A 72089-nucleotide genomic window follows, 5' to 3' on the forward strand; every position below is an offset into this window, starting at 1 on the left:
CAGTTCGTGGATGCGTGGCTTGTGTAGCTGCAGCAGGGAGAAAAGGCAAAATAGAAGCAGAAAGAAATCGAAAGGTGACGTCACAGCCAAGGGGGTAAGTGATTGGCTGGTGATTGGTGAGTAGTTTTTTGTTTTCTTTTTTATATCAGTAAGTAACCTTTAGCATTGTTGTTGCCAATTTAAGTTAATCTAAGGGTTAAGTCACAGCAGGAGAGCTCGGACACGTGTTATGTTCCTCCTGTACTATGTGGGAAGTCAGGGATGCTTCCAGTGTCCCTGACGACTACGTGTGCGGGAAATGTATCCGCCTCCAGCTCCTGACGGACCGCATTGCGGAACTGGAGCTGCGGGTGGATTCACTCTGGAGCATGCACGATGCTGAGAATGATGTGAATAGCACATTTAGTGAGTTGGTCTTACCGCAGGAAAAGGGTCCATAGCCAGATAGGGAATGGAAGACCAATGGGAAGAGCAGTGCAAGGAAGGTAGTGCAGGGGTCCCCTGCTGTCATCCCTCTGCAAAACAGATACACCGCTTTGAATACTGTTGAGGGGGATGACTCATCAGGGGAGGGCAGCAGCAGCCAAGTTCACAGCACCATGGCTGGCTCTGCTGCACAGGAGGGCAGGAAAAAGAGTGGGAGAGCGATAGTGATAGAGGATTCAATTGTAAGGGGAATAAATAGGCGTTTCTGCGGCCGCAACCGAGACTCCAGGATGGTATGTTGCCTCCCTGGTGCAAGGGTCAAGGATGTCTTGGAGCGGGTGCACGACATTCTGAAAAGGGAGGGTGAACAGCCAGTTGTCGTGGTACATATTGGTACCAACAATATAGGTAAAAAATGGGATGAGGTCCTACGAGATGAATTTAAGGAGCAAGGCGTTAAATTAAAAAGTATGACCTCAAAGGTAGTAATCTCAGGATTGCTACCGGTGCCACGTGCTAGTCAGAGTAGGAATCGCAGGATAGCTCAGATGAATATGTGGCTTGAGCAGTGGTGCAGAAGGGAGGGATTCAATTTCCTGGGGCATTGGAACCGGTTCTGGGGGAGGTGGGACCAGTACAAACCGGACGGTCTGCACCTGGGCAGGACCGGAACCAATGCCCGAGGGGGAGTGTTTGCTAGTGCTATTGGGGAGGAGTTAAACTAATATGGCAGGGGGATGGGAACCTATACAGGGAGACAGAGGGAAATAAAATGGATTCAGAAGCAAAAGATAGAAAGGAGAATAGTAAAAGTGGAGGGCAGAGAAACCCAAGGCAAAAAACAAAAAGGGCCACATTACACCAAAATTCTAAAGGGGCAAAGTGTGTTAGAAAGACAAGCCTGAAGGCTCTGTGCCTCAATGCGAGGAATATTCAGAATAAGGTGGACGAATTAACTGTGCAGATAGGAGTTAACGGGTATGATGTAATTGGCATCACGGAGACATGGCTCCAGGGTGACCAAGGCTGGGAACTCAACATCCAAGGGTATTCAGCATTTATGAAGGATAGACAGAAAAGAAAAGGAGGCGGTGTGGCGTTGCTGGTTAAAGAGGAAATTAATGCAATAGTAAGGAGGGACATTAGCCTAGATGATGTGGAATCGATATGGGTGGAGCTGCGGAATTCAAAAGGGCAGAAAACGCTAGTGGGAGTTGTGTACAGACCACCAAACAGTAGCAGTGAGGTTGGGGACAGCATCAAACAAGAAATAAGGGACGTGTGCAATAAAAGTACAGCAGTTATCATGGGCGACTTTAATCTACATATTGATTGGGCGAACCAAACTGCTAGCAATGCCATGGAGGACGATTTCCTGGAGTGTATTAGGGATGGTTTTCCAGACCAATATGTCGAGGAGCCAACTAGAGAGCTGGCCATCCTAGACTGGGTGATGTGTAATGAGAAGGGACTAATTAGCAATCTTGTTGTACGAGGCCCCTTGGGGAAGAGTGACCATAATATGGTAGAATTCTTTATTAAGGTGGAGAGTGACACAGTTAATTCGGAAACTAGGGTCGTGAACTTAAGGAAAGGTAACTTTGACGGTATGAGGCGTGAATTGGCTAGAATAGACTGGCAAAGGGTACTTAAAGGGTTGACGGTGGATAAGCAATGGCAAACATTTAAAGATCACATGGATGAACTTCAGGAATTGTACATCCCTGTCTGGAGTAAAAATAAAACAGGGAAGGTGGCTCAACCATGGCTAACAAGGGAAATTAAGGATAGTGTTAAAGCCAAGAAAGAGGCATATAATTTGGCTAGAAAAAGCAACAAACCTGAGGACTGGGAGAAATTTAGAATTCAACAGAGGAAGACTAAGGGTTTAGTTAAGAGGGGGAAAATAGAGTACGAGAGAAAGCTTGCAGGGAACATAAAAACTGGCTGCAAAAGCTTCGATAAATATGTGAAGAGAAAAAGATTAGTGAAGACAAATGTACGTCCCTTGCAGTCAGATTCAGATGAATTTATAATGGGGAATAAAGAAATGGCAGACCAACTGAACAAATACTTTGATTCTGTCTTCACAAAGGAAGACACAAATAACCTTCCAATTGTACTCGGGGACAGTAGGTCTCGTGAGAAGGAGGTACTGAAGGATATCCTTATTAGGCGGGAAATTGTGTTAGGAAAATTGATGGGATTGAAGGCCGATAAATCCCCGGGGCCTGATAGTCTGCATCCCAGAGTACTTAAGGAAGTAGCCCTAGAAATAGTGGATGCATTGGTGATAATTTTCCAACAGTCTATCGACTGTGGATCAGTTCCTATGGACTGGAGGGTAGCTAATGTAACACCACTTTTTAAAAAGGGAGGGAGAGAGAAAGCAGGTAATTATAGACCTGACATCAATAGTGGAGAAAATGTTGAAATCAATCATTAAGGATGAAGTAGCAGCGCATTTGGAAAGCGGTGACAGGATCGGACCAAGTCAGCATGGATTTATGAAAGAGAAATCATGCTTGACGAATCTTCTGGAATTTTTTGAGGATATAACTAGCAGAGTGGACAAGGGAGAACCAGTGGATGTGGTGTATTTGGACTTTCAAAAGGCTTTTGACAAGGTCCCACACAAGAGATTGGTGTGCAAAATCAAAGCGCATGGTATTGGAGGTAATGTACTGACGTGGATAGAGAACTGGTTGGCAGACAGGAAGCAGAGAGTCGGGATAAACGGGTCCTTTTCAGAATGGCAGGCAGTGACTAGTGGAGTGACGCAGGGCTCAATGCTGGGTCCCCAGCTCTTTACAATATAAATTAATGATTTAGATGAAGGAATTGAGTGTAATATCTCCAAGTTTGCGGATGACACTAAACTGGGTGGCGGTGTGAGCTGTGAGGAGGCTGCAGGGTGACTTGGACAGGTTAGGTGAGTGGGCAAATACATGGCAGATGCAGTATAACGTAGATAAATGTGAGGTTATCCATTTTGGGGGCAAAAACACGAAGGCAGAATATTATCTGAACGGCGGCAGATTAAGAAAAGGGAAGTGCAACGAGACCTGGGTGTCATGGTTCATCAGTCACTGAAAGTGGGCATGCAGGTACAGCAGGCGGTGAAGAAGGCAAATGGTATGTTGGCCTTCATAGCTAGGGGATTTGAGTATTGGAGCAGGGATGTCTTACTGCAGTTGTACATAGCCTTAGTGAGGCCCCACCTGGAATATTGTGTACAGTTTTGGTCTCCTAATCTGAGGAAGGACGTTCTTGCTATTGAGAGAGTGCAGTGAAGGTTCACCAAACTGATTCCAGGGATGGCTGGACTGTCATATGAGGAGAGACTGGATCAACTAGGCCTTTATTCACTGGAGTTTAGAAGGATGAGAGGGGATCTCATAGAAATGTAGAAGATTCTGATGGGACTGGACAGGTTAGATGCGGGAAGAATGTTCCCGATGTTGGGGAAGTCCAGAACCAGGGGACACAGTCTTAGGATAAGGGGTCGGCCATTTAGGACTGAGATGAGGAGAAACTTCTTCACTCAGAGAGTTGTTAACCTGTGGAATTCCCTGCCGCAGAGAGTTGTTGATGCCAGTTCATTGGATATATTCAAGAGGGAGTTAGATATGGCCCTTACGGCTAAGGGGATCCAGGGGTATGGAGAGAAAGCAGGAAAGGGGTACTGAGGGAATGATTAGCCATGATCTTATTGAATGGCGGTGCAGGCTCGAAGGGCCGAATGGCCTCCTCCTGCACTTATTTTCCATGTTTCTATGTTTCTATGTCATGTACTCGATTTCATAAGGTGTAATTTAGCTGAAATAATGATGTGGTACTACTGGGATGTGTGGGTTCCCTTCTCTGCATTTTGGCCCATATATCAAGCAAGTGAGATACACTATGGGCCAGAATTTGCAGTGAGTAATAATGGTAAACTAACAGTGTCGCCGTTATTACCATTTTGAAACTGACCGGAACTTCAGGATTTAGCGCATCCACATCTAAATGTGAAATCTTGAACTTGCGGTCAGTCATTCACTGCTCCGACACTGGCTGCACTGTGCCCTGCCCCCACTCATAGCCGACAAACAGTGTAATCAGGGAAATCAGTGAAACTGATGAAAACTTGGGCTTCTCCGTGGTAATATCGCTGTTAAACACCCTTTAAAAATTAGGCATTGTTGGATTAGGTGTAACTGGGGGTTTAACAGTGTATTGACTGCTGAAGAAATGTTATGGCCATGAAAAATTATATTTTTTAAGTTCCTTCATATTTGTTCGAGGTTTACCTTTTCCCCATGTGAGACCCCAATCTTTGTTTTGGTCTCTGTAACATTTTTAAAAAGTCTGAATAAAAGCAGCTTCTTCACTTCCTGATTCTCTGCGAGAATTTTGCATTATGATTGACTGCTTAGACAGCTTGTTCACGTCACAGCAGAGCACTCTCGAGATTCCCCATTATACTACACTGAAATCACTTACGCATCAAAAAAGGCAAATTTTTCGCCACAAAGATCGCAAAATCTTTGTAGGCAGCTTTCTTTGGGGCCAGTGGCAAATGTCTTTGCTTCGCCGCTGACGGCAAATTTCAGGCTATTGTTTACAAGGAATGCCAGCTTCATTACTTTTCTTGTGGAAAGGAAGCATCAGCTGTACGGAAGCAGAGCTTGTATGGCAGGTTTCCCTCAAATGCAAAGAGTCACATATGTGGGCATTAGAGCTCTTCATATCAACCCCATAGTCTTCATGAAGAGAGAGGTTTTAAACTCAATTGATGTTCAGTTGACCATGAGAACATTGTCATGCACATCAATCACTGTTATCCAGAAAGCAGCCAGCAACCTATAATCCCTTCATTGTATGGCATTACAATGCATCTGCATTATTTGATGTAGAAAAATTACTGGCTGGATGACTTGCCTATATCACTCGCTGCTGATCTCACTCAGAAATCCTGACAGCTGATGAGCACTTTGTCCTGGATGCCGCAGCATCTGTTTGCTGCTCTTCAGCTACTACCTTCAAAATACACGAGTGTGAGCTTAGGGCAGTGCTTTAAATAGTACCTCGCAGAGGGTGTGGCAGTTTATAACTTGGGTTTGTGCCATTGTTCATGGACCTATAAGAAAAGCTGCATTAAAGTGAGGAGCACATTTATTTTTTCTCTATTCCTGATGCCAATAAATTTCTTCCTCGCTAGCAATTAGACATGAGGAACCTGGATAATCACAGCGTAACCTCATTATTGCCTTACTATCAGATTTAGGCTACTTGTATCAACTTTAACTTTAAATTGAAGTTGGCTTGTTACTCCACTAGTGGACCACCACCTTGACTAAATTTCAGTGGAAGCAGTGCAACAATAAGATTTAATGACAATACTATAATTTTTAAACTGAATTTATATTGCCATGGGTATAAATTTGATTTGACTAATGGAATGATTCATAATTGCAGGTATTCCTCACCTGATGAATACAAATATCTCAAATAATAATAGAAAAATAAGCATATAAAGGGATCATCAGTAAAAACATTTCTTTAAGATATAGCAAATTCTGAAGTGAAGATAATGCTTCTCAGCTTCAAATCGTTAAATTCTTCCCTGCATGTATTTTAAACATTTTAACCTTTGTTTTAAGTAATTGCTTGTGGTTACCATGGCAACTAGAATTAAAGGTAATAATTATTAAATATTAACAGTTCACAATTACTATTAAATGTAATAGTACTCTGTACCAGTTTTTCCAAAGGTGACATTTCTTATAGGCTTTTAACTCTTAATTTTCTGGCCCTTGAAATGTATTATGCAAAGTATTCGGTCTCCTTCTGCAACTATTATATGTATAGATATATATATTTTAAAAATATTATCTTGATGTTCTGTGATGTAAAGTATTTGTTATCAGCTAAATATTTTCTCCATAATGGTTAAAATATCCTAGGGCATCCAACCCAAGAAAAAAATGAACAATGAGTGAAAACCTGAAACTGGATGTGGTTTGTGGACTCCTGAATGTTAAATGTAAGTTGGAAAGTCTGTAATTGGCAGTAAAGATACATTCAAATTCAATGACAATTTCAGGCAGGCCAAGAGTGCAGGAATGCCCAGGAGACTCTTAAGTTTGGCAGTTGACCTTCTTGTGCCCTGTAACAAACCATATATCTGGATTAACATTGCAGAAGCCAAAAGAGCAATAACATCTCCCAGAGTACATAAGAACATAAGAAATAGGAGCGGGAGTAGGCCATTTGACCCCTCAAGCTTGCTCCACCATTTAATAAGATCATCGCTGATCTGATCATGGACTCAGCTCCACTTCCCTGCCTGCTCCCCATAACCCTTCATAAGATCTTAACAGGAAGTGAGAAGTTAGCACCATCCAACCATAATTAGATAGATGGCAACATTATCAAAAATATTCCAGTCAGTGGTAGTATGCTGCTTTGGCATTTGATGTGAAGAAGTACAATGATAGACTGGTTGAATTGTTCAATATTTTGACTCAAAGGCCCACTATGCTCAAGACAAATGATGGGTGAAATAATGCTCAAACCTTGAACAGAAATCTGAACAATGAGCATGAGGTTACATTCGTTAACCAAGAAAAGTCTCACTTGAAGTAATTGACTATTTTTCTTCTTTGTTTATGTTTTCAACCTATAATTAAGTATAATTTTATCTTTTTGAGACAATTAATGCAGTACTTTGGAGCACTAACAGGCCACCATTGAGTAGTAGGATGCAATTCTGATCCTCATCTCTGTTGAGTTCCTTCTCTTGCCTGCACTACTGGTGTAGATTTGTCACTGTTGATAACATGATCTACTAATAGTACTAAAAATAAGATGTACAGTCTGTGTCTGTGCAGCTGCTTCTACCATACCAAGCATCCAGCAAAGGTCAATGAACTGAGGTGTCCTCAACCCTTCGAGACACGTCCCTTCATGCCAGTATTTGGCCGCCCCAGCTTCTGGCCCAGTCAATCAGAGCAATTACTGAATAGCCACGCCCACAGGCCGGCAGGTCCAATCGCTGACCCGCTCCTAGCCCCGCCTCCCCGGGGGTATTTTTGGATTGCATTCCCGTTATAGGTGGGAGGACCTGAGGCTGCAACTGGATAGCTGCCGGGCAGAGTTGAATTGTTTTTTCCCCGCCCCAACCATTTACATATGTTATTGTATTAAAATATGTTTGAAGTGCTGTCCTCCTGATCTTTCTCAGAGTTCCCCAGCGTCTCTTCCTTTCTCCCCCCACCACCACTCCCTCGTACCTTGAGTCCCTGGCCAGGCAGTATGTTTGGCCAGCTCCAGGTGGGGTCCTGGTGCTGGGGGCGGCTCTGAAAGTTCGAGAAGTGAAATCCAGCGCCCGCACCTATCTGCCGCAATGTTCCGCCTAATGGCAACTCAAGCCAAGAAGCACCCGAGTGTGAGTAAAAATTGTTTCCTCTGCACGAGTCACTTTTCAAGTTATTTTTTTCCTCACCTGGTGTCAGCTGTGGCTCAGTGGGTGCACACTCGCCCCTGAGTCACACGGTCATGGGTTCAAGTCCCACTCCAGAGATTTGGGCACATAAATCGAGGCTGACACTTCAGTGCAATACTGCGGGAGTGTTGCACTGTCGGAGGTGCGTCTTTCAGATGAGACGATGAACTGAGGCCCTGGTTGCTTTCTCAGGTGAACGTAAACGACCCCATGGCACTATTCGAAGAAGAGCAGGGGAGTTATCCCTGGTTTCCCGGCCAATATTTATCCCTCAATCAACATAACAAAAACAGTTTATTTGGTTACTATCATATTGTTTGTGGATGCTTGCTGTGTGCAAAATTGGCTGCTCTGTTTTGCACATTCCAACAGTGACTACACTCTAAAAGTACTTAATTGGTTGTAAAGTGTTTTGAAAAGACCAGTGGTCGTGAAAGGCACTATCTAAATGCAAGTCTTTCTTGTCCGTTAGTGGGGACATCATTTGTGCGGCATGTGGGCCTACGCCCACTGGGAGATGCGCATGTGCGCAAAGCCCTGTCTGCATGCGCAGGGGGGTTTTAAACACCCTGGGGATGAGGGAGGCCATGCCTCAAACAGGCCACTTACAGATGGGAACTGTTATCCCAATCACAACAAATTGCATTTCTATAGTGCCCTTAAGTAGAAAAGGCCACGGGTGCTGGGACAAGTGGAGATTTCAAGACTGAGATCGATGTGGAGCAAAGATGGGAAAATGGAGTTGTGCAGATCAGCCATGTTGTAATTGAGTGGCGGTTCAGGCTGGAGTGGCTGAATGACCTCCCCTGGTTTCTATCGTCCTAGAAAATGTCTCCATGTACTTTACAGAAATAAACACACCCAGAGATATAGGACATCAAAAGCAAAATGCTGTGTACGCTGGAAATTTGAAACAAAAACAAAATGCTGGAAAAGGACAAGATATGTGGAGGCCTGACCAAAAGCTTGGACAAAGAGGTAGCTTTTGAGGCAGGTGTTAAAGAACGAGAGGGCAGTAGAGGAGTTTAGGGAGGAAGCTCCAGAATGTGGGGTCTTGATGAATGAAGGATACCAATGAATGTGGTACCTTTGTTAAAAAAGGGAGAAACGGATAGACTGAGAAATTACAGGCCAGTGTGTCTCCCTGCCCCGCCCACCCTGTCTCTTTTCCCTCCCCGCCCACCCTGTCTCTTTTCCCTCCCCGCCCACCCTGTCTCTCTTTCTCCCCCCCCCCCAAAAACCTGGGCCCACAGTCTGGCTCCTCCCACTTCCACCCCCAAACTGGCTCCTACCACTATAATATATTTATGGTTATGGTCACCAGACCCCAGAGGGAACATTGTCGGATGTCATGCAGGCAATACAGGAAGTCGGATCTTGTACTTATCCTAAGTGGGAATAAAAGAGATCGGGTACACACCCAAGGGCAGTTGATAATAACAGGACTCTTGTGTTATTACACTGGCGACAAGGTAAACTAAGGACTTTCCTATTTACAATGGGCACTGTTGGAATTCAATATTTTTTGCCAGAAAAATGGAGGAGGAGGCTGATGTAGTCCGTCGCAGGGCCGTTCTCACCGTCTGTAGTCAGAAGGTTTACGGCATCATCTCACGCTATTGCTTCTACAGGCATGTCCGTGCTGAGGGCCAGGACATGTTGGGTTTCGTCGCCGACCTAAAACGTCTTGCTGAGCCATGTAAGTTCGGGAACTTGCTGGAAGACATGTTGAGAGACTTTTTCGTGATAGACATCAACCATGATGTGATTCTTCGGAAGTTATTGGCCAAAGAGAAACTGGACTTGGAAAAAGGCCATCACGATTGCCCAGGCATGCATGACGACTGATGAGAACTTGAGGCATATTTCATCAAAAGGTCGGAGCTTCACGGCAGGCTTGTCAGGTACTGTAAACAAGATTGTCGTCTTCTGGCAAAGCTGCTCATGGCAGGGCCTCAGTGCGCCCTGACCGCGCTATCGAGTTGGATGAGCCACGAGCGGGCACCAGGGATCTGCGGAGATGTCAATGTCCAGTCCAGTGCTGACTTTGATGCACAAGCTGAGGAGGAAGTGTATGCTTTGTTTTCATTGGTAATTTTACTGGAGCCAAGGTGTAATTCACCAGAATTCTGATGCAAGGCCTGTCTATCACAAAGCTCCGTCTATCCCATATATGATGAGGGAGAACATTGAGATTGAGTTTGACAGACTCCAACGTGAAGGGGTCATATCACCTGTCTAGTTCAATGAGGTGGGCCAGCCTTATTGTTCCTGTGTTGAAGAGTAATGGCACTGTCGGGATTTGCGGAGACTACAAGGTTACGATTAACCGATTCTCAAAATAGGTTCAGTACCCGTTACCAAAGGCTGATGACCTATTTGCCATGCTAGCTGGTGGAAAGTCGTTCACTAAGCTAGATCTGACGTCGCCCTATCTCACACAGGAGCTCGTTGATAATGCAAAGAAACTGACCTGCATCAACACCCATAAAGGATGGTTTGTCTCCAACAGGTGTCCTTTCGGAATTTGTTCGGCTGCAGCCATACTCCAGAGGAATATGGAGAGTCTACTGATGTCCGTTCCTAGAACTGTCGTGTTCCAAGATGACATTCTGATCAGAGGTTGTGATACTGCTGAACATCTGAAGAATCTTGAAGTTCTACATCGTCTGGATAAAGTGGGACTCTGGCTGAAACGTTCAAAGTGTGCCTTCATGGATTCCTTGGTAGGAAGATTTCTGCAGATGGAATCAGGCCCACTGATTCAAAAACCAAGGCCATCAAAAATGCACCCAAGCCTCAGAATGTGACAGAGCTGCGTTCGTTCCTTGGGCTACTCAACTACTTTGGTAATTTCTTACCCAGATTGAGCACTTTATTAGAGCCACTGCATTTGTTATTCAGAAAAGGTAACAATTTGGTCTGGGGTATGTCTCAAGATGGAGCCTTGAGAAAGCTAAGAGTCTGCTCTATTCAAACAAGTTGCTTGTTCATTATGACCCGTGTAAGCGTCTTGTGTTAGCCTGTGATGCTTCATCATATGGTGTTGGCTGTATACTCCAACAAGCCAATGAGTCGGGTAAGCTACAACCTGTTTGGTATGCTTCGAGAAGTTTATCGAAAGCGAAAAGAGCTTACGGCTTGGTAGACAAAGAAGCTTTGGCCTGTGTGTATGGTGTAATAAAGATGCATCAGTACCTGTTGGGTCTCCGTTTTGAATTCGAAACGGGTCACAAGTCACTTATTTAATTTTTTCTGAAAACAAAGTATTAATACCATTGCTTCGTCCTGTATTCAGAGGTGGGCATTGACATTGTCTGGTTATAATTACATTATTCGTCATAGACCCGGTACTGAGAATTGTGCCGATGCACTGAGTCATTTGCCTTTGCCTACACCATGAAAACACCTCAACCCGCAGATCTAATGTTGGTAATGGATGCTTTTGAGAGTGATGAAACTCCCGTCAATGCTCAACAAGTTAGGATCTGGACCAGCCATGACTTTATTTTGTCGGTTGTGAAACGTTGTGTCCTTAGTGGTGATTGGTCTGATATACCTCCTGGAGATATGTGAAGAGACCAAACCTTACACCCGTCGCCAGGATGACCAGTCCATTCAGTCAGATTGTTTACTGTGGAGTAATCGTATCATCTAGAAAGGTAGAGAAAGATTTGTATGTGAGCTACATAGCACTCATCCCGGTATTGTTATGATGAAAGCCATTGCTAGGTCTCGTATATGGTGGCCTGGAATTGACTCTGATCTGGAATCATGTGTACATCAGTGTAATACTTGCATGCAGCTAAGTAAAGTACCAGCGGAATCTCTGTTGAGTTTTTGGTCGTGGCCATCGAAACCATGGTCTAGGATCCACATCGATTTTGCAGGTCCATTCCTTGGAAAGATGTTTTTTGTTGTGGTGGATGCATATTCAAAGTGGATAGAGTGTATTATTATATCATCCAGTACATCTACAGCCACTATTGAGAGATAACGTGTCATGTTTGCTACTCACGGTTTACCTGAAATTGTTGTGAGTGACAACGGATCTTGTTTCACAAGTCTTGAGTTTCAGGAGTTCATGAAACTCAATGGTATTAGACATGTGAGTTCAGCTCCGTTCAAACCTGCTTCTAATGGTCAAGCAGAGCATGCTGTTCAAAGTGTGAAATGTGTAACTCGGGGTTCACTTCAAACTAGTTTGTCATGTATATTGCTCAGTTCTCGGACAAGCCCTCATACTGTTACTGGTGTTTCCGCTGCTGAACTACTGATGAGAAATCTCAAGACCAAGCTTTCACTTCATCCTGATTTGAATGATCGTGTTGAAAACACACGTCAAAGTTAGCAATTGTAACATGATCGTACTGCTGTGTCACGAGATATCTGTCAATGATCCAGTGTTTATACTGAACTACGGTTGAGGTCCAAAATGGATCGCTGGTACTGTTACAGCTAAGGAGGGTAACCGTGTCCGTTGTGCTCAAGGATGGTCAAACATGCATAAAACACGTTGACCAGGTAAAACCGCGGCACACAGGTGAACTGGAACTGTTTGAGGAAGATCCGTCAGTGACCCACCAACTATCATTCATTCACCAGAGGCCTCTGTTGTCATTCCTGACCTTCAGTCTCTGAAGTTATTACCACTCCCACCAGAACTGTTATGCAACCTTCAGTTATAACTGACTTAGAACATTCATCTAGAACTAATGTTGAACTGAGACGATCAACTCGTGAGTGGAAAGTCCCAGATCGTCTTGTATTGTAAAGTGACTGATAAGGAGGATGGTGTCATATATTTATGCTTAAGGTCACCAGACACCAGAGGGCGCCACTTTCGGATGTCATGCAGGCAATACAGGAAGTCGGATCTTGTACTTAGCCGAAGTGGGAATAAGAGATTGGATACACACCCGAGGACAGTTGATAGTAACAGGACTCTTGTGTTGTTGCCCCCAGCACGCCCCCCTTGATCCCTTCGAGTCCAAAATTGATTGATCTCAACCTTGAATAAACCCAACGATATTCCACAGATACACAGTCCTGTGAGGGAAGAAATTTCTCCCCTCTCAGCTCTAAATGGAATGCCCCTTATCCTGAGGCTATGTCCCCTTGTTCTAGACTCTCCCTGTATTAGTTATAGCATCTGGTAAAGGCAGGCAGCATGATGGTGTTAAATTGGTGCTTTCGATCGAAGATTGTCATGACTTTCACTAAGAAAGACATGAATAACCTCCCGAAAATATAAGGGGACCGAGGATCTAGCAAAAAGGGTGAACTGAGGGAAATCCTTATTAGTCAGGAAATGGTCTTAGGGAAATTGAAGGGACTGAAGGCCGATTAAATCCCCAGGGCTTGATAGTCTGTATCCCAGAGTACTTAAGGAAGTGGCTCTAGAAATAGTAGATGCATTGGTGGTCATTTTCCAACATTCCATGAACTCTGGATCAGTTCCTATGGATTGGAGGGTAGCTAATGAAACCCCACTTTTTAAAAAAGAAAGGAAAGAGAAAACACGGAATTATAGACCGGTTAGCCTGACATCGGTGGTGGGGAAAATGCTGGAATCAATTATTAAAGATGTAAAAGCAGCACATTTGGAAAGCTGCTTTCCACAGGATCGGTCCAAGTCAGCATGGATTTATGAAAGGGAAATCATGCTTGACCAGTCTAGAGTTTTTTGAGGATGTAACTAGTAGAGTGGATAAGGGAGAACCAGTAGATGTAGTGTATTTGGACTTTCAAAAGGCTTTTGACAAGGTCCCACACAAGAGATTGGTGTGCAAAATTAAGCACATGGTATTGGCAGTAATGTATTGACGTGGATAGAGAACTGGTTGGCAGACAGGAAGCAAAGAGTGGGAATAAACGGGTCCTTTTCAGAATGGCAGGCAGTGATTGGTGGGGTGCCGCAGCATTCAGTGCTGGGCCCCAACTATTTACAATATACATGAATGATTTAGACGAAGGAATTGAATGTAATATCTCCAAGTTTGCAGATGACACTAAGCTCCGTGGCAGTGCGAGCTGCGAGGGGGATGGTAAGAGGCTGCAGGGGGACTTGGACAGGTTAGGTGAATGGGATAATGCATGGCAGATGCAGTATAATGTGGATAAATGTGAGGTTATCCACTTTGGTGGCAAAAACAGGAAGGCAAATTATTATCTGAATGGTTACAGATTAGTAAAAGGGAAGGTGCAACGAGACCTGGGAGTCATGGTACATCAGTCATTGAAGGTAGGCATGCAGGTACAACAAGCAGTAAAGAATGCAAATGGCATGCTGGCCTTCATAGTGAGGGGATTTGAGTATAGGAGCAGGGAGGTCTTACTGCAGTTGTACAGGGCCTTGGTGAGACCACACCTTGAGTATTGTGTGCAGTTTTGGTCTCCTAATCTGAGGAAGGACATGCTTGCTATTGAGGGAGTGCAGCGAAGGTTCACCAGAGTGATTCCCGGGATGGCAGGACTGACATATGAGGAAAGACTGGATTGGCGAGGCTTATACTCACTGGAATTTAGAAGAATGAGAGGGGATCTCATAGAAACGTATAAAATCCTGACTGGACTGGACAGGTTAGATGCAGGAAGAATGTTCCCGATGTTGGGGAAGTCCAGAACCAGGGGACACAATCTAAGGATAAGAGGTAAGCCATATAGGACCGAGATGAGGATAAACCTTTTCACCCGGAGAGTTTTGAACCTGTGGAATTAGCTGCCACAGAAAGTTGTTGAGTCCAATTCGTGGGACATATTCAAAAGGAAGTTAGATGTGGCCCTTATGACTGAAGGGATCACTGGGTATGGAGAGAAGGCTGGGGTGGGGTACTGAGGTTGAATGATCAGCCATGATCATATTGAATGGCGTTGCAGGCTCGACGTGCCAAATGGCCTGCTCCTGCACCTATTTTCTATGTTTAGGAAAATTTAGTTCCTAGTAGTGTAATCCAAATGCCCCATTAAAAAAACTTTTAATTTAAGAGTGCTTTACTGTTCCCTCATTGGTGTTAAAAATTTAATGACAATTGGGAGAGCTTTGTTAAACATGTAGTGTTGCACAAGTACTCTGATTTAAAAAAAAAAAATGTGTTCATCCGATGTGGGCATCACTGGCAAGGCCAGCATTTATTGCCCATTCCTAATTGTCCTTGAGAAGCTGGTGATGAGCTTTCCGCCTTGTACCGCTTCAGTCTCTGTGGTGAAGGTACTCCCGCTTTGCTGTTAGGGAGGGAGTTCCAAGATTTTGACCCAGCAACGATGAAGGAACAATGATATACTTCCAAGTCAGGATGTTTTGTGACTTGGTGGTGGTGGTGTTCCCATATGTCTGTTGCCCTTATCCTTCTAAGTGATAAAGGTCACGGGTTTGGGAGGTGCTGCCGAAGAAGCCCTGATGAGTGGCTGCAGTGCATCTTGTAGATGGTACACACTGCAGCCGTGGTCGCTGGTGGTGGAGGGAGTGAATGTTTAAAGTGGTGGATGGGGTGCCGATCAAGCGGGCTGCTTTGTCCTGGATAGTGTCAAGCTTCTTGAGCGGTGGAGCTGCACTCATCCAGGGAAGTGAAGAGTATTCCATCTGACTTGTGCCTGGTAGATGGTGGAAAGTCTTTGGGGAGCCAGGAGGTGAAACACTTGTCGCAGGATACCCAACTTCTGACCTCTTGTAGCCACAGTGTTTTATGTGGCTGATCCAGTTAAGTTTCTGGTCAATGGTGACCCCCAGGATATTGATGGGGGATTCGGCGATGGTAATGCCGCTGAATGTCAAGGGGCAATGGTTAGACCCTCGCTTATTGGAGATAGTCATTGCCTGGCATTTGTGTAGCATGAATGTTACTTGCCACTTATCAGCCCAGGCCTGAATGTCGTTCAGGTCTTGCTGCACGCAGGCATGGACTGCTTCATTATCTGAGGAGTTGCGAATAGCACTGAACACTGTGCAGTCATCAGTGACCATCCCCACTTCTGACCTTATGATGGAGGGAAGGTCATTGATGAAGCAGCTGAAGATGGTTGGGCTAAGACACTGTCCTGAGGAACTCCTGCAGTGATATCCTGGGACAGTGATGATTGACCTCTAACCACCACAACCATCTTCCTTTGTGCTGGGTATGACTCCAGCCAGTGGCGAGTTTTCCCCCTGATTCCCATTGACCTCAGTTTTATTAGAGCACCTTGATGCTACACTCGGTCAGATGTTGCCTTGATGTAAAGGACAGTCACTCTCACCTCAACTCTGGAATTCAGTTCTTTTGTCCATGTCTGAAGTCAAGTGGTCCTCGCGGAACCGAAACTGGTGAGTAGGTTATTGGTGAGCAAGTGCCGCTTGATAGCACTGTCGGCGACACCTTCCATCACTTTGCTGATGATTGATAATAGACTGATGGGGCAGTAAGTGGCCGATTTGGATTTGTCCTGCTTTTTGTGGACAGGACATACCTGGGCAGTTTTCCACATTGTCAGGTTGATGCCAGTGCTGTAACTGTACTGGAACAGGTTGGCTAGAGGCACAGCTAATTCTGGAGCACAAGTCTTCAGCACAATGGCCGGGATGTTGTCATGGCCCAATGCCTTTGCTGTATCCAGTACGCTCCGCTGTTTCTTGACCTCACGTGGAGTGAATTGAATTGGCTGAAGACTGGCTTCTGTGATGTCCTCAGGAGGAGGTCGATATGGATCATCCACTCGGCACTTCTTACTGAAGATGGTTGCAAACTGTTCAGTGTTGACTTTAACTACGTCGATATCATACAGTTCCTTGACTGCCTGTTTGTTCACATCAAGGCCAATAAGCATCAGATCAATGAAAACCGAAGTATTGTTGTCCTCAATTTTCTTCATAGCAGACTCATGGTCAGAGGGAACTTAATGATAGCATAATGGTCCAAGTTGTTCCTCTTTGGAGCACACTTTCTGGGGTACTTGAGTTGCCTTTTCACTCTGAGTGTCTTTGGTCTCCTGAAAGTCGGTGCAGTCCTAATTTTCTTCTGCCTGTGACTATGAACTCCCTTCAAAACAGCCTTCTTGGCTATCAAGGCCTTTGATTTAGCCTCAGTCTTGGCAGGGATAGCTTCCTCCTTCACCTTCGGAGCTAGATCCATTCTGAATCTATCCCATTTAGCACGCTTCCACACAACACGATGGAGGGTATCCTCAGTGTGAAGACGGGACTGCGTCTCCACAATGTGCAGTGGTCACTGCTACCAATGCTGTCATGGACAGATGCATCTGTGACAGGTGGTTTGGTGAGGATGAGGTCAAATGTTTTTCCCTTGTGTTGGTTCTCTCACCACCTGTCATAGGCCCAGTCTGACAGCTATGTCCTTCAGGGCTCGGTCAGTCGTGGTGTTACCGAGCCACTTGTGATGGACATTGAAGTCCCCCACCCAGAGTACATTCTGTGCCCTTGCAACTCTGTGTGCTGCTTCCAAGTAGTGTCCAACATGGAGGAGTACTGATTCATCAGCTGAGGGCAGTAGGTGGTAATCAGCAGGAGATTGGCACAGTGTGACAAGTGGTGGTTCTGGGGGCTCAATTTTTCACCATATTTATTACTGACTTGGATGAAGCAATAGAGAGTTGTATATGCAGGTTTGAAAATAACACTGTTATGTAAGATCTCTAAATCTCTAGTATTAAATTGACAGCAAGACTGATTCTTTTAAAACAATTTGGAATAGTTTATTAAACACCTGCACATCAGCAGTCGTCAGCTATCCTACGGATCGACTTAGTCACATCAGATACAATGATACAATAAAAACGGTATACTTTACTTCCCTCTGGCAAAGCACACGGCCTGCTTCTTTGTCTGTAGAGGGCGGTCCTGCTTTTGCCATGTGCTAAGGAGGAGAAGAGAGCGAGCAACCTTTTGGCTTGAGTTTGGCCATTGTTTCTCAGGAAGCCTCACGATTGGATCTTGGTTCCAGGGCTGTTCCTTATTGGCTTCTCCTCATACATGTGTCTGTCTGGATGGCTGGCACCACTCCTTGACTAGGTTAATGGCTTTCCAATTCGCACCTTTTCTAGTTTGGTGAGTTTCAAAGCCATGGAGACATGAACTTGGGGAAGCTATCCATTTTGTTTCAACACTGCAGCCTTTCTGTATAATCTACACTTTTAACATTTTTATATATATTCAATTTTAAATATCAGTCAATTTTGTCATTACTAAACACTTTTATTCTTGGTTAGGAGGGACAGTAAGTAGTGCAGATGGGAGCAGGAAGTTGCAAAGGAAGAAACAAATTAAATAAATAAGTGGGCAAAACTATGGCAGGTGGAGTTCAATGGCATCAAGCCTGAAGTAATCCACTTTGAATATAAGAACATAATAAATAGGAGCAGGAGTGGGCCATTTGGCCCCTGCTATTTACTAAGATAATGGCTGATCTGATCATGGACTGAGTTCCACTTCCCTGCCCGCTCCCCATAACCCTTTATTTCCTTATCACTCAAAAATCTGTGTATCTTCGCCTTAAATATATTCAATGACCCAGCCTCCACAGCTCTCTTTGGGTGCAAGAAAGACATCTCAAAGTATTTTCTAAATAATGAGGAACCGTATAAGAGCAAAGAGATTTGAGAGTCCAGGTACACATTTTTAAAAACTAGTGGACAGGTAATATTTTGTAAATGGTGAGAAACTAGACACTGGCAGAGCAGAGATTTGGGTGTCCCCAAGCAATCAAAAAGGCTAATGGGTGTTGGCCTTTATCTCAAGGGAGCTGGAGTGAAAAGGGGAGGAAGTTGTACTTCAGTCGTCTAGCCTTGGTCAGAACCAATCTGGAGTACTGCATTTAGTTCTGGGAACTGAAGGATGGATATAGTGACCTTGGAGGGGTGTCGCGCAGATTCAGCAGAATGATGGCGGTTTTTAGAGGGTTACATGATGACAGGTTGCATAAACCGATCGAGGTGTTTAAAATGTTAAGATTTAATATTTTCTCTGGTGGGAAGCAAGAACGAGGGGGCAAAATGTTAAAATTAGAGGTCGGCCATTCAGCAGCGAAATGAAGCAGCACTTTTTCCACACTAAGAGTAGCAGAAATCTGGAATTTTCTCCCCTAAAAGGTTGTGATGCGAGGACAATTGGAGCTTTCAAGATAAAGATCAATAGATTTTTGTTAGTTAAGAGTATCAAGGCATATGGAGCAAAGTTGGGGGGGGGTGGGGTGAATGGAGTTCATATGCAGATCAGCCATGATCTAGTTGAATGAACTCGGGGGAGTGTTTGCTAGTGCTGTTGGGGAGGAGTTAAACTAATATGGCAGGGGAATGGGAACCAATGCAGGGAGACAGAGGGAGACAAAAAGGAGGCAAAAGCAAAAGACAGAAAGGAGATGAGGAAAAGTGGAGGGCAGAGAAACCCAAGGCAAAGAACAAAAAGGGCCATTGTACAGCAAAATTCTAAAAGGACAGAGGGTGTTAAAAAAACAAGCCTAAAGGCTTTGTGTCTTAATGCAAGGAGTATTCGCAATAAGGTGGATGAATTAACTGTGCAAATAGATGTTAACAAATATGATGTGATTGGGATTACGGAGACGTGGCTTCAGGATGAGCAGGGCTGGGAACTCAACATCCAGGGGTATTCAACATTCAGGAAGGATAGAATAAAAGGAAAAGGAGGTGGGGTAGCATTGCTGGTTAAGGAGGAGATTAAGGCAATAGTTAGGAAGGACATTAGCTTGGATGATGTGGAATCTATATGGGTAGAGCTGCAGAACACCAAAGGGCAAAAAACGTTAGTGGGAGTTGTGTACAGACCTCCAAACAGTAGTAGTGATGTTGGGCAGGGCATCAAACATGAAATTAGGGGTGCGTGCAATAAAGGTGCAGCAGTTATAATGGGTGACTTTAATATGCACATAGATTGGGCTAACCAAACTGGAAGCAATACGGTGGAGGAGGATTTCCTGGAGTGCATAAGGGATGGTTTTTTAGACCAATATGTCGAGGAACCAACTAGGGGGGAGGCCATCTTAGACTGGGTGTTATGTAATGAGAGAGGATTAATTAGCAATCTCGTTGTGCGAGGCCCCTTGGGGAAGAGTGACCATAATATGGTGGAATTCTGCATTGGGATGGAGAATGAAACAGTTAATTCAGAGACCATGGTCCAGAACTTAAAGAAGGGTAACTTTGAAGGTATGAGGCGTGAATTGGCTGGGATGGATTGGCGAATGATACTTAAGGGGTTGACTGTGGATGGGCAATGGCAGACATTTAGAGACCGCATGGATGAACTACAACAAATGTACATTCCTGTCTGGCATAAAAATAAAAAAGGGAAGGTGGCTCAACCGTGGCTATCAAGGGAAATCAGGGATAGTATTAAAGCCAAGGAAGTGGCATACAAATTGGCCAGAAATAGCAGCGAACCTGGGGACTGGGAGAAATTTAGAACTCAGCAGAGGAGGACAAAGGGTTTGATTAGGGCAGGGAAAATGGAGTATGAGAAGAAGCTTGCAGGGAACATTAAGACGGATTGCAAAAGTTTCTATAGATATGTAAAGAGAAAAAGGTTAGTAAAGACAAACGTAGGTCCCCTGCAGTCAGAATCAGGGGAAGTCATAACGGGGAACAAAGAAATGGCGGACCAATTGAACAAGTACTTTGGTTCGGTATTCACGAAGGAGGACACGAACAACCTTCCGGTTATAAAAGGAGTCGGGGGGTCTAGTAAGGAGGAGGAACTGAGGGAAATCCTTATTAGCCGGGAAATTGTGTTGGGGAAATTGATGGGATTGAAGGCCGATAAATCCCCAGGGCCTGATGGACTGCATCCCAGAGTACTTAAGGAGGTGGCCTTGGAAATAGTGGATGCGTTGACAGTCATTTTCCAACATTCCATTGACTCTGGATCAGTTCCTATGGAGTGGAGGGTAGCCAATGTAACCCCACTTTTTAAAAAAGGAGGGAGAGAGAAAACAGGGAATTATAGACCGGTCAGCCTGACATCGGTAGTGGGTAAAATGATGGAATCAATTATTAAGGATGTCATAGCAGTGCATTTGGAAAGAGGTGACATGATAGGTCCAAGTCAGCATGGATTTGTGAAAGGGAAATCATGCTTGACAAATCTTCTGGAATTTTTTGAGGATGTTTCCAGTAGAGTGGATAAGGGCGAACCAGTTGATGTGGTATATTTGGACTTTCAGAAGGCGTTCGACAAGGTCCCACACAAGAGATTGATGTGCAAAGTTAGAGCACATGGGATTGGGGGTAGTGTGCTGACATGGATTGAGAACTGGTTGTCAGACAGGAAGCAAAGAGTAGGAGTAAATGGGTACTTTTCAGAATGGCAGGCAGTGACTAGTGGGGTACCGCAAGGTTCTGTGCTGGGGCCCCAGCTGTTTACATTGTACATTAATGATTTAGATGAGGGGATTAAATGTAGTATCTCCAAATTTGCGGATGACACTAAGTTGGGTGGCAGTGTGAGCTGCGAGGAGGATGCTGTGAGGCTGCAGAGCGACTTGGATAGGTTAGGTGAGTGGGCAAATGCATGGCAGATGAAGTATAATGTGGATAAATGTGAGGTTATCCACTTTGGTGGTAAAAACGGAGAGACAGACTATTATCTGAATGGTGACAGATTAGGAAAAGGGGAGGTGCAAAGAGACCTGGGTGTCATGGTACATCAGTCATTGAAGGTTGGCATGCAGGTGCAGCAAGCGGTTAAGAAAGCAAATGGCATGTTGGCCTTCATAGCAAGGGGATTTGAGTACAGGGGCAGGGAGGTGTTGCTACAGTTGTACAGGGCATTGGTGAGGCCACACCCTGGAGTATTGTGTACAGTTTTGGTCTCCTAACCTGAGGAAGGACATTCTTGCTATTGAGGGAGTGCAGCGAAGGTTCACCAGACTGATTCCCGGGATGGTGGGACTGACCTATCAAGAAAGACTGGATCAACTGGGCTTGTATTCACTGGAGTTCAGAAGAATGAGAGGGGACCTCATAGAAACATTTAAAATTCTGACGGGGTTAGACAGGTTAGATGCAGGAAGAATGTTCCCAATGTTGGGGAAGTCCAGAACCAGAGGTCACAGTCTAAGGATAAGGGGTAAGCCATTTAGGACCGAGATGCGGAGGAACTTCTTCACCCAGAGAGTGGTGAACCTGTGGAATTCTCTACCACAGAAAGTTGTTGAGGCCAATTCACTAAATATATTCAAAAAGGAGTTAGATGAGGTCCTTACTACTAGGGTGATCAAGGGGTATGGCGAGAAAGCAGGAATGGGGTACTGAAGTTGAATGTTCAGCCATGAACTCATTGAATGGCGGTGCAGGCTAGAAGGGCCGAATGGCCTACTCCACCTATTTTCTATGTTTCTATGAACTACTCTTGTTCCTATGATCCTAAGTACTCTTCTGCAATTTTATTTAATATACATGGGAGTTACTGTCTATTTGAAGGGAAAGTAAAAAATGCCTACTGTTAACAATTCCTCAGATTTGAACAGTGATAAGTAACATGGTTTAGATGTACTGCTGACCTCCCTCTTGTGCTATTGGAGGGAACCTAGAGTGGAGAATGGTCATTGGTGTTAATACACAAATGAATCATCTAGAAATTGATCTCTGCATTTGAAACTTAAATATTTTAAAATGGGATATACACTGGAAAAATGAAAATATGAGGCTTGCTTTAAGGGTGCTGTCTAATTCCCTTTGTTTTTTTTTCCCTTGATCTCCTGAAGGCAGTGATTTATGCTAGAACATGAAGACTAATTCCATGATCATGCACTCCCAACAGAATTGTGGAATTAGCCTATCTATTCGCTCCATAGGGAATGTCGTCAAAATATTCAAATTAGAAAGAGCCTGGCCTTGCCCAACGCCAACACATGTTCAACTTCCAGCAGATATTGCACAAAAATAAGTTGCCCACACATGGAGGCAGAAGGATAAAGGGAACTTGTTTGAAAAGGACTCTGATGAGGAGTGCATGGTTACATTTTAAAATAAAGTGTACACTTTCTTTGAAGCGTGAGAACACTGGGGAAGTACTTCCTTTTAAGTCTGCCAGATAATTTCTGCTTTTTTAGAGCTTCTCTCATATCAAATTTCTGAGGACAGCTAGCATTTCAAGCTACTAAATATTTCACTGATCTTCATTATTTAATGGGCCAGAATTTGCTGGCAAAATAACGTCGAATTCACAACATACGCCGTTATTAGTAAGTTTAAAAAAAAAAAAAAAAATTTGTGGCGCTGAAGAGATATGGCGAGAGTTGCAAATCGGCACACATTGTTGGACGATTTGTGGCACTGTGCCATTAGCCTGGCATAAACAGAATCTCGCCGTCAACCTCCCCATATCAAGATATTACTAGATTTGCACTGTAAATACAAATTAACATCGCCACAGAAAGTTAGGGCTGCTATTTCACGGTATAAGGACTCTGTTAATGATGTAATTTATGACCCTGACATGCCACTCAACCTTGGAGGCCCAGAAAGGGAACAATTGAGATTGTGGGGTCTCGCTTCTGCAGGTTGTAAATTGTTCCTAGAGGTTTTTTGTCTCTTTTTTTTTTTTCCCCCCCCCCCCCCTCTATCTCTCTTGTCCAATCTTTCTTTCCTTCTCTTTATTTTTCTCTCAGTATCTAATTTGACTATTTTACCCTTGTTTCTTCTCCATTTCTATTTCTTTCTCTATCTTTAAATTTATTTGGTTACGGAGATAGACTATTGGTCCCATCATTCACTAAAGTCCAAGATGATCTCACCATACCGTTATCAATTTGCACTTCCAGCAGTTTGCAGTGTAAAAATAATTGGAGCTTAAGGGTGAGAAAAAAAATGCAACTCATGGTGAGATGCCCTGTTCCAACAAATTCTGGGCCAATAGTGATCACCGTGCATCAGTGGTGGTATTTGCTGAGAGAATCATTGCTGATGTCACTTGTGCAAGAAATCGATTCTTAATTGACCAGAAACATTAGAACTTTTTACGAGTGCTGTATAACAGAGTACTGCTGGAAACATTTAAAGTATGTCTTCATGGAGTGCCCTTAACCTTTTAAGAACATAAGAAATAGGAGCAGGAGTAGGCCATTTGGCCCCGAGAGCCTGCTCCGCCTTTCAATAAGATCATGGTTGATCTGATCTTGGCCTCAACTCCACTTCCATGCCCGCTCCTCATAACCCTTGACTATGTTAACGTTCAGAAATCTATCTATTTCCACCTTAAATATATTCAATGACCCAGCCTCCACAGCTCTCTGGAGTAGAGAATTCCAAAGATTCACAACCCTCAGAGAAGAAATTCCTCCTCATCTCCATTTTAAAAGGGGGACCCTTATTCTGAAACTATGCCCTCTAGTTCTAGATTCCCTCAAGGGGAAACATTCTCTCTGCATCCATCCTTTCAAATCCCCTCATAATCTTATGTTTCAATAAGATCATCTTTCATTCTTGTAAACTCCAATGAGTAGAGGCCCAACCTTTCTTCATAAGACAACCCCTTCATCTCAGGAATCAACCTAGTGAACCTTCTCTAAATTGCCTCCAATGCAAGTACATCCCTCCTTAAATAAGGAGACCAAAACTGTATGCAGTTGTAGCAAGACTTCCCTACTTTTATACTTCATCCCCCTTGTAATAAAGGCCAACATTCAATTCGCCTTCCTAATTACCTGCTGTACCTGCATGCTAACTGTTGTGTTTCATGTACAAGGACCCCCAGATCCCTCTGTACCGCAGCATTTTGTAATCTCTCCGTTTAAATAATTAGCTTTTTTTCTTCCTACCAAAGTGGATAACCTCGCATCTTTCCACATTGTACTCCATCTGCCAAATTTCTGTCCACTCACTTAGCCTATCTATATCCCTTTGTAGACTATTTGTGTCCTCGTCACAACTTGCTTTCCCATCTATCTTTGTATCATCGGCAAATTTGGCTACATTACACTTGGTCCATTCATCCAAGTTATTAATATAGATTGTAAATAGTTGAGGCCCCAGCTCTGATCCCTGTGGCACCCCACGAGTTACAGTTTGCCAATCTGAAAACTGCCCATTTATCCCAACTCTCTGTTAGTTAGCCAATCCTCTATCCATGCTAATATATTACCCCCAATCCCGGGAGCTCTTATCTTGTAGAGTAGCCTTTTATGTGGCACCTTATCGAATGCCTTTTGGAAATCCAAATACAATACATTTTTTGGTTCCCCTTTATCCATCCTGCTCGTTACATCCTCAAAGAACTCTAGCAAATTTGTCAAACATAATTTCCGTTTCACAAAACCATGCTGACTGCTTGACTGTATTATTTTCTAAATGTCCTGCTACTCATCATTATCATCATAGGCAGTCTCTTGGAATCGAGGAAGACTTGCTTCCACTCTAAAAATGAGTACTTAAGTGACTGAATAGTCCAATACGAGAACCACAGTCCCTGTCACAGGTGGGACAGACAGTTGTTGAGGGAAAGGGTGGGTGGGACTGGTTTGCCGCACGCTCTTTCCGCTGCCTGCGCTTAGTTTCTGCATGCTCTCGGCGATGAGGCTCGAGGTGCTCAGCGCCCTCTCTGATGCACTTCGTCCACTTCGGGCGGTCTATGGCCAGGGACTCCCAGGTGTCGGTGGGGATGTTGCATTTTTATCAAGGGAGCTTTGACGGTGTCCTTGAAATGTTTCCTCTGCCCACCTTTGGCTCGTTTGCCGTGAAGGAGTTCCAAGTAGAGCGCTTGCTGTGGGAGTCTTGTGTCAGGCATGCGAACAGTGTGGCCTGCCCAGTGGAGCTGGTCGAGTGTGGTCAGTGCTTCAATGCTGGGGATTTTGGCCTGGTCGAGGACGCTAACGTTGGTGTCTCTGTCCTCCCAGGGAATTTGCAGGATCTTGCGGAGACATCGTTGGTGGTATTTCTCCAGCGATTTCAGGTGTCTACTGTATATGGTCCATATCTCTGAGCCATACAGGAGGGCGGGTATTACTACAGCTCTGTAGACCATGAGCTTGGTGGCAGATTTGAGGGCCTGATCTTTGAACACTTTTCCTCAGGCGGCTGAAGGTTGTACTGGAGGCGATGTTGAATCTCATCATTAATGTCTGCCCTTGTTGATAAGAGGCTCCGGAGGTATGGGAAATGGTCCACGTTGTCCAGGGCCGCGCCGTGGATCTTGATGACTGGGGGGGGCAGTACTGTGCGGCGGGGACAGGCTGGTGGAGGACCTTTGTCTTACGGATGTTTAGTGTAAGGCCCATGCTTTTGTATGCCTCAGTGAAGATGTTGACTATGACTTGGAGTTCAGCCTCTAATGTGCGCAGACGCAGGCGTCGTCGGCGTACTGGAGCTTGATGACAGAGGTTGGGACGGTCTTGGATCTGGCCTGGAGACGACGAAGGTTGAACTGGATCTATAGTTTAGTTCCACTCCAGTTTGTTGAGTGTGAGGTGGAGCATGGCAGCGAGGAAGACTGAGAAGAGGGTTGGCGCGATGACGCAGCCCTGTTTAACCCCAGTCCGGATGTGGATTGGGTCTGTAATGGATCCATTGGTAAGGATCAAGGCTTGCATGTCGTCGTGGAGCAGGCGGAGGATGGTGGCGAATATTTGGGAGCAGCCGAAACGGAGGAGGATGCTCCATAGACCTTCGCGGTTGACCGTGTCAAAGGCCTTTGTAAGGTCAAAGAAGTCCATGTACAAGGGTTAGTGCTGTTACTTGCATTTTCCTTGCAGCTGTTGCGCTGTAACAATTATATCCGTTGTGCCACATGGGACGAAATCCGCACTGTGACTCCGGGAGGAGCTTCTCAGCCACTGGGAGAAGACGGTTGAGGAGGATTCTAGTGACGATTTTCCCAGTGGCTGATAACAGGGAAATTCCTCTGTAGTTGCCGCAGTTGGACTTGTGCCCTTTTTTTAAAGATGGCCATGATTACTGCATCTAAGATCTCCCGGCATGCTCTCCTCCTTCCAGATGAGAGAGATGAGGTCATGCATTCGTGCCAATAGTTCCTCTCTACCATACTTTAGTGCCTCAGTGGGGATTCCATCTTCTCCCGTAGCCTTGTTGTTCTTAAGCTGACTTATGGCTTTTTCTACCTCATGCAGGGCTGAGATGGTGGCGGGTAGCCTGCTACTACTTCCTTAATAATGGACTCCAGCAATTTCCCAATGACCACTGTTAGACTAACTGGTCTGCAGTTTCCTGCTTTCTGTCTCCCTCCTTTCTTAAATAGGGGCGTTACATTTGCAGTTTTCCAGTTTTAAATGGTCAAGTTTGGAACTGCCTTTTATAATTTCACATTTAGTTATTGCTAGTCTATTGACACTATTGGTTCTTGTACAGAGACTAAATGATAAAACTGGCTGATATATCAATATGGGTACAGGAATTTTTATCTATATTCAGATTTGAGACTAAAATGTTTGCCCGCAAATTTAGTCATATTTGGAGTTGAGGCTTCCTATGAATTTAATACTTCATCTTTGTTAAGGAATCTTGCAAGGTGTTGATGGTTTTCTCCTGAGAGCCATGGGATACAGTTTTCATGAGCTAACTCGAATACCAAACTACTCTCTCTATATAAATGTTTTCTAAAATTATTTTTAAAAAGTGAAACTGTTTAAATAAAGTTAGTCAATGGTCAATAATTATGTAATCTAGATGCTTGTGAGCAAACTTACTTGTTTGTTTTAGGTCAGCTGACTCAAGGAAACATTCATTGCATCATATAGTTGACCATTAGCTGTTTGCATATGGTCAATTCTGGGTCTGATAGTTACTGTTTTTCTTTAGCTCCCTTTCGTCTCCCTCCTCCCCACAGAAAATACGTGAAGCTTGATAATATTTTCAGTATGACTGTTACTTCAACTTTATAGTTTACTAGAATAATACACATCATTTGAAAACTTATCAACTGCAAATTGGTGTATCTATTTTAGATTTCTGCTCTGTCAGGAATAACAATTTCATTCATATAGTGCATCTAACATTGAATAAACCATCTCAACATCTCAGAGCAGAAAACAAGCAGATGCCAAAACTTTTTATGGAGGTTAGCAGAGGTGACCAAGAGCTTAGTCAAAGAAATTAGTTTTGAGAAAAATGAAAAACTGCAAGTGCTGGAAATCTGAAATAAAAACAGAAAATGCTGCAAATACAGAGCAGGTCAGGCAGCAGCATTAAAACAAGACAAGTTATGGCATTCCAAGTGTGTACCTACCTTTCATTAGAACTGGGTTTTGAGAAGGCTTTTAAAGGCAGTGAAGAGTTAGAGAGAAAGAGAGGTGTAGTGTAGGAATGCCAATACAGCAAAAGGCTGCCATGAAAGAGGTATGGTCAGCAGGCCAGAGTCAGAAGGTTGGACAACATAGGAAGGGATGTATGATTGAAAATGTTTAGAGGTAGGATAGGGGTGAGACTGGAAAGTGATTTGTAGATGAGGAAGAGAATTTTGAAATTAGATTTTTGGGGGGATGGGGTGGCAGCAAGGATGAGAGTGGAGGCTATGCAGGGCTTTACTGCAAGACGGGATGTGGGTGATAGTTTTGGACAATTCAGAGGGTAGACATTGATAGCCCAACAAGGAGGACATTAGAAAAGACAAGCCTAGAGATGACCAGTTTAGATAAGGGTTTTGATAGTAGTTGGGGTAAGTTAAAGATGGAGATGGCATGTGGAAGTAAGTAGTCTTGGTGATGAAAAGGATATATGGGGTTTGAATGTTGGGTCTAAAAAAAAATGTTGAGGTTGTGTACAGCCTGGTTCAGGCCAAGCAAACTGGCAGGTAGGTGGATGGAGTTGGTGGCATGAAGCTGGGGGTCAGTCTGGACTGTATCCTTTCCGGTGCCTCTGTACTGTCAAATTGCTTGTCTTCTATCAAGTCTTGGACCTCCAGGTACCATTATTTATTGGCAGTTGCGACATATCTGCCCTTCTATTTTGTATTAGATTAGAAAATACATTAACCTGTAAAAGCCATTGTACTGCATGCAGGATGATTGAGAATTAAGAACGTAAGAAAATTACATAGAATTTACAGCTTAGAAACAGGCCATTTGGCCCAACTGCTCCATGCTGTGTTTATTCTCCCCGCGAGCCTCCTCCCATCGGACTAAATCTAACCCTATCAACATAGCCTCCTATTCCTTTATCCTTCAAGTACTTATCTAGCTTTCCCTTAAATACATCTGTGCTATTCACCTCAACTACTCCATGTGGTAGAAAAGTCCACATTGTAACCATTATCTGGGTAAAGATTTCCTTATTGGATTTATTCATGACTGTTTTATATTTATGATTCCTAATTTTGGATTCCCCATAAGTAGAAACAATGGGCTAGAAATTGCATAGTGCTCAATTTGGGGCAATAATGTTTGCAAGAGCGCAAAATTATTGTAGGGCACTACCCAATTCCGACAGATGTAATTTCTGGTTTAGCGCTAAATCAAGTGCTATCACTTCCCTTGGAGCGCTAAACCAGGCAGGAGGGGCGGTTGTGCAACACTGTTCCGCTATGTCCAGTGCAGTGCTGCTGGGATCGGAGGCTCCTTCTCTCCCTTAAAAGGAAAGTCTATTGCTGCAGGCTCTGCATTAAATCTACTTCCGTTCTCGCCGACGGCAGCTGTGATCTGAGATGATCTACCCCAAGCACTCTTAACAGAGTGCAGGGCTGATCAAACGCGGCCGAAGAAAAGGATAAAAAAATTGCTCAGAGGGTTGTTAAAAGATTTTTCATTTACCTCACCGGCGATCACTTGAAATAGCGCTTCCCAAGTGGTCAGCCTATCTTTCAACGCTTCCTGCAGCTGCCGATATTAATGCCCGGCGATATTGAAGGGGGAGGAATCAAAGTTTGCATCCGGGGCGGAACTGGGACGCTGTGCACTGGATGATGTCACGATCTCCGGGGCGCGTCAGATCGTGGCGTTGGGGGTTTCCTCCAAGGCAAGTTTGCAGGCGTCGGTACTGTCACCGCATCCGGTCGCAGAGCCGGTAGCGCCGCGTTATCGTTCTCCGGAGGTGCTGACTGGAGGCGCAAAAGAGGCCAATTTCTCCCCCATTTTCCCTATGTCTACCCTACCAAACCCCTTCATAATTTTAAAGACCTCTATTAGGTCACCACTCACCTTTCTCTTTTCTAGAAAAGAGCCCCAGCCTGTTCAGTTTTTCCTGATGGTTATAACCTAGTATCATCCTTGTAAATATTTTTTGTAACTTCTCCAGTGCCTTTATAATACTTTTAGAAATATGGAGATCAGAGTTGTGCACAGTACTATAAGTGTGGTCTGACCAAGATTCTGCACAAGTTTCACACAACTTCTCTGCTTTTCAATTCTGTTGCTCTCAAAGAATCCCAGTGCAATTGTTATGGCCTTGTTAACCTGCATCGCTACTTTTAATGATTTGTGAATCTGCACCCCTTGATCTCTCCTCTACTCCATTTAGACTTTTATTTCAAAGGAGTATATTTCTCCTGTCAAAATGCACCACCTCACTTATTGAAATTAATTTGCCATTTACATGCCCATTCGGAAAGTTTATTAACGTTGCCTTGTATTTTATCGCATATTCCTCAGTATTAACTATACACCCGAATTTGGTGTAATTTGCAAATTTTGTGATTATACTTCCAATTCCAGTGTCCAATTAGATTATGTAAATGGTGAACAACCGTGGTCCCAGCACCAATCCCAGTGGAACACCACTCCCACTTTCTGCTAGTCTGAGTCAAGATCTTTAACCCCTACTCTCTGTTTTGCAGACAGTTTGCTATCCTTTCTGCTACTTGTCCCCTAACTCCACCGGCTCTGACCTTAGTCATGAGTCTTTCTATGTGATACCTTATTTGAAGGCCTTTTGAAAATCCAAATGTATTACATCTGCTGCAATACCCTCATCTACTCTTTCTGTTGTTCCTTCAAAGAATTCAATAAGGTTGGTTAAGCATGACCTTCCCTTTTGAAATCCATGCAGACTGAAAAAATGCAAATCAAGGAAAGGTCATTCTATTTTCTTCCATGAACAATTTATACTATTGCACTATTATGAACTTTGTTGTGCAGTCTCCTGAGAGAAAGTTGTGCAAAATACCTCTGCCCCTATAAGCAATTGAAGTCAACAGCAGAATATCTATCTGACCTTAGAATATACACCATTTAGTCCGAATGGGATGCTTTCCACAGACAATATATTCATGGCTCCATCAGCACAGGAATAATTGACCCATAGTGTTTGCTTATCTCTGTCTATGTTTAGCATTTTAACATTCAATGCTGTTTCTAACTCGTTACGTTAGGATATTAATTGACATTACATTTATGACTTTTGCCGAAATCTGTTCCGCACATCCACTCGTCTGTGGGGCGAAATCTTCTGATCTCTAGTCTTGCTTGACTTTGGTTAAGCTTTGTATTACTTTTGCAATAAGTCAAAGTTAATCTGCTTGCAGCAATGTTATGAGAGTTTCACCATTGTGCTGCAATAAAAAACAAGTTCAGTGCTGTCTATCTTCATAATTTAGAACTTAAAATGTGGATTGTAAAGTCATCCTTATCTCTCTTTAGACTCTGCCTAATCCTTCAATTACACACAATATTCTTGGGTACAATGATCTATATAAAGTTAAAGTAACTTGTTTTGAATGATGTATCCCAGCGCTAAATTAGACTTGATAACACCCTTGATAACTTTGATAATATTCATTCATAAATCCTTTTTCTTTTTTTTCACCTTTGTTAATAGGCAAAACTTCACTTGCACAAGTTTTGTGTACATTACATTTTATCCAATTAGGAGACAGGTATACACACAACATTGGAGGGAAATATGAAGTTCTGGGATTTAAAAGATGCAATTCAAGAATAATGTTGGATCTGTCATTATAACTTATTGATTTAAATTTGCATGCACTTGTTCTAACTTGAATAGCAGAATCTATTTTGGAGAAGGGGTGCCAGGAGAATATGATTTTAGATATGTGAAGAGAAGATTATTAGTGAAGACTAATGTAGGTCCCTTGCAGTCAGAATCAACTGAATTCATAATGGGGAACAAGGAAATGGCAGACCAATTGAACAAATACTTTGGTTCTGTCTACACTAAGGAAGACACAAATAACCTCCCGAAGATACTAGAGAACCGAGGGTCTAGCGAGAAGGGGGAACTGAGGGAAATCCTTTAGTCAGGAAATGGTGTTAGGAAAATTGAAGGGACTGAAGGCCAATAAATCCCCAGGGCCTGATAGTCTGCATCCCAGAGCACTTGAGGAAGTGGCCCTAGAAATAGTAGATGCATTGGTGGTCATTTTCCAAAATTCCATGGACTCTGGTTCAGTTCCTATGGATTGGAGGGTAGCTAATGTAACCCCACTTTTTAAAAAAGAAGGGAGAGAGAAAACAGGGAATTATAGACCGGTTAGCCTGACATCGGTGATTATGCTGATAATGCTGTTCAATAAGCCTTCTTCCAGGTCTCTGCTCCATAGAAAAAGCAGCCAGCAATAATGGCAGAGACCGCAAAGGCCCCATTCATTTAATGTCCTTAAAAACAAAGTATAAAGTTACAAAAAGCTCAGTGTAAAATGCAGCCTTCCCTCCAAATGCTTTCATTTACTGAACTGTAGCTCCGTTTTTCAAGTTAGTGCCGGTTCGTCAAGAATCCGGCCTGGTAAGACTTGCATTATTTGGGTGTTTTTTTTCGCGGTATTTAAAAATGACGGTATTGGCCAATTTTTCCAAAATGGCGGTATCGGAGTGTTTGATGCCGAGTGACATCACAAAAACAGTCCAAAAAAAAGGCGGACGGTATTTTTTTACTGCCGGCGGTGAACCGCTGGCCAATATTGCAAAATGACGGAAATAATTTTGGTGCCAAAAAACACACTTTTACCAAGTAAAAATGGCATTAAAACGGGTGCAAACCTGGCCAATTTGTAGCCTCTAGAGTCTGTAAAATAAATCAGCTTAATGATTTGAATCAGGCCTCATCCCACTAAAGTGTTTTTCAATGCACCAATTAAAGGACTAGGGAATCACATGTAAGGCTCTTATAAAAACAAAACATGATACCTAATTCAGATTACAAGAGGGTTCTATTATACTCCTGTTTTGTGATCATGTAATTAGATATTGGGTAGGATGGGCACACTTCTGAATGCAAGATGCTTGAAGGAGTGATCAGCACTGCAGTACCTGAGAAAATACATAAGGCAGACATAAAAATTATAACCTAGGAACTGGAGTAGGCCATTCCACCCCTCAAGCCTGTTCTGTTCACTTAGATCATGGCTGTGCTGTACCTCAACTCCATTTACTCGCCTTTCCTCCATATACCTTGATACCCCGACCCAACAAAAATCTATTGATCTCAGTCTTGATCATTTCAATTTCAATTGACCTTGCATGCACAGCCTTTTGGGGAAAGAGAGGTCCAGATTTCCACTACCCTTTGTGTGAAAAAATGCTTCTAGAATTCATTCCTAAATGGCCTAACTAATTTTACGATTATGCAATCTTATTCTGGTTTCCTCTGCCAGAGGAAATAGTTTGTCTTCTATACCGTATCAAATCCCTTTATGATTTTAAACATCATGATTAGATCAGCCATCAACCTTATAAACTCGAGGGAATACAAGTCAAGTTTATGCAACCTGTCCTGACAATTTAATTCTTTAATCCCCGATATTCTGGTGAATCTACACTGACCCTGTCCAAGGCTAATATATCTTTCCTGAGTTTTAGCACCTCTGAACGTAATACTGTAAATGGAGTCTGACCAATGCTCCATACAACTGAAGCATTGCTTCCTCACTTTTGAATTCCATCCCCCTTGAGATAAAGGCCAACATTTTATTAACCTTTTTCATAACTTTTTGTACCTGTGCACTAGCTTTTACTGTTTTGTGCACATGGACATCCACATCCCTTTCCTCCTCCACAGCTCCTAGCCGCACACCATTAATAAAATATTCTAATTTGTTTTGCTCAGATCCAAATTGAATGACCTCCCACTTGAGTTGGTTTTGCCCACTCACACAGTCGTCTGTCACTTTATAACTTCCAGCTCCCATCCACACAACTTATTGTACCCCTTAACTTAGTATCATCGACAAACGGATATATAACTCTAGTCCTTCATCCAAGTCATTAATGCATATCTGGTGAATATCTGATGCCCCAGTACAGATCCCTGGGGAACACCGCTTGTCACATCCTGCCAATTGGAGAACGTTCCCTTTATCCTTATTGCCTGTCTGTTGTGTTCCAACCAATTACTGGCCCAAGACACTAAGTAACCTCTGATTCTGTGTGCTTTCATTGTTGCTGATAATCTCTTGTGCGGAAAGAAAAAAAGATTGCATTTATATAGCACCTTTCACGACCACCGGACGTCTCAAAGTGCTTTACAGCCAATTAAGTACTTTAGTCACTGCTGTAATGTTCTCCATCAGGCCAACGTCCCCAGCGTCGAAGCACTGACCACACTCGACTAGCTCCGTTGGGTGGGCCACATCGTCCGTATGCCCGACACAAGACTCCAAAGCAAGCGTTCTACTCGTAACTCCTACATGGCAAGCGATCCTCAGGTGGGCAAAGGAAACGTTTCAAGGACACCCTCAAAGCCTCCTTGATAAAAGTGCAACATCCCAACCGACGTCTGGGAATCACTGACCAAAGACCGCCCTAAGTGGAGGAAGAGCATCTGGAGGGCGCTGAGCACCTTGAGTCTCATCGCCGAGAGCATGCCGAAAACAAGCAATGGCAGCAGAATGGGCATGCAGCAAATGAGACTCCCCACCCACCCTTTCCTTCAATGACTGTCTGTCCCACCTGTGACAGAGATTGTAATTCCTGTATGAGCTGTACATTCAACTGAGAACTTTTTTTTTTTTAAAAAGAGTGGAAGCAAGTCTTCCTCGATTTTGAGGGACTGCCTATGATGATGATTGACTGGGTCAGAAGCTGGGGTATAAACAGGCATAAAATGCATATCTTGAATGGTGAGGGCACTTCAGTTCATCTCTATTGGGTGTTTGGTTTAGTGGAAGCCGTGCATAGTCTGTCAGGCTGTACACCTTATTTTAGCATTATTAGTAGATCACGTTATCAACAGCAACAAATTTACATTAGTAGGGCAGCCAAAAGCACCCATTTATTCCTACTATGTTTTTTGTCTGTTAACCAATCCTCAATCCCATGAGCCCTAATTTTGTGTGATAATCTCTTGTGTGGCACCTTGCTAGGGGACCGAGGGTCTAGCGAGAAGGAGGAACTGAAGGAAATCCTTTTTAGTTGGGAAATTGTGTTGGGGAAATTGATGGGATTAAAGGCCGATAAATCCCCAGGGCCTGATAGTCTGCATCCCAGAGTACTTAAGGAAGTGGCCCTAGAAATAGTGAATGCATTGGTGGTCATTTTCCAACATTCTATCGACTCTGGATCAGTTCCTATGGATTGGAGGGTAGCTAATGTAACCCCACTTTTTAAAAAAGGAGGGAGAGAGAAAACAGGGAATTATAGACCGGTTAGCCTGACATCGGTGGTGGGGAAAATGCTGGAATCAATTATTAAAGATGTAATAACAGCGCATTTGGAAAGCAGTGACCGGATCAGCCCAAGTCAGCATGGATTTATGCAAGGGAAATCATGCTTGACAAATCTAGAGTTTTTTGAGGATGTAACTAATAGAGTGGACAAGGGAGAACCAGTGGATGTGGTGTATTTGGACTTTCAAAAGGCATTTGACAAGGTCCCACACAAGAGATTAGTGTGCAAAATTAAGGCACATGGTATTGGGAGTAATGTATTGACGTGGATAGAGAACTGGTTGGCAGACAGGAAGCAAAGAGTGGGAATAAACGGGTCCTTTTCAGAATGGCAGGCAGTGACTAATGGGGTGCCATAGGGTTCAGGGAACCCCAGTTATTTACAACATACATTCAATTCCTTTGTCTAAATTAATGTAATACCTCTAAATTTGCAGATGACACTAAGCTGGGTGGCAGTGCGAGCTGTGAGGAAGATGCTAAGAAGCTGCAGGGGGACTTGGACAGGTTAGGTGAATGGACAAATGCATGGCAGGTGTAGTATAATGTGGATAAATGTGAGGTTATCCACTTTGGTGGCAAAAACAGGAAGGCAGAATATTATCTGAATGGTGACAGATTAGGAAAAGGGGAGGTGCAACGAGACCTGGGTGTCATGGTACATCAGTCATGGAAAGTTGGCATGCGGGTACAGCAGGCAAATGGCATGTTGGCTTCATAGCGAGAGGATTTGAGTATAGGAGCAGGGAGGTCTTACTGCAGTTGTACAGGGCCTTGGTGAGACCACACCTTGAATATTGTATACAGTTTTGGTCTCCTAATCTGAGGAAGGACATTCTTGCTATTGAGGGAGTGCAGCGAAGGTTCACCAGACTGATTCCCGGGATGGCAGGACTGACCTAATGAGGAAAGACTGGATCGACTAGGCTTATATTCATTGGAATTTAGAAGAGTGAGAGGGGATCTCATAGAAACATAAAATTCTGACGGGATTAAACAGTTAGATGCAGGAAGAATGTTCCCGATGTTGGGGAAGTCCAGAACCAGGGGTCAGTCTAAGGTAAGCCATTTAGGACCGAAATGAGGAGAAACTTCTTCACTCAGAAAATTGTGAACCTGTGGAATTCTCTACCACAGAAAGTTGTTGAGGCCAGTTCGTTAGATATATTCAAAAGGGAGTTAGATGTGGCCCTTATGGCTAAAGGGATCAAGGGGTATGGAAAGAAAGCAGGAATGGGGTATTGAAGTTGCATAATCAGCCATGATATTGAATGGTGGTACAGGCTCGAAGGGCTGAACGGCCTAATCCTGCACCTATTTTCTATGTTTGCATATTATGGAATGCTTTTTTAAATCCAAATACATCCACTGGTTCCCCTTATCTACCCTGCTAGTTACAACCTCAAAAAATTCTAGCAGATTTGTCAAATACGATTTCCCTTTCATAATTTTCTAAGTTACCACGTTCCTAATAGTGGATTCTAGTATTTTCTCTATTACTGATGTCAGGCTAACTGGCCTATTTTCTCTCTCCCTGCTTTCTTGAACAGCTGTGTAACATTTACTACCTTCTAATCCATGGGGACTGTTCGAGAATCTAGGGAATTCTGAAAGATGAAAACCATTGCATCCACGATCTCTGTAAACACTTCTTTTAAAACCCTAGGATGTAGGCCAACAGGTCCAGGTGATTTTGCGACTTTTAGTCCCATTAATTTCTCCAATACTATTTATTTGCCAATACTAATTTATTTACGTTCCTCATTGTCGCTAAAACCTTGGTTCTTTGTGTCTTCTACTGTGATGACAGATACAAAGTATTTATTTAATGTCTCTGCTATTTCCTCCTTCCTCATAATTTCTCCTCTCTCAGCCTCTAAGGGACCCGTGTCCAATATTCCCTGTAATATATTTTGGGCTGCTGTGTGGCCCATTCAAATTTCTGCACGTGTGTTTTTTTTCAAATTAAATCCCGGCTCACCAGCAGCGAGCGACTCCTGGAGCACTGTGTGATTGCGCAGCTTAAAGAGAACATTGCTCATGTTTACTTTTGCTAATCTTTTCCTTTTTATATAGCTATAGAAGCTTTTACAATCTTTTTATGTCTCTTGCTAGTTTACAGTCATATTTCTTTTTCTTTATCAATTTCTTGGTCATTATCACTTGGGTACGGTAGCATAGTGGTTATGTTACTGGACTAGTAATCCAGCAGCCTGGACTAAATATCCAGAGACATGAGTTCAAGTCCCACCACGGCAGTGGGGAATTTAAATTGTTAATTAAATAAATCTTTTTTTTAAAAGCTAGTGACCATGAAACTAACAGTTTGTCGTAAAAACCCATGTAATATCCTTTAGGGAAGGAAACCTGCTGTCTTTACTCTATATGTGACTCCAGACCCATAGCAATGTGGTTGACTACTAACTGCTTCTGAAATGGCCAAGCAAGCCACTCGGTTGTACCAAACCGCTACAAAGAAGTATACTAACAATAAAACTGGATGGACCACCCGGCATCGACCTGGGTACCAGACACGACATAGGAAAACCCAGCCCAGTCAACCCTGCAAAGTCCTCCTCATGAACATCTGGGGACTTGTACCAAAATTGAGAGCGCTGTCCCACAGATTAGTCAAGCAAAGTCTGACAGTCATACTCTCAGAATCATAGCTTTCAGCCAATGTCCCTGACTCCTCCATCACCATCGCTGAGGTGGCGGCACAGTAGTATACAGTCGGGAGTGAGTGGCCCTGGGAATCTTCAATATTGACTCTGAATACCATAGAGTCTCATGGCATCAGGTCAAACCTGCTACTGATAGTCACCTACTGCCCACCAGCTGATGAATCAGTACTCCTTCATGTTGAATACCACTTGGAATAAGCACTGACGGTAGCAAGGGCACAGAAACTTAAATGTCCATCACCAAGAGTGGCTTGGTAGCACCACGACTGACTGAGCTGGCCGAGTCATGAAGGAAATAACTGCCAGACTGGGCCTGTGGCAGGTGGTGAGAGATCCAACACAAGGGAAAAACCTACTTGACCTCATTCTCCCCAATCTACCTGTCGCAGATGCATCTATCCATGGCAGTTTTGGTAGGAGTAACCAGCTCACAGTCCTTGTGGGGTTGTGTGGCATTATCACCATGCTAAATGCTATAGATTCAGAACAGATCTAGCAGCTAAAAACTAGGTAGCCATGAGGCACTGCAGGCCATTAGCAGCAGCAGTATTGTCTTCCAGAGCAATCTGTAACCACATGGCCCAGCATATCCCTCGACATTAGAGTCAAGCCAGCGAATCAACCCTGGTTCAATGAGGCGTGTAGAAAAGCATGCCAGGTGCAGCACCAGGCGCACCTAAAAATGAATCGTCACAGACACAGCTAAGTAATCCCAGAATCAACAGATCAGATCAAAGCTCTGCCATCCTGCCCCAGCCAGTCATGGATAGTGTTGGACAATTAAACAACGAACAGGAGGAGGAGGTTCCATGAACATCCCCATCCTCAATAATGGTGGAGCCCAACACGTAAGTGCAAAAGACAAGGCTGAAATGTTTGCAACCATCTTCAGCCAGAAGTGCAGAGTGGATGATCCATCTCAGCCTCCTCCTGAGGTCCCCACCATTACAGGAGCCAGTCTTCAGCCAATTAAATTCCTCCACATGATAGCAAGAAATGGATGAGTGCGCTGGATACAGCAAAGGCCATGGGCCCCATCAACATCCTGGTTGTCGTGCTGAAGATTTGTGCTCTTGCCAAGCTATTCCAGTAGATTTACAACACTGACATCTGCCTGACAAAGTTTAAAATTCCCCAGGTATGTCCTGTCCACAAAAAGCAGGACAATACCAATCTGGCAATTACTGCCCCATTAGTCTACTCTCAATCATCAGCAAAATAATCAAAGATGTTGTCAACAGTGATATCAAGCGGCACTTACACACCAATAACCGGCTCACCGATGTTATGTTTGGGTTCTGCCCAGCACCACTCGCCTCCAGACCTCATTACAGTCTTGGTCCAAACATAGACAAAAGAGTTAAATTCCAGAGGTGAGGTGAGAATGACTGTCCTTGACATCAAGGCAGCATTTGACTGAGTATGGCATCAAGGAGCCCTAGTAAAATTGAAGTCCATGGGAATCGGGTCGAGAAAACACTGCTGGCATTCCTCAGATAATGAAGCAGTTCCTGCCTGCATGAAGCAAGACCTGGACAACATTTAGGCTTGGGATGCTAAGTGACAAATAACATTTGTGCCAGGCAATGAAAATCTCCAACAAGAGAGAGTTTGACCACTTCTCCTTTACACTGAATGGGATTACCTTCAGAACTCCAAGCATTAGCATTCTAGGCGTCACAATTGACCAGAAAGTAAACTGGGACCAGCTACATAAATACTGTAGCTACAAGAGCAGGTCAGGGGCTAGGTATTCTGCGGTGAATGTCTCACCTCCTGACTCCTCAAAGCCTTTCTACCATCTACAAGACACGTCAGGAATGTGAGAGAATATGCTCCACTTGCCTGGATGAGTGCAGTTCCAAAAACACTCAAGAAGCTCAACACCATCCAGGACAAAGCATTGTGCTCTAGAACTAGCCAGACCTCGAGCCAAGTTGTTCCAGGGATATGCTGGGCCATGTGGTTACATATTGTGGTGGAATACAATTCTGCTGCTGCTGATTGGCACCCATCCACCACCTTAAACATTCACTTGCTCCACCATTGGTGCACCGTGGCTGCAGTGTATACCATCTATAAGATGCACTGCAGCAACTTGCCAAGGCTTCTTCGACAGCACCCCTCAAACCTGCGACCTCTACAACCTACAAGGAAAAGGGCAGCAAGAGCTGCTCCAAATTCCCCTCCAAGTCACACACCATCCTGACTTGGAAATATATCGCCGTTCCTTTCTCGTCAGTGGATCAAAATCTTGGGACTTCCCCCACACAGCACTGTGGGAGAACCTTCACTACATGGACTGCAGTGGTTCAAGAAGATGGTTCACCATCACCTCGAGCAATTACGAATAGGCTATAAATGCTGGCCTTGCCAGCGATGTCCATACCCCATGAACAAAAAGAAAAAAAATATTTTGCAGAGTTCTAAAATCCTCTCAATCCTCAGGCTTATGAGTCTTTTTGGCAACATTATAAACTTATTTCTTTAATCTAATACTATCTTTAACTTGCCTTGTTAGACCCGATTGGACAACTTTTCCTATGGGGCTTTTATTCCTTAGGGAATATATATTTTTTGTTAATTATGAATTAATTTTTTTAATGTTATTGCTTATCTACCATCATATCTTTTAATCTAGTTTCCCAATCTATATTAGCCAACTCGCCCTTCATACCTACGTGGTTTGCTTTGTCCAAATTTAAAACCCTAATTTCAGCATTAACTAAATCACTCTCAAACTCACTATAAAAGTTTATCATATTATGATCACTCTTCCCAGAGGCTCCTTTTACTATAAGGTTATCAATTAACCCATTCTCATTGCACAATACCAGATCTAAAATAGCCTGTTCTCTAGTTGGTTCCTTGACATACTGATCTAGAAAACTATCTTGGATACATCCATGAATTTGTCCTCCACACTATTATTGCAAATTTGGTTTGCCCAGTCTATATGAAGATTAATGTCCCCCAAGATTGCTCTATTACCCTTGTTACTTTTGCAGTTAAACATTGAAATCAGGAAGTTGCTGTCCAAGTTGCCCTGCTCCTCAAGAAGCTTTGCAGTACAGTATCTCTTCCAGAGACTTGACATTAAGAAAACATAGAACGGCATGAAGTTGTTGTACTTACCCACTAGATACCCACTAAACGTCCCAGAAACAGTTAGGCATGTCCATTTTAGTGTAAGTGGATTTTTAACGGAGTGATAAGCTTTGTCATGTATCCTACATGGCTAATGTTGGTGCTATCACAAGGTGTGCCACCAGAGGGCACCGCAGTGGGGGACTTGTAGGTTACCTGTACAGGTGTGCCTGGCCTAGTATAAAAGGCAGGCCACCAGGTGTGATCCTCACTCTGGAGTTAACAAATAAAGGACTAAGGTTACTACAGTTCAAGTACAACACAGTGCCTCGTGGAGTCATTACTAGAGCATCTAAGGACATAACAATTGGCGACAAAATTACGAACTTTCACGAGAAAATGGTTACCTTTGGATCGTTGCAGCAGTTTGCCGATAGTGATGATTGGGATGCCTTTGTGGAGAGGCTAGAACATTTCTTCACAGCAAACGACCTGGCAGGAGATGACCCGGCCACACTGGCTGATAAGCGCAGAGCTATCTTGCTAACCAGTGGTGGGCCCATCGTCTATGGCCTCGTCAGGGACTTGCTGGCACTTGCGAAGACAATGACAAAGACGTACAAGGAGCTCGTAACCCTGATCCATGAGCAACTCAAGCCCAAGGAGAGCATCCTCACAGCTAGACACCGGTTCTATACCCACCAACGGCTCGAAGGCCAGGAAATCGTGAAATACACCGCAGACCTCAGGAAGCTGGCGGCACCGTACAAGTTCGGCAACCACCTCAACGAAGCGCTGCGGGACATTTTTGTCATTGGAATTGCCCATGAGGGCTGCCTTCATAAGCTACTGTCCGCAGATACCACAGTCACACTGCAGAAGGCCATTTCTGTGAGCCAGTCATTCATGACCTCAACGTGCAGTTCTAGGCAGATGACTCCCCCTCAGGACTCAAACCCAGTAAGTACTGTGCAGAGTGGCACCGTTTAGAGGCTGGACTGTAGAGTGCGAACCCTCTCCGGGAAGAGAGAACAGCCCCACCAGTCCCTTAACTCAGAGTCCGCCGAGGGGGGCTAATCGAGTAGTACCATGCTGGCGATATAGAGGGAATCAAAGGGCTCACCAGTGGCGCTTTAAAGACTATGTATGCAAAGGCTGCATCACAAAGGGCCATCTCCAGCCAATGTTTAAGAGAAATATGACTCACTGTGTCGATGAAGAGTCAGCAGATGGCCAGAAATCCAGCGCGGAATATGAATTGAGAGGCAGCCCAGCCATTTACCTGCACCATCGAGTGTTCCCCGCTGAAGATGGAAATCGGGATAGATGGTGGTCCCGTCTTCATGGAAGTTGTCACGGGTGCGCGCCAGTCAGTGATGAATCAAGAAGCCTTTGAGAGGCTATGGGACAATCAAGCTGAACGACCCAAGTTGGTCCCGGTTCAGGCAAAGCTGCGCATCTTCACCGACGAAATCATAACTGTCAGTAGTGCGGATGTAAAGGCACTCCATGATGGCGCGGTGCACAAGTTACCTCTGGATTGTTGCAGGTGATGGATCAATGCTGCTCGGCAGAAGGTGGATGGAGAAGATCCATTGGAAGTGGGAAGACTTCACCCCTCCATCGATTGACGTCCTCTGCGCTCAGAGGCAAAGCAAGCCCTCACCTGAGGGTGGATTTGGCACCGGAGAGCAGACCAGCACGGCACTCGAGACACAGACCGCTCAGCATGACTGTGTGGGGATGATCCAGCTGAGACGACCCGAACGCACCTTCCAGGCTCCAGTGGCAGGACTCTGGAGGAAGAAAATCGGATCCAGAGGCGACTTCCCAGCTTCGGAGGTAGAACCCAGGGAGAAGATCACTGCAGTCGATATCGTGGATGGAGGAAAGATAGCGACCAAACCACGAGGTGAGGCGCTGAAGAAAAAGATGGCAGTAGCCAGACCACGAGGGGCAGCGCTGATGGAGCAACTCGTGGCACCAAACGGAGAAGTGGATTGGGGTAAAGAAAGCAAGGCTCTCTTAAAGGAGACCAGCAACCCACTACAATTAAAGGGACAGTTCCACACACTTAAGCAATGTAATAGTAACTGTAAGTCAAAGACAAAATGTACAATTTATCATGTAAAATGTGCAACTGATAATCTGAATTGTGTACATGCAACCAGCGAGGAAAAGTCGCGCGATTATGTAAAATGTGCAATTGATGGAATTGTGCACATGCAACCAGTGAGGAAAAGTCCGATCGGACCCACAGTGTGTCCATCATAAGTAATGAAAAGTTGTGCGATGCAGGATTTCAACTGCATGCAGCGGGCAGCTACCCATCGGGAGCACACAGGTCCAGCGAGCTACCCAATGCTGTAGCCTGCGTTCCAGGGACCAGAGTTATGCACCATGGAGTGTGGCCACAAGCAGCCAGCACGCACTAGCTGCAGAGCAAGCGACCTCAGCAGGGCAACGGCACCGGTATCGATACCATGCCCCTGATTGGCTCCACCTCTCGGGCACCCGATGGCACCAACTGCCACGAGCCTGAATGAGCAGACTGTGCTAAGGTGCAGTCCCCAGACCCCATCGCCACCAAGGCTATACCCATAAACGAAGGGTCACCAGCCACAGTTCCCCCAAAGGGGACCGGAAACAGCCAGGATCCCAAACCAAACAACACCCAGGCCAGCGAGTCAGCAGTTCCCTGTGCACTGCTAGGCGACAGCTCCTCAGGAAGCAGTAGCGACCCATGGCGCAGAGAAAGGACAGGGAGGTCACAGACATCTATGAATCGGTCCGACACTAGGGACTACGGCAACAGCCCCAAGAGCAGGCAACTCGAACCAACCGGGTTCCCACGGCCAGCACTGGGCACTGAGCTGCGACCAGACTACAGGGACACAACCCAGCAGCCCTGGAGCTAGTTTGTCCTCATGCACCGGGCACTGCATCAACAAGGCATCTCGCCAGTCTAACGTACTTGTGTCTCAACGGAACCACAAATGTAATGCAAACCTGTTTTCCTGAACTTGAATGTATATGAATGCTATGAGCCTCCGCCATAATCGATGTGGGGTGTGGGGAGAATGAAGTGGTCAGGGACACACACAAACAGCAACCATCAGCACTCTACTGCACCAACTACTCACCCAAGATTGAAACGACCTGCCAAGGGTCAATCAGATAGAGCTCAGAGCACAGTCAATGCAGAGGCAATTTGTACTGAGGGTTCAGGGGGGAGTGATGTCATGTATCCTACATGGCTACTGTTGGTACTATCACAAGGTATGCCACCAGAGAGCACAGCAGTGGGAGACTTGTAGGTTATCTATACAGGTGTGTCTGGCCTAGTATAAAAGGCAGGCCACCAGGTGTGATCCTCACTCTGGAGTTAACAAATAAAGGACTAAGGTCACTATAGTTCAAGTACAACACAGTGTCTCGTGGAGTCATTACTAGAGCATCTAAGGACACAACATGCTTAATTACTGCCAAACAATCTCTGACACTGAAAATTAACTTTTACAAGTGTGGAGTCTCATTCCATCAGATTTTAATGTTGTAGATTTGAAAAAAAAGTATGTCTTTTTTTTAATCTATGCTCTCTTAATCTCATCTTTCTCTTCCCCTCTTTATTTTGCTTCCTGTAAATGATTTGGCTTTGAATTAAACATTCTGACTTGCATTTCCTGGTTTAGACTGCATGGGGCCGAAATTCAGTCTCCCAAAAAGGCCACTTACTGCCAGAAAGCTGCGGCGGAGTCGAGCGGCCGGCGACTTTCGGTCCAATGGTCGTCACGGTTGAAATTCACCTCGGGGATTTTTCTGCCGGTTCCCACTTCTGCCTTGCTGCTGCCGACTGTCCTTAGTGCATCATCAAAGCATGCACTGTCGATCTCCCGCACCTCTATGGCAGTCCCGCAAAATTTAGTTGAAAAAATCCACGATCCGCCGCGCAGTGCCCCCGACAGCTTTTTCTGTTGGTGTACCTTGTATTCCATGTGTGAGCCACGGCAGCTCGGTAGCCCTCCAAGGGGAGGGCACACTGCCGCGGCCGCATGTTTTTTTTTGCTGGCGCACATCCGGATTGGTTGAACAATTATGGCCCAGGTTCGGCTGGGCCGAAACACTCCCAGGTGGCACAGTGGGCCAAACCTAAACAATCGCTTCTTCTCTCCCCTTTAAATGAGGGGAAAGATGTGATGCACACGCGCAATGACGTCACCACCGTTCCGCCGCTGACTGACAGAGGCAGAGACTCCGTCCTTCCCCCACTTGCCCCTCACCAACACTTGCCACCGCACTTCCACTCCCATTATGACCGACTTCCGGTCCGCTCCAAAAACATTGCCAAAGAGCTGAAAATGGATCAAGAGTCTGCCTTGACTGACGTGATGGTAAAAACACCTGGAAAACGGGAGGTCTGCCAGGTTTTGTTTCTACCCCCACGTCTCATTAACCATTTTTCAATTTGATTGGTTAATGAGATGCACAGTTGCATTCCCTGTTCGCACAGATCCCAGATCATCTGTAGAGGGTGCTGTGCTGAAATGGATTTCTAATCACAAGTTCCAGTGCAAAAGCCATAGAAAGTGGGCAAATATAAGTGTAGTGTACAGCTGGTATTTGCCGCTGACCACAAAATCCGGATCATTAGTGCCAAAGAATAGGTACAGTGAAGATTTACTAGAACAATACCAGGAATGAGAGGTACAGTTATGAAGGAAAGCTTTAAAAATTGAGTCATTTTCACTGGAACAGGGAAGGCTTTAATAGAGGTTTTCAAAATTATGAAGGAGTAAATAGTAAAATATTGTTTCCACTTGTTAGAAAATCAGCAACTAGAGAGCATAGATTCCAAAGGCAGAAGTTAACATGTGGTAAATCATTCACTCGGTATATTGAAAACAAGTGGCTATTGAAGCAATATCATTTAAAGGGAATTGGATAAGTATTTGAAAAAAAAATATGGGAAAGGTGCAGGAAAGTAGGATTAGAGTACATAGTTCCAACATGGGTACCGTGGGCTGAATGGCTGCATTCTGTACTTTAAATTTTATGCTTCTGGAACCACTGACAGTTTGCCACAAATTTTAATTTTTGCTCCCCTTTCCCCCCCTCCCCCCTTGCCCCAATAAGTTCAGTGTCCAGGAGCAAGTAAAAGTTGCAAAAAATATTTTGGGGAGAAAAGGGTTATGCAGTGAATAACGGCAAAATCATTGGGGCAGCTAGCCCAGTATTGTAAGGGACTCTGAAATCATATGGAAAGCTGCATAACCATTGCAAAGATTGTAACACTTTCCAGTCAGTTTTTCCATCAGCAATTACATTAAAAGTATTCTTTACTGCAATTGTAATACTTTGTTTTAAAAACTATTGATGATAATAGGACTCATTTAATAGTGCAAACAGTATTGTTTGTTCAAAGAATTGTTCTTAAACAATTGTATTCCTCTTTATCTGAGAGAGAAAAGTAACGTCTATCTATGTTACTCTAGTTGATTCCTCTATTCTTCTTCATTGGACTTGGAGCTACTGGTGCTGGGTTTTACCTGTCACGTCTGGCAATGTTCAGCCCTGATGTCTGGTACGTGAAATAATATAGCTTATGTTAGTTTCTTCTATATGTTTGGCTTTATAAATGAAGGCATAGAGTACAAAAGCAAGGAAGTTATATTAAACCTTTTATAAAACACTAGTTATGCCCCAACTGGAATATTGTGTCCATTTCCAGGCACCACACTTTAGGAAGGATGTCAAGGTCTTAAAGAAGGTGCAGAGGAAATTTACTAGAATGGTACTAGGGATGAAATACTTCAGTTACGTGGAGAGACGTGAGAAACTGTGGTTCCACTTGGAGCAGAGAAGGTTAAGGGGAAATTTGATCGAGCTGTTCAAAGGTTTAATAGAGCAAATAAGGAGAAACTGTTTTCCGAGACAGAAGGGTTGGTTACCAGAGGAGACAGATTTAAGATAATTGTCAAAAGAATCCAAGGCAGCCTTGTGATTGTTTGAGGCCAGTCATCTCAGCCCCAGGACATTGCTGCAGGAGTTCAGGGCAGTTTCCTAGTCCCAACCATCTTCAGCTGCTTCATCAATAATCTTCTCTCCACCACAAGTTCAGAAGCGGGGATGTCCGCTGATAATTGCAGTGTTCAGTCCCATTCAAATTCCTCAGATAATGAAGCAGTCTTATGTCCACATACAGCAATGCCTGGACAACATCCAGGCTTGAGCTGATAAGTGGCAAGTAACATTTAGCACTAACAAGTGCCAGGCAATGACCATCTTCATCACAAGAGAGTCTAGCCACCTCCCCTTGATATTCAATGGCATTAGCATTGTCGAATCCCCCACCAAAAACACCCAGGGGGTCACCATTGACCAGAAACTTAACTAGACCAGGCACATAAATACTGTGACTACGAGAGGAGGGCAGATCAGAAGCTGGGTATTCTGCGGTGAGTGACTCACCTCCTGACTCCCCAAAGCCTTTTCACCATCTACAAGTCAGGAATGTGATGGAATACTCTTGACTTGCCTGGATGAGTGCAGCTCCAGCAACACTCTCAAGTAGCTTGACACCATCCAGAACAAAACAGTCCACTTAATTGGAACCCCACTCACCATCTTAAACATTCATTCCCTCCTTTACAGACACACCGTGGCTGCAGTGTGTACCATCTACAAATTGTACTGCAACAACTTGCCAAAACTTGTTCAGCAACACCTAAACCCACGACCTCTACCACCTAGAAGGATAAGGGCAGCAAGCACATGGGAACACCACCACCTTCAAGTCAACCTCCGAGTCTTACACCATTCTGATTTGGACATATAACACTGTTCCTTCATTGTTGCTGGGTCAAAATCCTGGAACTCCCTGCCTAACAGCACTGTGGGAGTACCTTCACCACATGGACTGCAGCAGTTCAAAAGGAGGCTCACCACCATCTTCTCAAGGACAACAAGAGGATGGGCAATAAATGCTGGCATTGCCAGCGACGCCAAACTCTTGTGAATTAATACATTTTTTAAAAGTAAAAGTGAAAAGATGTTTTGGGCAGTGAGTTGTTATGATCTGCAATGCACTGTCTGAAAGGGTGTTGAAAACAGATTCAGTAATAATTCTGAAAGAGGACTTTGATCAATACTTGAAATTGAAACATTTGCTGGGCTATGGGGGAAGAACAAGGGAGTGGGACTAATTGGATAGCTCTTTCAATGAACCGGCACTGGCACGATGGACTGAATGGCTTCCTTCTATGCTGTATCATTCAATGATTCTATGAGTTTATATATTCATATATTTTTCATATTAATCTTCAGCTGGGACAAAAAGAACAACTCTGAGCCATGGAATAAATTGGGTCATAATCGCCAATACAAGGTAACTTGGTGGAGAGAGAATTTGTTGAAAAAATTTACTTAGAGTTGCACCGTTGGAAGTAAATTTACTTCCTCTCATGCATTTAACAAAACTAACTAATAAAGCAATAATCATAACAATAAATGAACTGTGAAATGATTGAGAAACATGCCTGCTGATTGCTTTATTCTTCTTTTGACAGTTTATTACAGTCAACACTGATTATAAACAGCTTAAGAAGAATGGCCCTGACTTCTGAATGATTGCCAAAATGCCTAGCTACCTTTGCTGAAATGCCAAAATCCTTCAGAGCTAGATGCACAACACATTGTGTTTTAAATGATTACATTTATTGATCATGTGTTCTTGTTTTAATATTAGCAAAAAATACTGAGTGTAAAGCTTGGAAATTTGCTTTATACTAATCTTGACTTTTGCAAGCACAGAAAATAAATCCTATTGTAATCAAATGTACTTGATGCGCTTAATGCACATATGTTACATGCATCAATCATGTCAATAAAACTTTAAAGTTCTCCTTGCTTCATTCTTTACTTTCAGAATACACCATATAATGCTGTAATTGTAAACTTTACATAGAGAAGTGACAGGTATATTTTATCTGATTTCAGTGGTTCTAGACAACTAGTCATTAAAACTATTGGAACTTGAAATAACATGGGATTTTAGGTGTATGCAGTTAACACAAATATGGCAAACAGTATCTAAACAGTGTAGCATAAGTGTAAATTGTACCTATGCAAAGCTCAGGTCTATGGAAATGTGGAACAAGTATAAAATATTACAATGTCATTGAGCCAAAAAACTAAATAAAATGTGCATTGTCATGAATTCTCAAATGAGTTAAATAATCACACGTAAAGCTTCCAAGAAAATTAAACTCCTGTAGAACAAGCTAACATAATGGGCCGGGTCTTGCTAGACCAGGGCATCTTGCGGTGCACAGTGTTAGACTTGGGTTGTTTTTTTTTTTTAAATCAGCCTTCTTTTTAAAAAAAAAAATACATATATATACTTCAAAAAATAAACTTTTACAAACCAAGAACTGTTATTACCGTATTATCGATTTCCTTGGGATAGCAGAATTAATGCAATCTCCAAACCAAATTGAACCAAATTGTGCTGTAACTTGCTGGAAGTGCAAGCTGATAACGACACGGCAGGGGCAATAGGGCATCTGGGACCTTAGTGAACAGTGGGACCAAAAGTCTATCTCCTTAACCAATGAGAGTTAAAGATTGAGAAAGAAACAGGAACTACAGAGAAGGGTGCATTAGAATGGGTGAACTAAAGTTAAATCGGGTATGGAAAGAAGGATTTGATTTAGAGGGAAAAGAGACAGAAAGGAAAAGTAAGAGCAATTAAAATTGGACATTTTTTAACATTTCAAACAATAATTAACAACATGTAAGAATGATATTTAACAGTTTAAATTATTCCCTTTCTGGGCCAGAGAGGTTGATTAGCATTGCGTTAACAATTATCATGTCATTAAAAATGTATTTGCGCTGTTAAATTCCAGACCTAACGTTCTGCAGCGAGTTTAATGGGCATTAATGTGCAACTCCAGCAAGTTGTTAATAATGGGGAGGTTAAGGGCGGAATGCAGTTTGTGTAAAGCGAGTGGCGTAAATTGACCAGTAAGTTCTGGAGATTTGCAACTCATGTCATATCGCTTAATCCCCTGAATTTACACATTAATAATGTGTGTCATTGCACGTTGTCCTTTTACCAGCAAGAACTGGCCCATTGTAGCATTTTTGATCCCTAGTATTAAAAAATTCACATTCTATTTCAGGCGCCTTCCCTGATGAGAACCCAATTTTTTTCAGCCCCTCCAGCAGCTTTTGAGACCCAGAACTATTCATGCTGTTCCGAACAGAGATGGTGTTTGAAGTAGCATAGATCACTTACTAAAGTTCATTGCTTTCTTTCCTCTTTAAGTCACTGGGAAAGCTAAAGGAAGTATCACTGATTTCTGGCAGTTGTGGAGTAGATGGGAAAAGAATTGAAGGTACAGGCAAAAAATGTCTCTAAGACCCACAGTTCCCAGCAATGACTCGCTAAAGGGCTGCGCTCTCAAATCCACCATAAGCATAAGTTTTTAACAGCACTATCATATGTTTCCTTCCCGCTTTACCCAAATAAGAGGAAGAATTTTCATGTTTTTTTTACAGAAATTCCTATTTGGTAGGAATAATTTAACTTAAGGTTTGATCATGTAAATAAAACTCATGTCAGAGACATGATTGAGCTATATACTTCCTTTTCACAAAGTAGCCAGTAATTGAATGTTATTTCTACAGCGAACCGTGTAATTAACTTTGTCATTTCAGGCTCCGAGTTTGATTCCGTTTTCACCTTCATACATTATGCTGCAGCTGCAGCTATCAGAATTCCAAACTGATCATTTTTTTAAATCAATAATTATGTGCATAGCAGTGTAATACCCAACATATTGTAATCTTGTAAGGATGTTCTGTGTTTATTGCAGCAGGCCTACCTGTTAGAACTATAAAATATATATACAAAGAAGTATGAAATAGAATATCCAGACTTATCAACTTCCATCATCTGTTTTTCTCTTTGACATTTCTATAAAAATCATACACAGAAATATTACAAATAATATGCCTTGTATACTTAAATATTGCCTAAAACAATGAGGCTAGGAATTACATTTTCACCTCACTACAGAGCACACATGCATTGAATTTCATAGCAGGTTGCAACAGCAAAAATAAGCACAAGATATAAAGCGATGAACTGGCTAGATTTCTAATTAATAGAATGCAGCTACTTGGTGCTTGAGAATATATAAGGTGCCAGCCCAGAAGATTTTTTTTCTGAATAATTTATTTTTATTTTTAATTGAGCGTTCATTCCTTTTCACAGAGACCTGACTTTTAATATCATTGTATACTATAAGCAGTATTACATGTTCTTAGTGTCTTAAAAATGAGAACGATCTGTTGGCAATGAAACAAATCTCCAATGGAAGACAATATTGTGAGAAAGTCTTTCCATCATTGCCTGAAATAAAATATCTTCGAAGTGCTTCTTCCAGCGGATCCTGACTGCCCCTATGTCCTTGATGATGATTAAGGTCTCCGTAATCGAGACTCTGCTTTTGACATGAGTGCCCTCGACTCCATCCTGCAGCATGCGACCCGCCACTGTCTCGGCAAAACCCCAGCCCTGCACGAGGTAGAAAACGCCATCCGTCAGCTCAAGAACAATAAGGCATCGGAAGCGGATGGAATCCCTGATGAAGTATTAAAGTATGGCAGAGAGGCACTATTGGCACAAATGCATGACCTCATCTCTCATCTGGCAGGAGGAGAGCATGCTGGGAGATCTCAGAGATGCAGTAATCATGACCATCTTTTTAAAAAAAAGGGACAAGTCCGACTGGCAACTACAGAGGAATCTCCCTGTTGGCCACTGAGAAAGTCATCGCTAGAATCCTCCTCAACCATCTTCTCCCTGTGGCTGAGGAGCTCCTCCCGGAGTCACAGTGTGGATTCTGTCCACTACGGGGTACAACGGACATGATCTTTACGGCGCGACAACTGCAAGATAAATGCAGGGAACAGCACCAACCTTTGTACATGGCCTTTTTTGACCTTACAAAGGCCTTTGACACTGTTAACTGCGAGGGACTTTGGAGCGTCATCCTGCGTTTCAGCTGCCCCCCAAAAGTTTGTCTCCATCCTCCGCCTGTTCCACGACAACATGCAAGCTGTGATCCTGACCAACGGATCCACCACAGACCCAATCCACATCCAGACCGGAGTCAAACAGGGCTGCATCATCGAGCCAACCCTCTTCTCACTCTTACGCGCTGCAGTGCTCCACCTCACGCTCAACAAGCTGGAGTGGAACTAAACTATAGAACCAGTGGGAACCTGTTCAACCCTTCGTCGCCTCCAGGCTAGATCCAATACTGTCCCATCCTCTGTCGTCGAACTACAGTGCGCGGATGACTATTGCGTCAGCGCACACTCAGAGGCTGAACCCCAAGCCATCGTCAACATCTTCACCGAGGTATACGAAAGCATAGGCCTTACACTAAACATCCGTAAGACAAAGGTCCTCCACCAACCTGACCCTGCCATGCAGCACTGCCCCCCACTCATCAAGATCCATGGCACAGCCCTGAACAACATGGACCACTTTCCATACCTTGGGAACCTATTATCAGCAAGGGCAGACATCGGCGACGAGGTCCAACACCACCTCCAGTGCGCCAGCGCAGCCTTTGGTTGCCTGACGAAGAGAGTGTTCGAAGATCAGGCCCTCAAATCTGGCACTAAACTTATGGTCTACAGGGCTGTAGTGATATCCGCCCTCCTGTATGGCTCAGAGACATGAACATATACTGCAGACACCTCAAATCGCTGGAGAAATACCACCAGCGATGTCTCCGCAAGATCCTGCAAATCCCCTGGGAGGATAGACGCATCAACGTCGGTGTTCTCGATCAGGCCAACATCCCCAGCATCGAAGCATAGACCACACTCAACCAGCTCCGTTGGGTGGGCCACATTGTTCACATGCCCGACACAAGACTCCCAAAGCAAGCGGCGCTCTACTCGGAGCTCCTGCACGGCAAGCAAGCCCCAGGTGGACAGAGGAAATGTTTCAAGGACACCCTCAAAGCCTCCTTGATAAAGTGCAACAACCCCACCGACACCTGGGAGTCCCTGGCCAAAGACCGCCCTAAGTGGAGGAAGAGCATCCAGAAAGGCACTGAGCACCTCAAGTCATGTCACCGAGAGCATGCAGAAAACAAGCACAGGCAATGAAAGGAGCATGTGGCAAACCAGACCCCCACCCACCCTTTCCTCCAACGACTGACTGTCCCGCCTGTGACAGAGACTGTAATTCCCATATTGGACTGTTCTGTCATCTGAGAACTCACTTTTAGAGTGGAAGCAAGTCTTCCTCGATTTCGAGGGACTTCCTATGATGATGCTGAAGGAAAATATATAAATATTAGTTCAAAATAAAATAGTGGGTATGTTCAAGGAAAAAACAAGAACTTACTTCAATTCAGTGTGTTATAGGAACACTGAGGAGATTAGATGCAAGAAGAAAATTGAAATAAGGACAAGTAATTTCTAATTGCACATAAGAAAAGGGTTTATTGTTCGAAATGAATTGAATTAAATACTAAATATCAATGGAAAGAATCTTTCAGGCTAGTAGAAAACATAAAGAACAAAATAAAGAAATGCAGTTTTTTTTAGAAAGATACACAGGATGAAATATTGATGGTAGCACTGCATAATAAGATACTGTTGGAAAGGGGAAATACAGACCTGTGTAATTTTAAAGGTATGTTAGTCGATTGCCACAGTTTCTGATGCTTGGCATGTTCCTGCAGCAGCCTAAATCTGACAGCATCTTGCCCATTATTGTAATACAGCAAATGTATGAAGCAATGTTATCAACTGACATGAGGTAAAAATAATACATACCTTAATGATCCTGAAAAATACAGGCTGAACATATTTGTAATCCTATTTTCCTATGACTTCAAAAAAAGGGCTTTCAATACCAGAGATTTTGTTTGTTCTCTTCCTAACATCACTTCTTGGTTATTTAATTATATATAAAAATAAATGTGCACTGATAATTTGCATCACACATATATACATATAAATATATATATATATGTGTGTGTGTGTGTGTATGTATAGTATATCTATTTATTTATTGCATTCTCCCGTGGTCAAATTCCAGTATTTGAACGATACAAAAGCAAAAAACTGCAGATGCAGGAAATCTGAAATAAAAGCAGAAAATGCTGGAAATACTCAGCAGGTCAGGCAGCATCTTTGGAGAGAGAAACATTGTTAATGTTTCAGGTCAATGACCTTTCATCAGAACTGGAAACAGTTAGAGATGTAACAGGTTTTAAGCAAGTAAAGAGGCAGGGAAAGGGGGGAGGGGAGGAAAGAATAAAAGGGAAGGTCTGTGATGGATGGAAGGCAGGAGAGATTAAATGATTAAATGTACTAGATACAAGTGTTTTTATTTGCTTATTCTTCCCTCCTTGCTCAAAAGGAGAAGAGGACCATAGGATTATCCTTACCCTCAAGGATAATCCTAGAATGGTGGGAGGAGTTGGTCATTTTAAAAGAGATGCTCTATTGTTTAAGGTGGTTCAACTAGAACTGACAGTGGATAATTGGGCCCATTGAGCACCAAGTGTATTAAATTCTGTGGCCCTTAGACTTGAAGATGCAGTGATATGAAGTGAATTTATGAATGTTTTTAAAAAAATATGGAAAGCTTTAAAATTATGAAAAGTTTTGATAGAGTAGATGCAGGGAGAGTGTTTTCACTTGTGGGAAAGATCAAAACCAGTAGCCATTAATATAGGATAGTCACCAAGAAATCAAATAGGGAATTCAGAAGAAACTTCTTTACCCAGAGAGTGGTGAGAATGTGCAATTCACTGCACAGGGAGTAATTGAATAGTTTAGTTGCATTTAAGGAGAAGCTGGATAAGCATATGAGGTAATGGGAAGAGAGGGTTATGCTGATAGAGTTAGATGAGGAAGGATGGGAGGTGGCTCGAGTGAAGCATAAACACCTTTATGGACTGGTGAGACCGAATGGTCTGTTTCTGTGCTGTATATTCTATGAAATGGGAGAATGGGCTAAGGTTTGGCAGATGGAATACAATGTCGGAAAATGTGAGGTCATTGGAAAAAAAAACAGTAAAAGAGAATATTATTTGAATGGGGAGAAATTACAACATGCTGCAGTGCAGAGGGATCTGGGGGTCCTTGTGCATGAATCCCAAAAAGTTAGTTTGCAGGTGCAGCAGGTAATCAGGAAGGCGAATGGAATGTTGGCCTTCATTGCGAGAGGGATGGAGTACAAAAGCAAGGAGGTTCTGCTGCAACTGTACAGGGTATTGGTGAGGCCACACCTGGAGTACTGCATGCAGTTTTGGTCACCTTACTTAAGGAAGGATATACTAGCTTTGGAGGGGGTACAGAGGCGATTCACTTGGCTGATTCCGGAGATGAGGGGGTTACCTTATCATGATAGATTGAGTAAACTGGGTCTTTACACGTTGGAGTTCAGAAGGATGAGGGGTGATCTTACAGAAACATTTAAAATAATGAAAGTATTGACAAGATAGAGGCAGAGAGATTGTTTCCACTGGTTGGGGAGACTAGAACTAGGGGGCACAGCCTCAAATACAGGAGTGCCAATTTAAAACCGAGTTGAGAAGGAATTTCTTCTCCCAGAGGGTTGTGAATCTGTGGAATTCTCTGCCCAAGGAAGCAGTTGAGGCTAGCTCATTGAATGTATTCAAATCACAGATAGATAGATTTTTAACTAATAAGGGAATTAAGGGTTATGAGGAGCGGGTGGGTAAGTGGAGCTGAGTCCACAGCCAGATCAGCCATGATCTTGTTGAATGGCGGAGCAGGCTCGAGGGGCTAGATGGCCTACTCCTGTTCCTAATTCTTATGCTCTTATGTTCTATGAAAGATCACAAAGGACTTGATGTAGATGAGGACATTGAAGGGTGCTATCGAGCAGGCCAACAACAGCACCAAAATCATCATAACTGGTAGATTGCAAAATATTTATGGATTGTCTGGGCTAAAACATTAAGGGAATATGGTAGGTATCAATGGACTCTCCTGACACATGCCCAGAACAAGTTGAACTGTTAAGAAATCAATCAAATTTCTGCCATGGGAGTCCCATACAAAGTATGGCCCTAATAATGAAAACACTTCAGGTACATTCCCACGAGGGGGTAAGGTAGGGCAATCAAAGTCGGAGCTCCCTGGATGACGAAAGAGATGGAGACAAAGATGAAGTAGAAAAATAGCGTGTATGACAGATGTCAGGTTGAGAATACAAATGAGAATCAGGCTGAATATCGAAAGTTCAGAGGGAAAGTGACAAAGAGATAGAGTATGAGAGTAGATTGACAGCTAATATAAAAGAGAATTCAAAAGGTTTCTATAGGGATATAAATAGTAAATGGGTCATAAGAGGAGGGGTGGGCTGATGAGGGATCAAAAAGGAGACCTACGCATGGAGGCAGAGAGCATGGCTGAGGTACTAAATGAGTACTTTGCATCTGTCTTCGCCAAGGAAGAAGATACTGCTAAAGTCATGGTGAAAGATATGGGATAAATATCGATAAGGGGGTGGTACTAGAAAGGCTAGTTGTACTTAAAGTAGATAAATCACCAGGACCAGATGCAATGAATCCTAGGATGCTGAGGGAAGTTAAGGTGGAAATTGCGGAGGTACGGGCTATAATCTTCCAATACTGTATAGATACAGGAGTGGTGCCAGAGGATTGAAGAATTGAAAATGTTACACCCTTGTTCAAAAAAGGTTAAAAAGATAAACGCAGCAGCTGCAGGCCAGTCAGTTTAACTTCAGTAATAGCGAAGCTGTTCGAAACCATAATCAGGGACAAACTTAGCAATCACTTAGACAAGTGTGGATTAATTAAGGAAAGCCAGCGCGGATTTGTTAAAGGCAGATCGTGTTTAACTCACTTGATTGAGTTTTTGATTGAGAGTTGATGAGGGCAATGCGGTTGATGTGGTGTACATGGATTTCCAAAAGACGTTTGATAAAGTGTCACATAATAGGCTTGCCAGCAAAGTTGAAGCCCATGGAATAAAAGGGACAGTGGCAGCATGGATATGAAATTGGCTAAGTGACAGGAAACAAACAGTAGTGGTGAAGAGTAGTTGTTCAGACTTGAAGGGTGTTACAGGTGCGATGTCCACATTGCAGAATCCGGAATGTTCCGAAATCCAGACTCCCCCGCCTTGGCCGTCTGACATCCCCGACCTCCCCCAGCCTTGCCCCGACCGCCCAATGAACCCTTGCCTCAGCCTGGCCTCGGCCCAACCGCCACCCACCCCCCCCCCCCCCCCCACACCGGCCTCAGCCCAACCAACCCCCCAGCCTCCGCCTTACCCCCTCCCCTACCTACATCGGCCCAGGCAAAGATATTCTGAAATCCAAAAATATCCGGAATGGCCTCGGTCACGAGGTTTCCAGATTTCGGACATCAGACCTGTATACAGTGGTGTTCTTGAGAGGTCATTACTAGGACCACTGCTTTTCTTGATCTATATTAATGACTTGGGTGTACAGGGCACAGTTTCAAAATTTGCAGATGACATAAAACTTGGAAGTACAGGTGCAGCGTCGAGAATCCGGAGTTTCGGAATGTTCCGGAATCCGGACTCCGGACCGATCGGTGACAGGGTTGTCAGGAATCTGTAAAATGTTCTGGAATCTGGATCCGACGACCCTGCTGACCTCGGGACCTCGTCGCCGCCGTCCAACCTTGGGCCTCGCCCGCTCGCCTCGCCGCCACTGCCCTTACCTTGGGGCCTCCTCTTTGGCCCGCCTGACTACTTCCTTGCCGGGGCCAGTCGCCCCGAACACCTCTACAGGGCCCGCCCACCCGTCAACAACCTCGGCGGGGCTCGCTGATAACCTCCTTGGTGGGGCCCCGCCTGACGACATCCTCGGCGGGGCCGGCCCAACGACATCCTCCTCGGCGGGGCTAGATGGCCCGAAGCCCACATCTTCTGACGTTCCAAAATCTGGAAATACCCGAACTTGGGCTCAGGTGTTTCCGGGTTCGTGACGTCAGAATACAAATCAAAAATCCGGAAAAGCCTGGAATCTGGAATGGCCTCGGTCCCAAGGGTTCCGGACTTTAGGCGCTGCACCTGTATAGTGAACAGTGAGGAGGATAATTATAGACTTCAGGAAGACATAGCTGGTGGAATGGGCCGACACATGACAAATTAAATTTAATGCAGAAAAATGTGAATTGATCCATTTTGGTAGGAAGAACGATGAGAGGTAATATAAACTAAAGGACACAATTTTAAAGGGAGTGCATGAACAGAGAGATCTGGGAGTATATCTGCATAAATTGTTGAAGGTGGCAGGGTAGGTTGAGAAAGCGGTTAAAAAAAGCATATGGGATACTGGGCTTCATAAATAGAGGCATAGAGTACAAAAGCAAGGAGGTTATGTTAAACCTATATAAAACCCTGGTTCAGCCTCAACTGGAATATAGTAACCAATTCTGGGAGCTGCACTTTAGAAAGGATGTGAAGGCCTTGGAGAGGGTGCAGAAAAGATTTACGAGAATGGTTCCAGGAATGAGGGAATTCACTTATGTGGCTAGACTAGAGAAGCTGATATTGTACTCCCTGGAACAGAGAAGTTTGAGAGTTGATTTGAAAGAGGTATTTAAAATCATGATGGGACTAGACAGAAAAGAAGAAAGAAAGACTTACATTTATATAGCACCTTTCATGACCACCGGACGTCTCAAAGCGCTTTACAGCCAATTAGTATTTCTGGAGTGTAGTTACTGTTGTAGCCAATTTGTGCACAGCAAGTTTCCACAAACAGCAATGTGATAATAACCAGATAATCTTTTTTTTGTTATGTTGATAAAGAGATAAATATTGGCTAGGACACCGGGGATAACTCCCCTGCTCTTCTTCGAAATAGTGCCATGTAATCTTTTATGTCCACCTGAGAGAGCAGACGAGGCCTCGGTTTAACGAGTCATCGTTAGATTTTTGCGCTCAAGTCGCTGGAGTGGGACTTGAACCCAAAACCTCTGTCTCGGAGGTGAGTGTGCTATCCAATGAGCCACAGCTGTCACTAAGACAGAATAGATAGAGAGGAACTGTTCCCATTGGTGGAAGGGTCGAGAACCAAGGGTCACATTTTTAAAGTGATTGGCGAAAGAACCAAAGGCGACATGAGAAAGAACTTTTATATGCAGCGAGTATTTAGGATCAAGAATGCACTGCCTGAAAGGGTGGTGGAGGCAGACTCAATTGTGGCTTTCAAAAGGGAATTGGATAAGTACCTGAAGGAAAAAAATGTGCAGGACTATGGGGATAAGGCGGGGAGTGGGACTAGCTGAAATGTTGCTGTAAAGAGCTCAATGGGCCGAATGGCCGCCTTCTGTGCTGTAACCATTTTATGATTCTATGATTCACTCTTGTACTCCACTCCACTTTGTCAAAGAACTTTTCTGTGTCAAGTGACAGAGCTGCAAATGGTTTTCAGCTCACTGCCCATGCATACAGTTCAGTATCCTTAAATTATATGCTTGAAATGTTAATTTGGCAAGCATGGAATTATAGTTCCAAAGATAGGAATGCAGTTTCGCTAGCATATTATAACGAGTATTCAGGAAGGCATTGGGACAATTTCTTTGGAGTATGCAGAGCACCAGAGTTTTTACAGTACCTGATTTGTTTGTTGTAGCAAATCTTAAAAAAAAAACTTTACAGCCTTCTGGACTCAACATTGAGTTCAACAATTTCAGACCGTAACCCCTGCCCCTATTTTTTTTTCTTTTCTACTGTTTTTTTCTCTCTTTCCCATGGCAGCTGCTGCTGATTCTGTTATTTCCATTTATACCCTATCTAGACTCATCTTTTGTTCCTTATCTTGTCCCATTACCATCACCTTTTGCCTTACATCATCATCCTTTTTGTCTCTTAATCTCTCCTGCCTTCCACCCTATCACAGACCTTCCTTTTTGTTCTTTCCTCCCTTCCCCCCTTTCCCTGCCCCTACAATTACTTAACAATTTGTTACATCTCTAACTTTTTCCAGTTCTGACAGAGAGTCGTCAACCTGAAATGTTAACTCTGTTTCTCTCTCCACAGATGCTGTCTGACCTGCTGAGTATTTCTAGCATTTTCTGTTTTTATTTCAGATTTCCAGCATCTGCACTATTTTGGTTTTGTTTAAAAATATTTTCATCATTCTAGAGACCATTCTTTACTTGGATGTTTATCTATAGGGAAGCTACTCTCAGGTATTTTCCCTGATAAAGTCTCGATTGATTTCACAATATCATCAGTGCATCTGCTCTACCCCTAGCTTGTGGTATAAGTTCTTTCAGTTTAATCGATTGAAAGAATTCTTATAATACCAGGTGAAATCTCCGCTGAGTATAAATTTCCCTTAAAATCTTGAAAGGAAAACATTAGCCACTTTCCTTTCCCCAGAAATTCAGTTTCTAATTTTAAAGCAAGTTGGCTGCAAGTATAGAAAAGCAGAATAATTTTTAAAGGGTGAGCGACTGGTAAATATTGGTATTCAGTGGGATTTGGGTGTTTTTGAACACAGAAAGTTAAAATACATGCATAGCAAGCAAAGTAGGCAAATGGTATGTTAGCCTTTATTGCAAGGGGGTTGGATTATAAGAGTAAGGAAGTCTTGCTGTAATTGTATAGGGCCTTAATGAGACCACAGCTGGAGTACTGTGTACAATTTTGGTCTTCTTACCTAAGGAAGGATATACTTGCCTTAGAGGGGGTACAACGAAGGTTCACCAGGTTGATTCCTGGGATGAGAAGTTCGTCCTATGAGGAGAGATTGCGTAGAATGGACCTATATTTTCTGGAGTTTAGAATAATGAGAGGTGATCTCATTGAAACATATAAAATTCTTAGAGGGTGTTATATCTTCAGTACAACTCATAACAACACACAAGCCTTAAATGGAAGAACACTCCGGAATTCTAGTCAGGTGACCTGAGCCCTGCGGCACTCCACTAGTCACTGCCTGCCATTCTGAAAAGGACTGGTTTATCCCGACTCTCTGCTTCCTGTCTGCCAACCAGTTTTCTATCCACGTCAGTACATTACCCCCAATGCCATGTGCTTTGATTTTGCACATCAATCTCTTGTGTGGGACCTTGTCAAAGGCCTTTTGAAAGTCCAAATACACCACATCCACTGGTTCTCCCTTGTCCACTCTGCTAGTTACATCCTCAAAAAATTCCAGAAGATTTGTCAAGCATGATTTCCCTTTCATAAATCCATGCTGACTTGGACCGATCCTGTCACTGCTTTCCAAATGCGCTGCTATTTCATCTTTAATAATTGATTCCAACATTTTCCCCACTACTGATGTCAGGCTAACTGGTCTATAATTACCCGTTTTCTCTCTCCCTCCTTTTTAAACAGTGATGTTACATTAGCTACCCTCCAGTCCATAGGAACTGATCCAGAGTCGATAGACTGTTGGAAAATGATCACCAATGCATCCACTATTTCTATAGCCACTTCCTTAAGTACTCTGGGATGTAGACTATCAATGTATGAACAATAGAACACTTCTTCCCTATCGGGTGTAACTTGTGATGGGGAAGGCAATCTAGACCTAGCATCACCATTACTGTGATCAGCTGATCGTCTGTGTTCAATATCATATGTATATGCTGACAAAATCAAAGCCCATCTCTGCATTCGGGCTGCAGCTAATGTTGGAACTGGGGACTTTGGATGGAGGATTGCCGTCAGGGGCTTATGGTCCATAATGATGGTAAACTTACGACCATACAAGTATTTGTGGAACATCTTGACCCCAAAAATTAATGCCAAAGCTTCCCTTTCGATTTGTGCATAATTACGCTCACTGGCACTGAGAGAGCGTGAAGCAAAAGCAATTGGTCTCTCCTCCCCACAATGTAGTACATGAGAGATCACAGCCCCAACTCTATATGGAGAGACATCACATGCTAGCTTGATCTCCTTAGATACATCATAGTGAACTAACATGGTGCTCTCTACCAATTTGCTTTTACACTCCTTGAATGCTGTATCGCATTCTTCTGACCACTTCCAATGGATCTATTTTTTCAATAGTTCATTCAGTGGATATACTACTGTAGCCAAATTTGGTAGGAACTTCCCATAATAGTTCAAAAGACCCAAAAATGATCGAAGTTCAGTGACATTCTTGGGAGTGGATGCATTTATGATTGGTTGGATGTAAACCATCTTTGTCTACTCTGTATCCTAAATACTCCACGGAGTTTTGAAATAACTCACACTTGCGAGCAGACACTCGTACTCTGTGCTTCTCTAGCCATTTGAGGACTTCATTCAATATGTTATTATGAATTTGCCTATTTGGTGCTGAAGATAGTATGTCATCGAAATAACATACTACCCCTTCAATACCTGCAAAATCTGGTTCATCACCCCTTGATTATGGCAGGGGCAGAAGACACTCCAAATGGTAACCTATTAAATTGATACAGGCCTAGATGAGTGTTTATAGTCAAGCATGACTTGGACTCCTCATCTAGCTCCAGTTGTAAGTAGGCATTTGTAAGATACAACTTTGAGAAGATCTGACCACCTGTCAGTGTTGTGAATAAATCTTCTACATTTGGCAATGTATTGGGGAGATTACCCTCTAGAACCTGGTTTACGTTTACTTTATAATCACCACACAATCTTACCTTACCATCGGACTTAGGTACAACAACAATGGGTTTGGCCCAATTATATAGAACTATCTTACAAATAATGTTCTCAGTCTCTAGTCTTTTGAGTTCTTGCTCAACTTTCTCCTTGGGTGCACATGGTATGGAACGTGGCTTGCAGTAAACCGATCTAGCGTCCTTCTGTACCCTGACACTCACCTTGAAGGCTTGGATTGGACTGCCTGTTTCGCAGAACACCTTTGGATAATTCTTGATGACATCATCCTTTGATGCAAATCTCATTTCAACACGAAAAATCTCACTCCAATCTTGCTTCAGTGATCCCAACCCATTTCTTCCTAGTAAGGCAGGCTTGTCTCCTGCCAATACTAATAGAGGCAAACTCTGAAATTGATCCTTGTATTTCACCAGTATGGTGATACGACCTACCACAGGAATGTTCTCTCCGGAGTAGCCTAGCAGCTTTATCTTGAATTTCTTCAATGGGAAATCAAGCAATTTGTCGAGGTATTGCGACTCCGTTACTACACTCACGGATGCACCAGTGTCGATTTCCATGGGTATCTTGGTTCCTGCAATATCTATGTGGATGATGATACATTTTGAATCGCTGTTAGTTAATCTCGTGCTCCTGATGACGTGTAGCTCTAAAACGTCATGGTCCTGTTGTTTTTCTTCCATGCTATGTCATCTCTGGGGATTTCTACTTATAGCTTTGAAAGCTGGTTTACCCTTCAATCGGTATGCCTTCGCAAGATGCCCAGTTTTCCTGCACTCTGCCTTCACATATGGACAACTTTGAGCAATGTGTTGTCCCAGGCTCTGATAGCAGGACTTCAATGCTCTGTTACCATTGCCAGTTTCTGAGACCTTGGGGCCCAACTGCCTTTTACTTTTGACCTGCAGGCGATTCACCTCGGTTGTCTGACGACTGGAAATAGTATGAAATTTTCGAGAATATTGGTCAGCCATGTTCATTGACATAGCTGTCTGATAAGCTAAATCAAAAGTCAAGTTAGGAGTTGTCAATAACTTTCTTCTGATCGCATCATTTTTCATCTCACAAACAAAGCGGTCACGCAATGCTCGGTCCTGAAAGTTTCTGAAATTACAGTGAATAGATAGCTTTTTTAATGCTACAATGTACTCACTGATATTTTCTTCGGTTAACTGATCTCGTCTTCCGAAACAATAACTTTAAGCAATTTCCAGGGGCTCAGGACTGTAGTGCTGTTCTAACTTATTCAGAATCTGCTTAAGAATTGTGTCCTTTGGCTTGACAGGCACAAGCAAATTCTTCAGGGTTTCATACATGTCGGGCCCTGCTTCAGTTAAGAAAATAGCCCTTTATCATTCTAATACCACCCGGTTATGGTTTTCATCATTGTGGACGTTGATGATATTATTTGCGGTGAAAAACATTTCTAGCCGCTCCACATACACTCCGAAACTTTCACGGTTACGTTGAAACTCTCCCAAATGCCCTATTATTCCTATAGGTGTGGCTATCTGGACTCCGGCAGTTCAAACAAGTGTGCTTGTAATTTACCTTGGATTTGTAACTGTTAATCAAAACAGAGAAGTTCTCAAAGTCTCTCTGTCGGTTGGCTGAATCCTCCACCAAAAAAATTGCAGCTTTTTATTTTCCAATTATACCATCCTCATCGCCATTGCTATATCTTCAGTACAACTCACAAACACACACAAGCCTTAAGATGGCAGAACACTCTGGAACTCTAGTCAGGTGACCAGTTCCCCCTTTATTTGTACACAGCACTGGCTGCAGTGCCACAGTAGTCCACAGGTAGAGCTATATATATTACAGAGGGTAGATGCTGAGAAGCTGTTGCCTCTTGCTAGAGAGACTAGAACAAGGGCTCATAGTCTCAGGATAAGGGGTCGGCCATTTAGGACTAAGATGAGGAGAAATTCTTCATTCAGAGCGTTGTGAATCTTTGTAATTCTCTACCCCAGAGGGCTGTGGATGCGCAGGTGTTGAGTATATTCAAGACTCAGACCGTTAAAGATTTTAGGGCAGAAAGGGAATCAAGGGCTATGGGGATAGGGCGGGAAAGTGGAGCTGATGTAGAAGATCAGCCATGCTATTATTGAATGGCGAGAAGACTCGATGGGCTGTCTGGTCTAACTCCTGCTCCTATGTTTCTAAGCTGATCTGACTTATGTTGATAATACCTGGACCGGATCGTACAGTACATATTCTGCTTTTCTGGAAGGTAAAAATCTCCTAATTTTAATCTAACTGAGGACTGAATAAGTTAATTGTCTTTACTATTTACCTCATCAACACATTACTCATTGTTACCCACAGTATTATTTCCCCCATCCAGAATGTTACCCCATTTTTTTCCCTTTGAGATGCTGCTGTACCTGCTGTATTTATCACTGGATGACATTTTATTTAAAAGGTTAAAAGCAATAATAGTGCATACTTATGTGTCTCAGTATTCCATGATGAATTATTCATAATACATCATAAAATAAAATATAATAAAAAGATTAATTTAATGGGAAATGGTTATAATCGGAATGCAAATTATGCAATACAATATTCTGTTTTTACTGTATTTTTACAGTGATGTTATTGCAATCCTGGCTGTGCTTATATACGCCCAAAAAGGTTACATAGAGGAAGTAGATATGAAATGTTGCCTCCAGGAAACAAGTCAGCTAAAAGTTTTATAGTGAGGTGCAGGGAAGAAAATATCTGCTTGTGATGGTGCCATTTATCTACTGATGGATAAGGTAAAGTCAGTTGTAGCCTGGTGAATAGAATGCCCTCAAAACATTAGAAATTGGGAGACAGCCAGTAAAAACAAACAGCTTTAAAATCTGTATTAGAATAGCTACAAGCATTGGTTTTATTTTGACAAGTAAGTAGGGAGTCATACTCAGTTTTTGTGTTTTATGTTAATGCCATTTTAAAATTACTAAACAGAGAACAGTTTCATGGATTAATTTCTCCTGCTATTTGAAGTATTCTACTTTTGGAATGGAACAGCAAGCAAGTCTGCTCCAGTTATTTTTGTGCAAGTATAGACTAATCATATTGAACGGTTTGAGGCTCTGTCCTGCTACGTTGTTGGTAGGAACAGGTTTGTGGCATGTTAGTGTGGATTAAATTATTCTGCTTTGAATTGATTACAGTGTGATTATCGACAGCAAGCCTGTCACTGTAGACTGCAGCGGACAAAAGGCCAGTACATATTTGCAGTGGGAGCAAGTGACTTGTTAAAAAATGTATAAAATCATCTCAGAAAATTGTAAAAACTACAATTTTGAGCAATTACTTTGATCTGGTTTGTGAATAGGCTTAGGCCTTCTGCTCCTCCAAAAACATCATAATGAATAAAATAAGCAACAGCCTGGTGGATAGTGGGGCATGCAATTCAGTTCACCACTACTAAAGTAATTGTGTGGCAAAATTTTAAGTAATTGAGAAATAAAGTTAAATCCATGTTTAGAGGATGGGAGATATTGGCCAGAATTTAATTTGGAGGCGGGTTAGTGGTCAGGAGAACTAGTTTTCCACAGGCCCTGCCAAATTTAATGGCAACGCCTGATTAGCATTTGGATTCTCTGTATCCCGACCGCAGCCAGCCAGATGGAGAGGCTGGCCTATGGCACCAGGCCACATAGAAGAGGGAGGGAGGGATCAGGGATTGCGGGGTCAGAAGGCCGGGGTCATCGGCTATATCAGGGGCTTGATCGTTGAAGGAGAGGTTAGGGCCAAATCGTTGGAGAGCAGTTTAGGGGCTGCAGATCGTTGGCAAGATCACAGGCTGGAGGTTGGGGTTGGTGGGGGTGGTGGGCGGGGTGGCTGGAGACTGGGATCCAGCAGTCCTCACCTTCCTTTAGTTGGCGGGTTCCCTGAGGCTCAGGAATTCCGACTAGCCAGAGTTAAATTTAAAATGGAGCTTCCAAATGAGACACGGAGTTTCATTACAATATTTAAAATGCCAACCCGCCTCCTGGGAACAGGTTGGGTGCCGTCCCGCCCTCCCCCTAGTCCCGCCTCCGTTAAAACCGGAAGTGGGCGGGTTGGCGGTGGGTTGAGGTCCGGATTCAGAATTGTAACTCTTTAACCTTCCACTTCACCCCAAACCACCCATTTTTATGGATTAAAATTTCCCCAATTGTTTCTGTAGCAAATTTGCTGCACATTCTGTAAATACAGTCTTTATACAGTCCCAACAAATCTAAACAGTCACTAATTTACAACAAAACCAAAATTAATCTCTCCCTATTCTGGCATATTTAATAGATTACTCTGTTAGCACAACTTGCTGGTAAATATGCCCCACAAAAAATCGTCCATTGATAGATGAACATTAGGGAATCAAAATAAACTGAATTTGTAATTAAATTCAATATTCACATTGTCATTTTAATATTATTGTACAATGTTATTTTTCAGTCAATATCTAATATTTAATTTTGAGGAGGCAATACTAGTGTGTATTTAGGGACATCGATATGGCGATGTAAGTAATATTTGCTCCATGGTGTCTTAGGGCAAACAACTATTTAACTCCCTATAGTTTACATTTATACAATTTGGAGCTCCCTTGATAGTTCAGTGGGTAAACACACTGTATGATGGTACTGAGCAATACAGACTAGGAAAATCCCAGACAGTGGGAGAAATTGGGCTCTTTTAAGCCTCCCGTTAACACCTCCAGGGGCGATAATGGGGTGCAAATGGAGTTGCGAACGGGCGCGGCAAGATCAGTGACTCCCGCTAAATTTAGCGGGACTTTTGCGGCGGCAGTAACTTGTTGCACCCTGATCTCCTGTGCATGGAGATCGTCACGTCATTGCCATGCGCAGTGCCCTGGTAGCGCCCCATATGCAAAATTTCCTCTCGCCCCCTGCTTATGTGCCTGCCGTTAACAACAACAAATAGAGAAGGTAGCTTTCAGTCGGAAGGAGCACTATTTAAAGGCGCCAACATCCTGTTTAGTTTTAGTTGGTCAACAATGCTGCCTTGTTACTTTCACATAGGCAAACAGACCTTTTGACCGATTTGAGTGTTTTGGAGTTTAACGAGTGTTCTGGCTCATAAAGATTCTTGAGTTTCATTGAAGGGAGATTTGAAACTGCAATATTTGTATCCTTTCATGGGGGCTGTACTGGCACTGGACCTCGCCCTCCAGCAGCAACGTCGGAGGCAACTGAAGCACAAAGAAAGTGTGCAAAATGTGCTCAGTGGTAAAAGGTCCAACAGGGCTCTCAACAGGAGCCTTACCCACCTAGAGTATTCCGGTAGCAGTATCCTACATCAATTTCACTGAGGAACATTATGCTTGAATGTTCTGCTTCAGCAAGGACATGCTCACAGAGCTCTGTCACCTCCTGCAGCCACACCTCGAGCCTCAGACCAGGTTGAGGACGGCTCTCTCAGTGGCAGTTAAGGTCACCATCACGCTCAATTTCTATGTATCTAACGTATCCTTCTAGGGTGTAACGGGAGATATCTCCAACATCTCCCAGTTTGCCATCCATTGCTCCATCCACGAGGTCACAGATGCTCTGTACAGAAGGAGAAGGGACTCCATTTTGTTCCCCATGACCAGACAGAAGCAGCACGAGCGTCCATGTGGCTTTGCCAGGATAGTGGGCTTCCTCATGGTGCAGGGCACCATTGACTGTACCCACATTGCTTTTCAGGCACCTCATAGCAATCCTGAGGTATTCCATAACCGAAAAGGCTTTCACTCACTTAATGTGCAGTTGGTGTGCGATCACACATGGCGAATCCACACCGTCAATGCCTGCTATCCTGTCAGCAGCCACGATGCTGTCATCTTGCACCAGACCAGTGTGCCAGCTCTCTTCCAGCTTCCACATGAAGCTTGCTGCTGGGAGACAAGAGATATCTGCTCTCCATCTGACTCATGACTCCCCTCCGCAACCCCAACACTCATGTCCAGTGATCGTATAATGAGAGCCATGCTGCCACCAGGATCATTGAGCAGACCATTGGAGTGCCTTGACCGTTCAGGAGGAGCCTGCCAGTACTCGGCTGAACGGGTGTCACATTTTCTCATTGTCTGTTGCATGCTGCACAACTTGGCCATCATGAGGGCGCAGCCATTGTCACCAGGCATAGCTCCACCACATCAGGAGGACGATGAAGAAGAAGAGAAGGACAAACAGCAGTGACGGAGGAGGCAGCTACTCAATTGGACATCTGGAAGGTCAGTCCGTGTTCGCCTCATCAGACTTTGTTTCCAGTGATTTTGAGGCGAATTTCCGGTTGCGGAACATTTCCCCAACATTCCATCAATTTGTCACTAGGTACCACACCCCAAAACTGGAATGAGAGACAGCACCAAATTTGCAACATTCCAATAATACATTTATCAAAAAGCATTAACCACATATATACAACAACATTATTGACTAATTACCTTGGTGCGAATCCTTGCCTCCCCTCTTTACAGTGCCTTTTCCTAATCTACTGTTCTGATGTAGTGTCTTTCCAGTGGCTGCAGCAGGGCAGGTGGAAGGCTGCTGAGTGTCGGTGCCAGAAACTACAGATGGCCTTGCAAGACACCCTTGACCAGCTCTGGACCTGAAAGGCCTGGCTGTAGACTGCACCACCTCAGGCTGGGTGGCGGCAGTCTGGGCTGATTGGATGTCAGGCAGCGACAAGTGTAATGGCGGAGTGGCAGTGGTGGGATCAGGAATGCTATCATCCTGAGAGAGGACAGCAGGTTCCTGCTCCACTGATCCACTGCCACTTCCCCAGGGCAGCACCTCAACATCCCTGTCAGTCTGCTGGAGCATAGATTTGTGGCCTGCTGCGACATCATGAGATCCCCGGTCAACTATGGTGGACAGTCAGAGCTTCCATGGCATCCAGCTGAGACTGCATGAGAGCAGTCTGCGATTCGATATCAGCAACCATTGTCTGCATTACAGCATTAAGACATTGCGTCACTTCTGCCTGTGCTGCAATGGAAGCTGCCGTATTGCCCATAACACGAGTCATGAGGCCTTGATCTGCATGGTTTCTGTGGGAGTCCACCATCCTCTGCAGAGTGTAATGATGAGCTCTATAGTGTGCAATGTTGGAGCCTGACTCCTCCACGGTCCTTACCATTGCCAAAAGGCTCTCGGGCACCCTTGCAATTGTACGTATCATCTCGGAGTGCATGGCCATCACCTTTCTTGTGAACACCTCCACATTGAGGTCCTCATCTGAGTCCTGTGTAGCAGAACTCGCACGTGAACTCTCCCTCCGAGGTACCTTTCCCCTTGGCCTTGCTGCAGCCCACTCACCCTGGTGCATCACCCAATGCAGACCCCTCTACTAATCTTACCTCTAAAGATTGCGTGGTGCCAGTCTGAGATGGTGCCTGCGAGTGAGAGATGCAGAACCACGGTGCTTTGCTCCTCCTCTTCCTCACTCTCAGTGGGGGGCTCAGGGATAGGCTGCTCATCTGGTTTCTGAATATCTGGAAGCATAAAGGCATAAGACTTGCATTAAGGTGAGGGGAGGGGGGCAGGAATGCAGACGTTATCAGGAGCTGGAAAGTGATAAAGGCTTGTGGTGTGAGGGGTAAGTGGGATGAGAAAAGGAGAGAGGATGAAGATACTGTTGTTGTCCCCAATGGGGTCGACATCAGTGATGGCCATGTCACCCACCACCTGCTGTCCAATGAGTTGCAGCACTCGCTCCTCAAAGTCTGAAAGCCGCTGGAGTTGCACATCCACCAGCATCCCCCCCCACCCCCCCACCCCGCCTGTTCTCTGCTGTTCCCTCCTATTGTGGGCCATCTTGGCCTGCAAGAGAAACTAATGTGTGTGAGTCAGATTCCAGATTTGTGTTTGGAAGATATGCCTGGACTTGTTGAATAACTGTGATTGTAGGCAAGGCTTGAGATGTGGATGTGAGTTTGAGTAGCTGCAAATGTTTGCTGGGTGAGTGGTGGAGGTGTGGAGCTTTGCACAATGTGCACAGACTGAGGTTCAGATGCTGGTATGTAGGACCCGTTGAAGCATGTACTCACCTTGACCACCCAACTGAGGTTGAATTTCTTCCGACATTGTGTCAGGCCGCGTTGTACCACACTACTGGCCGAGAGTTCCTGGAGTTCACTCCACATTGCCCTGAAGACCTGGGGAAATGGCCTCCTTCCAGTGGCTGGGAACAGCACTGCCCTCCTTCTTTCCACTCCCGCGACCAATGCCTCCAATGCCACATCTGTAAAATAGCGGGCTCTCTCGCTGGGAGTGGGATCAGCCATTGCCATCAGAGGATTCAGTTACTCGCAGGTCGCCTTCAGAGCCAGCAATGCTGAAAATAAGGATCTGCACAATGATACAACCTCCCCTTTAAGAGCTGAAAGGAGCCAGTGTGAAAGATCATTGCTGAATACATTGCCCCTGAAATTCATTAACGCTTTGCTGGTAGCGCCCCTGTAGCACCATACTGAGGTCATTAATGCTTGATTTAGTACTCCACTTCCCTCCTGGGGTGCTAACACACAATTTAGTAGAAGTTCAGAATCATTAGCGCCTGGCGTTAATTTTCTAAATTTCAAAAGTTAACACCCCAAATGGGGCACTACCAAATTTCTCCCCCTTAATCTTTACTGTTTGCGGAGTTAGCTGATGTCTCAAAGAGTGGTGTAAGAGGAAGAGATTTCAATTCATAGTACCAGTACTGGGGAAAGAGAGAGCTGTTCTGTTAGGACAGACTCCACTTAAACTGGCTGGGACCAGTGTCCTGGCAAATTGAGTAACTAGAACTGTAAATAGGGCTTTAAACTAAAAAGGGGTGGCGAGGTCAGGTGAGGGCAAATTTAGAAATCTAAAGAGAAAATTCAAGGCAATGGAGCAGTGTAGCTATTTTGGTAATGATAAGCAGAGTGTGACAGGAAGGGATAGTGAGTTTAATGGCAATAGTGCATCAGCGAATAAAGTGAAAGCAGGGAATAATGGCAAAAAGTTAAAATTTAAAGCTCTTTATCTGAATGTATGAAGCTTTTGTAACAAGATAAATGATTTAGTGGCACAAACAGAGATAAATAGGTTTGATCTAACAGCCAGTACAGAGATTCGTTGCAGGGTAACCAAGGTTGTGAACTAAATATTCCTGAATACTTGACATTTTGAAAAGACAGGCAAAATGGAAAATTGGGGGGAAGGGGTAGCCCTGATAAAAAAGGATGACATAAGAACAG

At 43.8% G+C, this 72089-nt stretch overlaps 1 protein-coding gene across 1 annotated transcript; it reads left to right on the top strand.

Annotated features, from left to right (window-relative positions):
- The first annotated feature begins 7542 nt into the window (after window positions 1-7542).
- Window positions 7543-49090, top strand: LOC139263910 (cytochrome c oxidase subunit NDUFA4-like). The gene is made up of 4 exons (XM_070879991.1): window positions 7543-7858; window positions 46684-46772; window positions 48515-48575; window positions 48757-49090. The coding sequence occupies exons 1-4, from the start codon at window positions 7817-7819 to the stop codon at window positions 48811-48813; spliced, it is 249 nt and encodes an 82-aa protein (XP_070736092.1). The 5' UTR covers window positions 7543-7816; the 3' UTR covers window positions 48814-49090.
- The last annotated feature ends 22999 nt before the right edge of the window (window positions 49091-72089 follow it).

Source organism: Pristiophorus japonicus, chromosome 5 (genome assembly GCF_044704955.1).
Source record: "Pristiophorus japonicus isolate sPriJap1 chromosome 5, sPriJap1.hap1, whole genome shotgun sequence".
Lineage (NCBI taxonomy): Eukaryota > Metazoa > Chordata > Chondrichthyes > Pristiophoridae > Pristiophorus > Pristiophorus japonicus.

Excerpts from the sequence above, each read along its gene's own strand:
- LOC139263910 (XM_070879991.1), top strand. The coding sequence starts at position 7,817 with ATGTTCCGCCTAATGGCAACTCAAGCCAAGAAGCACCCGAGT. Across the intron at positions 7,859-46,683 it reads AAGCCAAGAAGCACCCGAGT|TTGATTCCTCTATTCTTCTT; the intron begins GTGAGTAAAAAT and ends ATGTTACTCTAG. Across the intron at positions 48,576-48,756 it reads GTCATAATCGCCAATACAAG|TTTATTACAGTCAACACTGA; the intron begins GTAACTTGGTGG and ends TTCTTTTGACAG.